At 34.4% G+C, this 72089-nt stretch overlaps 2 protein-coding genes across 6 annotated transcripts in view; one reads left to right on the top strand and one right to left on the bottom strand.

The window, feature by feature from the left end:
- Window positions 1–11922: 11922 nt before the first annotated feature.
- LOC127847793 (uncharacterized) lies at window positions 11923–49687 on the top strand. Of its 4 annotated transcripts, XM_052379942.1 has the most exons (13): window positions 11924–12102; window positions 13643–14351; window positions 14814–14877; window positions 31616–31704; window positions 34149–34282; window positions 34551–34639; window positions 39802–39890; window positions 42333–42466; window positions 42734–42822; window positions 44781–44869; window positions 46537–46670; window positions 46977–47077; window positions 47492–49687. In XM_052379942.1, the coding sequence occupies exons 2-12, from the start codon at window positions 13653–13655 to the stop codon at window positions 47041–47043; spliced, it is 1677 nt and encodes a 558-aa protein (XP_052235902.1). In that variant the 5' UTR covers window positions 11924–12102; window positions 13643–13652; the 3' UTR covers window positions 47044–47077; window positions 47492–49687. The 4 variants fall into 4 exon arrangements, with proteins under 4 accessions (XP_052235905.1, XP_052235903.1, XP_052235904.1 ...); XM_052379945.1 differs by lacking the exons at window positions 31616–31704; window positions 34149–34282; window positions 34551–34639 and having other exon boundaries at window positions 11923–12102; XM_052379943.1 differs by lacking the exons at window positions 34149–34282; window positions 34551–34639; window positions 39802–39890 and having other exon boundaries at window positions 11923–12102.
- A 12346-nt stretch (window positions 49688–62033) lies between these two features.
- LOC127847797 (uncharacterized) overlaps window positions 62034–72089 on the bottom strand; it is a 12966-nt gene continuing 2910 nt past the window's right edge. The window contains exons 2-3 of one of the 2 annotated variants that reach the window (XM_052379959.1): window positions 63205–64662; window positions 62034–62836 (exon numbers count right to left, since the gene is read on the bottom strand). In XM_052379959.1, coding sequence (XP_052235919.1) covers window positions 62829–62836; window positions 63205–64306 — 1110 coding nt within the window. In that variant the 5' untranslated portion in view covers window positions 64307–64662 and the 3' untranslated portion in view covers window positions 62034–62828. Of the gene's footprint in view, window positions 64663–72089 lie in introns of both variants that reach the window. The other variant, XM_052379957.1, reaches the window with a different exon arrangement.

Below are 72089 nucleotides of genomic sequence, written 5' to 3'. Positions count from 1 at the left end.
TTATCTGAAATATAGTAGTTTTGCAATTGTGCAGTTATGCACGGTCCATACATGTACATGGGGGATACATGATAACATTTATCTTTCATGTGATTGCACATATGCATCTCACATAATCGTTATCTTGTTCCAGTCAACATGGGATGTTTGCTTATCGATATTACATCCCTATTCAAAAGCTATCAGTGCACAAATCGGCCATGAACAGCTCGTAATCACTGTGGTGTTGTCCTTTAATAGATACCTAATCATATATGGCCTTATCAGCAATTAATTTGAATAACATGCACTCCCTTGAATTATCTAACGCTTTAACAGATGATATATCTTGATACTCTGCAGATTGAATAATATTCAAACCAGATATGGCGCGGGTCACACTTATTTGATTGTATGTTGTTACAGGAACGAGTTTTCTACCAAAGATACATGTTTTACCATATAGCGCCGATAAGTGAAATATATCAAACCTGTTTGAATGTTGACATTTGGAAGCCCGTATTGTAATATGCGATATCGACTCGTTTAAATGTTCGAAAAAAGCCTAAGCTTATAGTAGGTACATGTTCATGTGAATGTTTATGTTATGCTTCTCTTAAACGCGGCGTAATAATAAAAGGCTGTCATCCGAATCCTACTCCTTGTGATATTCAAATTCATGCGGGTGTGCGTTTAGCCTTAAAACCGGACAATCAGTCATTGGAGAGCATTGCCAGTTAATTAATTCATTTACAGTAGACTTAAAAGTCGACTACCTCCCATGACCGCGGAACCTAGACTTTTCCCCCAGCCACTACCGAAATTCCCTTACGAACTCAAAATTGCCCTAGCATTTTTCTTACAGCCGACTATAAACAAATAGTCAAGGGAGAATACTGCAACACAAATGTTTAAGTTTACATCAATACATTTACAGACACCGACCTTTTGATTTCAACTATTCGTATCTTTAAAACATGTTGTTCCCCATATCAGTGTTCAAATGTTATTGTTAACTTAAAATTATCAAAATGGAAATAATACTGGAAAAGATAAAACTCGATGTCAAAACGAAAATATTATGTTCGACGACGTCTTTACTTTCGTTTATTAAATCAGTGTAAGTATAAAAACTTCCTATACTGATTGCAACTGGTATAAAACGTACACGATTGTATGTGAACTGACTTTTGCAAAGAGGCAGAAACATTCCACAACATGCGAGATGCACACGGAACAAAGCGAACATTCTTAAGAAAGAACTTCAATCCTGAACGGTATGTTGCATTTAAATCGTTACCGTGTGTTTGTACTGGATAAACTGAGGCATCATTCTTTGAAAGAAAGCACGCGCAATCCGCTGACTGGTAGCCACTGCTCAGCTAAATTATCACAGGCAGTTACATCATGTGGAGCAATATAACATGTATAGCTAGATACAACCGAAACATGTGTTGAACTATTAATGTGAGTACCCGTCAATGTATGTTCATGTTGAACAAAGAACGTTTGTAGTCCGCCCCTTGCAAATGCGAATTTCTGCCCAGCGCTGTAGCCTTGGCCATAAGTGGTTATAGTTCCAGCAGGTATTTTTCAGCTGCACGTCAATCCGAATGTTGTCCTTAAGTTCATTGATAATAGCATTACTATTATGATTTCAGAAAACATTCGTTGTCGTCATCTGAGATAGGTAAAAGTAGATTTACGCATATATCAACATGATATTTACTGATACGGGTTGGTAAGCGTCAACATATAGGACTATGTTCAACAAACCAGTTGTAGCAGCTACACCTATGTCGGGAAAAGTTTCTGCTGTGTATGTTAAGGATGGTTTTGGAAGAAACACATTCCGGTAGCAGTGATGTATACTTTAGAATCATACTTGCTTGCAATCTATATCCTGATATAATCGGACGAACTAGATGTCTGGGGTATTCCAAATATGAAGTGGTGACTTGACTAATATGCTCATGAAAACAATATGAAATAAATGTGAATGATTCAACAATTTTGATTTGTTAGAAATAACGTTATTATCTAAAACGCGTTCTTACAGAAATGCCGAACCAAACTAACTTGTGAATGTATGGAATAAATATATTTACCAATATTTTACATAACGTTTATTAAACAAATGCGTCTACAAAATTTCACACATATGCAACGTGAGCTGTAATAATTACAAGAACAATTATCTGAAGAAAAAAAAAGTTTTGCTATTTTAAACGCGTTAAACGGGTGTAAATTAAAAGGTTTAGGTTGCTGACTGACCTAGATTTCCACACATATGCATGTTAGAATCGTTAGGTAAATGCTATATTGTTTTCTTTAAAATAATAGGTGATCGAGTTTTTAAGTTTTATGAACAAAACAACAACTTATTATGTTTAATATTTTCCATTTAAGTCAATTGTTTTGGTGTGTACATGTAACGCATAAAAAGGGCCTCTATACAAGTAAGAATATATGTTATATTTATTCCTAAATAGAAAACATAGAGAATACTTGGTCGGTTCCGAATAAAGGGAAGTTTATTTTGCGAGGCTTAGCAAATCTGAACCACGAGCCTTGGTTTTCTTAGTCGTCATTTTTTTAAATAGAATAGGAAAATATAACTACACGGAACATTTCAAGTTATTATAAGCAAACATTGTTTTATTATTTTATTCGTGCTGAGCCTTATATATTACAAAAAGATCAGGCACTAACCTGTTTTTCTGTTAACCATACCTCTACGTCCCCGATTTTAAAGAAATAATGAAACAATACTAAAAACTGCAGCTTTAGCGGGAAAGAATATGACGTTTGACGTGTTAATAATGACGTCATGAGTACGCACACTTAATATTTGCATGTTGTGTTTAAAATATATTACATCTTGGTATCAAATGTTTGTTTTGTTGAATCGGATTTGATTTTACTAAAAATGATTAATTTATAGTTGATTCCGAGTAACATGACCATCCTCCACACATGACTGATATAAGAGTTCGCCTCGCGTGACAGCTATATTTCAGCATTGCCGAAATAAAGGAAAATATATTCCACAGTGGTTTATTTCGACAATGCACGTCTGAAAATGGGATTAAAATAAAAGTTTCATCTTTAATAACTCTAAAATGTTGGTATGCACTTTCCAGACAAAGTACTAGAAATGTTATATTTGCCGCCGTATGAGTTGTTTCCATCGCAAGCTTTGATAATAAGAAATTGTATTGCTTTGTTAAATAAATGGTTTAAAATACGTGTGTGCAAACGCATATCAAAGAAGATAGGAACGACGCCTTTGTATGCCCAAATATTAACCGGGTACTTGAATAATTTAGGTCGCTTTGTTTTTAACAGCATTGCATAGTCAAAATTAAATACGAAAAATGAAAAGTTTTACTTCTAGATGTAGGAAATAATAATGTGTTTGTTAAATTATAATTATTATTACTAATAATAATTATTTTGGACCCTTGCAAAATAGATGTTGTTTAAAATAATCTAAACCATTTGATTAACGAATATGTTTGGCTGCCACTTGGAATTTAACGTTTTTATTGCTTTAACATACTAATAAGTCTTTACACATAAACATACCTTTACACAATTCTCACCCATATTCCGAAATGTTCCTCAACAGACTGATGCCTTAAAATGATGAATTTGTTGAATTTTTACTGCTCTGAATAAGACCGATTTATATCAAATTGACATTTCAGGCATCAAAAACTCAAGTGAAAACAATCATCATAAAACCTTTTTTATGCCCCAGGATCGAATGATCTGGGAAATATTGTGTTTGGCCTGGCTGTCTGTCTGACTGACGTTATGTCTGTCAATCTGTCCCAAAACTGTAACCTTGGTCAAAACTTCTGTAATATTGAAGAAAGCAACTAAATATTTGTCATTCATGTGTATCTCATTAGCTGCACATTTTAGGTGGTGAAAGGTCATGGTCATCCTGGAAGGTCAAAGTTCAAATATATGGCTTCAAAGCGGCGAATTAGGGGGCATTACGTAGTAAAAAAAGCAACCAAAACCCATTGAGGTTGCGAAGTAAACACTTTTTTGCGGAATTATTATCTTGTACATATAAAAGCGCAACCTCCTCGCAGAGATCTAACCGGTTGCAAAAATAGGTCCAGAACAATTTATCGTTATAAATGGGAGGTTACACAGTACTTTCGTCTAGTTTGTTTGACATCGGTTATAAATTGAATTGTTTTAAACGTAGCATGTATGTTTGCATCAGTAAAATGGGACGTATGCGTTGCTTTAGTACATACTTACAACGTATTAAGTTGATTGTGCGAAAAAATATTTAAACGCGTATACATTTAGAAGCCTGTCCTTGCGTACAAAAGTAAACGTGTTATCGTGTATTTTATAATCCGTATAAATATAATGTTTGATTTTGAGTTTTAGCTATAGATGTGATTAAACAGTTGGTGACGGTCAATCTCATCATCATCATTCCCTCGACCGGTTTGGCCCTTTCGTGAGATAAAGACGACGACACATACATTTTTTTCCAGTCAAATGTATATGTGCTTCTGGATATAGCTAATTATTGGGAATTGACGTCCAATTTTCAAGGGTATCCTGGTGACGTGTTCAAACGAAGCTCGATTTCATCGTTTAATGGTCACCAGAAGAGGTTCTTGTTAGCGAACACATGTTGCTGCCAAGTACTTGGACTCGTTGGTCCTATACTTGATTTACAGTATTCAGTGACACTTATGTTCAATGGGTAGTATCATTCGTTCTGTGTCAGCGTAAAGCGTCAATGTCTCGCAGCCATACCATACATGCTTTAACACAGCCTGTCTAGTCTGACCATTGCTGTGGTCGTCATTTAATTCAGACCTCAATAGTACTTCAAATATAAATTTACAGTGTTACTTTCAAGTACTTGATGCTGGTAACTTCTTTGAGCATCCCATCGTTCAAGCTGATGTCTGCAATTATGTTGTTTATGAAGTTCACCATGATCGCTTTACCGTATGCACATGATCTTTCATTGAGTTCACTGCTGGTGCAACCCTAGAGGTAAGTGTCAAAAGCAAATCTCAAGTTGGAAATTGGTTTGCCACCGATTGGGTTAGTATTGGATGACTCGTAAATTATCTTCTTGTGTTCTGAACAATTTACCCTTCTGTCCATTGAGAAGTACTGCCGTTAGCCTAGAGTTATTGTTTAACTTGCACCGGCCCGTCGTCAATGTTGAATCCTACCTAAAGTTTATCATGACACCCGCGATCGAAAGCTTATCAGAGGCGATGTAGTTGTAAATGAGCTCAGGTTGGTATCACTGTGTTTCTCAGTGACGCCTTAGAAATTAGAAAACCTTAGAAATTTACAACGCAGGGGCCCTAAGTATAGATTGCCTATTCCTGTGGATTTTGATGACTGCATTAAGAAAATCGTAACATCCTTACAGGATTATTGCACTAAATGGTGCAGGAAGGAAAATGCTGAAATTTCAGCACTCAATGATTGGAAAACAAAAATATTTAGTATGGCCATGAATAAAATATATTTTTATGATACAAATCCTTTGGCTTTACCACATTCACCTAAATTTAATAAACAAAATCTTTGTAAATTGCTTGAGGACTTAGAATCTTAATTCGTCATAGTTTCTGCTGATAAGGCTGCTAATAATGTTATAATAATATGACGAGTGTTTTATGTTCAAACCATTTCACAAGAACTTCCACAAAATACATCATATTGTGATTACAATAAGCAACCTAAAGAAATTATTGCAGGCCATATTGCCGGATGCAAAAAATTAAATGTAATAGTCAATATTACTGACAAGAAATTGCCATCACTTTACTGGATTCCTAAATAACATATAACGCCATATAAAAGTCGTTTTATCGCTAATTCAGTGTCTTGTACCACCAAGCAATTATCAGTGTATCTTACATCTGCATTGTGTGCTATTATATATCATATAGCGAAATATTGTAATAAAGTTTATGAAAAAAGTAATTTTAATACGGTGGCACTAAGGTGACATCACCGCTCCTCTACTACTAGTGTTTTTGTTATATCAGAACGTGCCTTTAGGACGTTTTCAAATGTTCCCTCCATACAATCCGCGTCTGTGATTGGCCGATTATCTTGTGCGCACAATATAGCGATTGTGTTTCCAAGTCTCAAAAAAAAGACGGGAAAACAGAACTTGTGTATTCCGCTCCGAAAAAAAGACGTGAAAACAGAACTTTTGTTTTCCCGTCGCCAAAAAAACGATAACTCCTGAAAACAGACTTATTTTGTGTTTCCCCAAGTTAATTTTTTTTTGGCGACGGGAAAACATAACTTGTGTTTTCCCGACTTTTTTTTTGAGCGGTGATGTCACCTTAGTTCCACCGCATATTAACCTTTTTTTGGTCAATAAAAAAAAACTCCATAGAAGTTATTGATAAAATTGAAAAGAAAAAATATAAGGTGTCGCAGGTAAGTACTTATGATTTTTCTACACCATATACAACGCTTCCTCACTCTTTAATAAAATCCAAACTTGTTTTTTGATTGAAAAAACTTTTGCTAGAGAGAAGTGTTCATATCTAGCTTTTAACACTAAAACAGCCTTTTTTACTAATCAGATATTAGATAATTACATCATTTGGACTGGTCTTTACTTTTGTCTATAAAATAGATGTCTGTAAATAATTCGACAACTGACCAGTGTTTCAATTATCCATCTGCTTTTATTGAAGTTTAAAGTATTTCAACGTTTGCATTATTCTATTTACAAGACAACATTCAGAGGGCTTTAAGTTGTTTTTTCCTCTGAAAATAAAATATATACATTTTAAATGATTCAATTTTGAATTCGTCATTCAAAGTATTAGATATTGGCATGTCGACTGAATAGGAAACATCAGTCTACTTTTATAAATAATCTCAATGGTATATTTAATGTATTGGACATATTGAAAGTACCCGAACACGTTTTACAAGACATCGAGCCAATTTATTTTTCAATTGTAAACATAAAATATCGGCATCAAATGTTCAAGTAATGGACACTGTTTAAAAATATATTAATGATATTACAAGCAAATACCAATTTCCATTGCAAATCAAATTGAGTTAACCATTCAAATATCTCCACATAATTTGTCTTTGAAAGTTATTTATTTAAATAAATTCTGGAGATATATTGGTAAAAATTGACCCCATAAGTTCGGTTATATCTAAGTTTATATCAGTGTGTATAGTTACGCAGATTCAGTATTTACAGAAACAAAAGCCTTGTATGCATCAAACGATGTATATATTTTATTTATAAGCTTTGCCAACCAAAACAAATAAGAAGTGGAACATAATTAACTTCATACTTCTTATTGTAGACAATATAAATTAAACACACGAAAACATCAATTTTTAATCAAGTAGAGCTGATAAGTGAATTGTGGTTCTTGCGAGAACACAATCGAGGTTTGAATGTGTAATGCTTTGTTTGTATGGATTTTGCGGAGTTTTCTAATGTATTTCAGTAAAATTCCAAGTCGGTTACCGGCGATGACTACATGTATGGACCTTTGTTAAAAGCAAGTGAGCACAACATATATAATGTATATGTAATCGGTAATAGATACAAATAGTACCGTGATTAGTATGGTTGCATATATCTCGTTTAAAGCGAGATTATACGACATTTTGTCAAATATTTATTAATTTATATACGATGTGTAAACACACTTATTAAACATATATTTCAATAAAAAAAAAGATCAAATGAACATGTGTCGAAAAACACGAAATAAGCCAGATATTTAATTCAGAAATCGAAAATGTCTGTAGAGTCAAATACGCCAGCATATACATGATGCATGTACGATGTAAATCTAAATTTAGTTAAACGGTTACTTTTAAATTCCTGCAACGATATCTATTCATACGACACACGAGCACTAACTCTGTTCATAATAAAAAGACAAATACTTCGGTTATTGCAGGAAAATGTGTCCGAAATATCTTCGTCGCAATCGGCTAATTTGTGTTTGCTGCATTTTATGAATTCGTCTTTAATGTATAACTTGTCTTGCCTATTTAGTGTTATTTTAACCTATTTTTATCAATATATAACAATTAAACTCATATGAAAATCGTATATTCTTGCTTAAACGGATATTACATTAATTGCGATCGGTTGGTGGCGTTTTGTTGTTTATATGGGTCAAACGGGTAAAAAGCGGACGACGAAGGCAGATCATTCAGACTAGGACTCTAGAAGGGTAGCACAAGACGTTTAAAAACATACGAAAACATGAAACAAGAAAATTCCAAGGCCATGTCTGGATTGTCAAATATGTATAGAGGGTTAAACAGCGAATGATCTTTGACTGAAACCGCAACGTCAAAGGTTTGATAATTGGAAAGTAGCATCATAAGTTGACATTTTCTAAAATGTTGATTCCCGTGGGGTCAAAATTGGCCCTACCGCGGATTTAATTAAACAGATTGTGCAGCGCATTCTGCTTGCATATCACATAATTGCAAAGCATATACTATATACTTAACATAAGCGATCAGCGCAACAATTATCTATGCATAAACGGAAACATTAACCAATACATGCATTTATAAATTGAGTGTCGTTATTGAATATATGCGAATGTCATATTTCGGTCTTGTGACGACATTTGTACATCTAGATACAGAGCAAATTAGAACAGTTGACAATTGTTATCATAGTCGTGAACTACTTTCCTCCACGCCACGCGTATTTATCTTGACACGTAGTTGAATATCTTATTCATCGTTTATAGTGCAACTTACACATCTACCTATAACAGTTCAGATATTTCACAGTCTGTGAAATATCTGAACTGTTATAGGTAGATGCTTGAATCAATAGAGCGTATAGGGTCATAACATATAGCGTTTATACACATCTGTGTATCATCTACATTAACGACCTAGGTGTACTATCTAATGAGCAAACATACCGTATGACACGCTTTATTATTGTTTGTTTCAGATACGAAAATACACAACACGATATTAAACATTGGTTTTAAAGGAATGTTCATATCTCACTACAGGATCTTTTGCAAATACATTTTAAACACTAAAAGGTTAAGCCCCAAAGGCTGTTTTAAAGCTTAACTGATACTTAATACATTATCCAACAATTTAAATACTTACCAAATAAGAGTTCCTTGATCAGCTTGTTTTTCAAATTTAAAATTATCTGTCAGAAGTCTGGAGCTTAACCGAGTCAATTGCAATTGGAAGAGTGCACTTAAAATTTAGCAAAAAAACTACTTGGCGTGAAAATGTAAACACAAAATAATTGTGTATATGGGGAACTTGGAAAAACATCATTGATAACTAAAAGAGCCATAACTGTAATACGGTATTCGTTGCAGATTATAAAGTTAGAAGGTACTAAGTATGTAAAGTGCATTTATTGCCACATGTGTGGAAATTTAATAAATAAACCATATACACATTCTTGGGCAAAATGTGTGTGTAATCTGTTGCAGATCTTAGGCTTTTAATACGCTTGGTTAAACCAATGTGTAGGTGATGAACAGTGACTTTTATCCTTGGTAAAGTCTAGATTAAATGATACATATATCCAAAATTGGATGTCAGAACTTAATGATTCTTTAAGAGCAATTAGCTAAAGGCAGATTTGTTGATTTGAATTGCAACCTTACTCACAAAATATAAGTATAAATAAGTTTAGATCTAAACTTTGTAGATTAGGAATTTCATCCCATATATTATAAATCGAAGCAGGCAGATGGCATAAACCTGAAGCCATACCTTTTTAAGATAGAACATGTCAACATTGCAATGTTCTTGAAGATGAATATCATTTTTATTAGAATATTCCTATGATGATATTAGGAAATTGTATATGAATAAATATTACTGGAAACTATTTACAATTAAAATCAAAGCTGTTATAAAACATCAAGTACCATTATGGAGGAGACCTATGCAGGTTGGTGATGTTTCATACAATCAGTTACATTTAAAACACGAAGTTGCTTCATATACAGGGCATACCATAATGAACGATATCTTTTGATAGATGTCCTTTTATTTTCAAAGTTTCTTCTCATAAAAAAGTTCCGTAATATAACGCTTATACAATATCACAAACACCGCATAATAACATACAAGTATTGACAGTTATTGAGTTGAATCGGCAGAGATATTTATAATTTGCCGAAACAAACCTTCAACATAATTTAGCTGATAGAAGGCTAACTCGCATATAAGTGTGTGTTTTCGAATAAAAGCTGACATGGAATCGTCAACGTGTGTAGTGTTATTTTTACATGTACTTTGAACTACTGAAGTAAGTACTGTAATGTTTTATTTTATTCTATATTATCTTACCCGTCACTATGTTTTATGGCCACGTACACGTTGATGACGTATCATCAGCTGAAACGTTTTGATATCTGTCTTCCATAGTAAATAATAATGTTTTGGTGCAAAGTATTCTGACCCACACAGATAAAAGAAAGAAGTGTTTCTATCATTTGTATTGTATATTATTTTTCTTTCTGTTTCATGGGATCTTTAGTACGATAATTGTTTTTCTTCTGGGCCATTTGTATGGGCTAGCAAATCGTCGATTCCTGGCATGTATTGCTATTTTCTTAAATCTAATCTATATAGCGCAACGATTTAAAAGCCAGAGTGATATCACTTGTAAAGGAACATAGTAAGAGTTATGAAATACCAACGTGCAAAATCATGATACATTCCCATAGATGTCAAGCCTTCACTGCAAAATAGAAATTACAAAATACCTCATTAAAACACTACTTGGGTATTCAACAAGGTTTTAAGTATGAAAATCCTGTCTGGAAAACATTTCATTTTATGTCTGACATTTCATACAGATTCATGTTTGAAGTAAGTTTGATAGAATGATACAAAATGGGCGTTGTTAGCACTGTTGACCACGGAATATTACTAGATTTATTTAACATTAATTCAGAAATCATCAGTGACCACACTATAGTGCATGATATTGTTCATATAAGGAACGACGTGATGATATTGCATGAAATACTCATTTATATTGGCATCTACCTTTTGTACATAAGTAACATCTTAATTTTAACAAAACCTATTAAGAAAGGCCACATTGTACGTCTTTGGGCAGAGGTGAACGCGCAAGACTTCTTTACGAAAATTATTATCACATAAAGACCGGCCAATGTGTCTGTGAAGTAAATATCAAATACCAATTCAGCAAACGACGAGATACGTTAATCAAGCAAGAGTTATTCGCGTAAAGCGGTCCACTTTATTTGTATGCAGACGAAAGCAAGTAATGAATTGACTTGTTGATTTAAATTATAATAATTTATATGCATGAGCATCATTTATATATGATTATAAGACTTATGTTGCAAGCCGATTTATTTAGATATATCTGTATTGGGGAAAACCACATCTTTACTTCGCAAAATAATATTTTAGTGATGCGCACCATTCGTAGAGCTTAGTAGTTTACTGTTATCGATCATACTTTCTGTGATAGTTTACGCAATTAATCCGATCGTGTATTTTACAAATAATCAATCCTTATCTTGATTAGGACAAAAATTTTGCTAAAATCTTACATGCGCTAACTATAACTTAGCATTTTTCATGGCGATTACAGAATACGGTTATTTATTCAAATGAATGTTTACGAGTACATACTTATGCAATAGGGTGTTCATATTTAAATGAACCATACCGTCTAAAAAAGTGGACCATTCACGTTACTTTTTTGATTGCTGAAAACTAAATTTGCATTTCATAAATACATGTTTACTTAATCATTGTTTTTAATATTTATGACCGTGTGACGTTGTGCGCAAAGGCCGACAAGTAATGCCTATATTTAACATATCACCAAATCAACACATGACATTTTATCATCTAATGACCTGAATATGAACTAACATATCATGCATGTGATAAGCGGATAACAGCATAAAGGATAGTTATATTTATTGTACATTACAGGAAAATATATAATCAGATATAACAATATTGGGAGGCGTTCAAGTATTGGTAACTGTGAAATCCATTCATACAATCGAAGACGGAACTAAGCAGAAACATTTTGGACCGCGATTACGACAACACGTGAGTGACTGTTAATAAGTCTTTTTAAACACAGTTGTAAATATGATGCATTTAAACAAAACAAATCGCACAACATAAGTCAGCATGCTTTATTTTAACCACTATTTATGAAATTGTTGTTCTGAACGTGATTGTACTTTATTCACCACTGTTTGAATATATTATATGTTTCCTCTATGTAAACTTACATACGCCTAGCCTCAGGTACTTAAGAAGAAAACATTAACTCTATTACCACACTCTGTAGTTTACACATGAACTCAGTTACTCATAAACATACTCGTTGGTTAATGACATTTACCTTAAATAGACAGTGTGTTAGCTATACAAGTGTTCAATGTTGACACTGCCGATTTCTGCAAACTAATAACTTCATATAAAACACAATACTTAATGAATTGTGATGTGAATCAAGTGGTGATTGGTATAGGTATTTAGGTATAAATATTTGGAATACACTAATGTTTTGTAACATATCTTCGATTGTCAATCTGAAGGGCTAGTTATGTTAAAAGAACCGATGTCTGTTAATGCGCGATTTGTGCACGTTATTTCTCTTTAAACATTCCAAATATATGCATTTGGCGATTATGTCATTTTTGTCAGTAAAACAAGACAGATTATCTTAAAGAATAAATCAGAACTGAAGCGTTTGCGTATATATGACCAAAATTACAAATCCGGTTATCTGAAAATGGGTTTGTTAAATTTCGCAAATTTCTCATTTAATATTGTCATGAGTGTATACAAAATAAGCCATTATAAAATTATTCATAAACGCTGTATTTTAGTATGGATGAAAATGTATCATTTATCAGTGACTTCGTATAACCATACATTACAATTCAAAAACGGTGTAAATTTCGTTCACAGAAATAAGAGTATAATGTCAGATTCATTGACAACAATATTACATCCAATATGCCGCCATAGTTAAAGATGTTACAGATGTTGTTAATGTATTCTGACAAATTAAACTGAAAGGGGCATGTCGACGGCGAATACACTTATATATTTTAAAAATAATACTATTTTGTGTTAAAAAATTATTAAACTCTTAAACGTTCAGTATATATTATTTTTTTATAATTATAAAAACATTTCCTTCGGACACGTTAACGTTGTTGGGGACACCAAGTAGTATTAAACGTGTTACAAATTAACTCTAAATGACCTACCTTGTATTGCATTCGCACTATTGATTACGGTATTTAAGTGTTGTACTATTCATATTGAAATGCACTTTTTGTGTGTCAGTTCGAATCCCGCTGAATGTGGTTTAAAAAACTATTGTTTAAGGGTTTTTATTGTTTCATAACAATATGTTATTGCAAGTGACCAAAATATGTGTTGAAAATTGAAATGCGTTATTTTTATACTTATCTTTTTACGAGGTTTTGACACGATAATATTACAAGTGGACACAACTTTAACAGATAACTTTTCAAATATTTTCAGTGTCGTGTTATATTTGTTTTTCAATCCGAACATTTGTTCCAGCCTTTAAATTAATAAATGGCAACATATTTTGTTTTAATAGAAATACGACGATGGCGACAATAAAAGAGACTGATGTACATCTTCAAAAGTGTCGGCATCATGGCAATGAAAATCAAATATTTTATTGTTCCAATCATGACGACACAATTTGTGGAAGGTGCTTACATGCAAAGCACAGACAATGCGAAAGCGTTGATCTATTTACTGTGAACGTTGATGAGTCACGAAAAAGTGAAACTATGACCATGCTCACTGCCTTTGAAAAGGAAATAGAAGGTTATGCAATCACGGTGAAGAAAGATATTGAGTTAAACGATCAGTGTAAATCAAAGGCCATGCATGATGTCGAATCGTTTTGCACTAAAATGATGACAAGACTATCTGATCTCAAAAAGGATGCTGAGAGAGAATGTACGAAAAAACATGAACAAAATAGCGACCATTTGGGACAACTTGTTAAGAAATGTAACGAAGAAAAATTAATGGTAGGCCAATATAAACAACTAGTAGAAGTTTTAGTTCAGAAGAAATACAACCGACATCTTTATATTGAGGTTTGTCGCATTGATCGGAAGAAAAATGAAATATCAGCAAGGATAAACAGTTTAATAACGAAAAGAAAACGTGTTGAGTTTTCATTTAGGCCTAATTACAAGTTAGCCAAATTAATGTGCAGTCAAATGAATGACATCGGAAAGATTGAGGAACAAGTAAACGGAAGCGATGAGGTATCCGAAGACATTGTTCAGGTACAGTATTTGGTTTCTGTTAAGATATCTTAGAGGATGTATGAGTTCAATGATCGAAAACACAAGCGGAAGTGTTAATAAATTATTTTCCTTCGCAATTAGGCAAAGCCGAACCATGGCTATGTAAAGTGTTTTAATTTGATACTTTTAAAATCAGATTTCGGTAATGCTGTTATATGTCATTGTTTTACCTGTAAAGCTATAGTTTCTATATGATTATAGCTCATGTGTCTATGCACCTAGGGTTAAAGTACTTAAGGTTAATTGACCCAATATAAATTTCAAGTGTGCCTGATTTTCCACAATTCGTAGTAATGCCACAATTCGTATTAATGCATTTACATTTCTTTATATGTCATCGCTGATTGCATAATTAAAGGTTAAATGCTGCGATATATTATCGTAGCTCGACTAGAAGCTTTTAAATTAATACTTAATACACTTACAAAAAATCTTTTACAGAATAACACTTCCGAAGCAAACACGCAACAAATGTATGCCAGAGATGGGCTAGGGCATGAGACAGGTAAGGTCTTTATCAGACAAAAAAAAGCAACATGTAATATAATATTAAATACAGCCTTAAGCAATAAAATGGTGGGTGCATCATTCCATTGTATATTGTAACATAAGCAACATTTTTGGGATCCAACATATATATTTCATTATCTTAACAAGAGTGCGTGGAATTATAAAGGTAAATTATATCCAATAAGTCGTTCCTGAATAAAACATGAATGTTTAACATGCTGTTTTGTTAATGCTTACAAAAGGAGGATGGACCTACGTTTGTCAATAATTTCAATTGTTTGTATGTGAAGTTAAGTTCGAGTTAAACGATACCTGTTCATAGATACATATAATTATATGTCAACAATATATGTATCAGGCCATCGGAAACAATTTTGCGAAATTTCGCAAACTTCAATACCGTTGTCCTTTTAGATATTAATATTTGAGATAAATTATGTGATAAAATGTTTCTGTGTGATAACGTATTGATGGTTTTAATATTATATTTTCAATTGTTTTATTATTGTTTTTTTCGGTATGGTCTTTCCCATGCTATGGTTGTATTTTCTCATTGGATGTTTCGTTTTCCAATGTTTTTTAACCAGCGGATTTTCCTCCAATACGATGCGGATAGGGATAAAACATGGGCATTTTTATATTTATAAAAACGTGTTTTCTTTACTTATATTTTTTAGTGTGTTAACGGTGTTACAGACATCATAATCGTTGTATGCTCGAACAAAATGGCATATTTGCGAGTAATAAAACTACTACTACTACTACTAATAGCACTACTACTACTACAACAACAACTACTACTACTACTACTACTACTACTACTACTACTACTACTTCTACTACTACTACTACTACCACTACTACTACTATTCCAACTTCTACTACCACTTATATACAACTACTGCTACTACTACTAATACTACTAGAACCAATACTACTTCTACTTCTTCTACAACGTCTACTACTTCTACTACTACTACAACTACTTCTACTTCTACTACTACTACTACTACTACTACTACTACTACTACTACTACTACTACTACTACTACTACTACGATACGACTACTACTACTACTACTACTACTACTACTACTACTACTACTACTACTACTACTACTACTACTACTACTACTACTACTACTACTCCTACTACTACTACTACTACTACTACTACTACTACTACTACTACTACTACTACTACTACTACTACTACTACTACTACTACTACTACTACTACTACTACTACTACTACTACTACTACTATACTACTACTACTACTACTGCTACTACTACTACTACTGCTACTACTACTACTACTACTACTACTACTACTACTACTACTACTACTACTACTACTACTACTACTACTACTACTACTACTACTACTACTACTACTACTACTACTACTACTACTACTACTACTACTACTACTACTACTACTACTTCTACTACTACTACTACTACTACTACTACTACTACTACTACTACTACTACTACTACTACTACTACTACTACTACTACTACTACTACTACTACTACTACTACTACTACTACTACTACTACTACTACTACTACTACTACTACTACTACTACTACTACTACTACTACTACTACTACTACTACTACTACTACCACTACTACCACTACTACTACTACTAGTACTGCTACTTCTACTACTACTACTACAACCACTACTACTAATTCTACTAGTACTACTGCTATTACTTCTACTACTACTGCTACTACTACTACTTCTTCTACTTCTACTACTTCCACTACTACTACTACTCCAACTTCTACTACCACTTATAATACAACTACTGCAACTACTACTAATACTAGTGGAACCAATACTACTTCTACTTCTACTACAACGTCAACTACTACTACTACTACTACAACTACTACTACTACTACTCCTCCTCCTACTACTACTACTTCTACTACTACTACTACTACTACTACTACTACTACTACTACTACTACTACTACTACTACTACTACTACTACTACTACTACTACTACTGCTACTACTACTACTACTACAACAGCTACTACTACTACTACTACTACTACAACATCTACTACTACTACTACTACTACTACTACTACTACTACTACTACTACTACTACTACTACTACTACTACTACTACGACTACTACTACTACTACTACTACTACTACTACTACTACTACTACTACTACTACTACTACTACTACTACTACTACTACTACTACTACTACTACTACACTACTACTACTACTACTACTACTACTACTACTACTACTACTACTACTACTACTACTACTACTACTACTACTACTACTACTACTACTACTATTACTACTTCTTCTACTACTACTACTACTTCTTCTACTACTACTACAACTACTAAAACTACTGCTGCTACTTCTACTACGTCTTCTCCTGTTGCCGATGCTACTAATACCACAACTACTTCTACTACTACTACTAGTAGTAGTACTACTTCTACTACTACTACTACTACTTCTACTTCTACTACTACTACTTCTACTACTACTACTAATAATAATAATAATAAAAATAATATTTTTTTTACTACTACCTTTACTACTACAACATCAACTACTACTTCTAATACTACAACTATCACTACTACTAATAATTCTTCTACTACTACTGCTCATACTTCTGCTACTACTACTTCTTATAATACTAATATGAATAATATAAATAATTTACATAATATAAGTAATAATATTAATACATGTAATATGAATAATATTAATACTATTAATGATATGGATACTATAAATAATTATTATATAAATAAAATGTATAATATCTATGAATAATGGTGCTCAGTTTGATACTGGCATATTGTTTTTAGCAGTCCATTTGGTCAATATGCCAGTATTAATGCATTGCATTTATTTAGACAACGTTGTCATACTGTGAACAACGCTTATTAATAATTTTGATTCCTCGATAATCAATGAAGACAGTAGGCATATTGATCTTACAAAGGTCATCTGCCTTTAATAATATTGACAAAGTACAACATATTTACAATGAATTTATGCCAAATACTTCATTGTATATATTTTTCAAATTTAGAAACACAGTATTTAGATTATATGACCCTCGTCGTGCAAAATTGTGTATTATATTATATATGGCTAACGTAGCTCCATCATAGCTTGCGCATTCGCGCAATCTTATCACGCGCTTCACTTTCCTATTAGGTCACGTCATGTTATCAGGTCTTTTGAACGGACATGGTAGCTCCTGACCAGATTGTGCGGATGCTCAGGCTTGTCTGGAGCTACGCTGGGAGTATATGACATAAGACACTAATTCGCAGGACGCGGCAAATTTGCATTTATCCAATATAATTTTTGTGACGTTGTAACATATATATATATATCACTCTCTGGCAGTCAATGAGATGGCTAGGATTTACAAAATGACATGACGGGGACAAAGGCAATAATGTATACGTGCGCATGCGATAGCTATGACGTGCTCACGTGATATCTATGACGTGCTCACATGATAGCTATGACGTTCGCATTCGAAAGCTATGATGTTTGTACGCGATAGATACGACGTGCGCATGCGATAAATATGACTTGCGCACGCGATAGCTATAACGTTCGCAAGGCTTAGCAGGCCCACCCATGATAATACGTATTAGATGAGCCATTTATTATCAAAGAAATGACATAATTTGTGATATGTTTGAAAACAGTTTCATACCTGTGAAACTCGGCATGTACTTAGAATGGACTATGATGTTTAATCAGTATTCACCAGGTGAAAAAAAAGAAAATAAATTAGGACTAACAAGATAGTCTAAATTTAGCAAAATTTTATTTCGTTGTATGCCATCATTCATTTAAGAACAAACGTAATATGCAAATTGTAATCATAATGTTGAGCCACAATTTGATAAACACATCATTTATTAAAAGCAAAATAAAGTATTTCGGCATGCATTATAGCTAACGATAAGGGCTATATATGTCGGTGAGATGTTTAACAGTGCCCAAATTTAGATTGATCAATGATTAAACTAGTCTTGTATGGAAAAAAATTCGAGCAATCACTGCAATGAACCACAGTATTATTATGCAAAATATGTAACCCCTGGGATCTCTAGAATATAATCACACTCTTTATTGTACATTATAATACAAACTTTACCAGGTTTTGCAAATGGGAAACAATCACAACAATTTTTTTTCGTCTAATGGTATCGAAATCGTGTAAATAACTCATTATTATGTAAATAAGGTTCAGCAATTTAAAAAAAGTCACGTCGCACGTGAAGCGCGTGAGTTTACATGTTGTCTCCATTTTTAAAATAACAGTTTCACCTTTCATCCCTAATTTCTTCAAACTTTTAAGTCTTTACGCTCCCATTTCAATGTTTTTAGCCCTATTCCACTACGAAAACAAGCCCAGGATTCGCTTCGATTTATCACATTTATTCAAATCGTGACAGTCTACGATTCAGTTACGACATTGATACATTGAGTTACGACAAATCGTGGGGTTCGGTTGAAATCTTGTGAATAGGGTCGCGACTTCACTACGAGGTGTTAGACTCTACTTCGACTTTGCTACTAACGATGCAGATCGGCCACGACTAAGCTCGGACCTCACCGAACGCACCCATGCATTAGGTGCCAATATCTATTGATATTGATCTAAATCGCGACAATATTAGCGGGCTCGCACCTCACTCGGGGTGAACTCGTGAGAGTCTTGACAAAGTCGTAGCTGATTCGTACACAGATCACGCGATCACCGATTTCCCGATTGTGTCACGAATTACCTACCTTTCCATTACGACGCTCAAGAACGCACTACGACGGTGTTACGAGTCAACTGCGATTAAATTCAGTCTTGGAGCTCCTGGCCAAATGTTAAACACGTTTAAAATCTGGCCACTATTTTTCGGGAGCTCACGAGTTGCAGGAATCACTTACGACCGGCCCACGACTAGCTACGAATGAGTTAGGACCATCGCCGATTAAGCTACGAATGTCCCCGACCTCAAAATATTGTAAATCGGGACAAATCGTGGCGAAGCGGGTCGTAGTGGAATACCCCTTTAACAAAGTGTTGCATACGTATTCATGTTTAGATGCATAATAAGGAAGATGCTTAAAGCTTCGCCGATTATTCTGCTTATTATTAAATTTAATTACGTTATAAAGGAGTCATGCAAGTGAATACGCTACATATGAGGCAGTGGTTTCAGATGATTATTTTCGAGACAACCATACACTTGGACAATGTTATATTAAGGTAGTGGGAGCCTAAAGGGTACTTTAAAAATCACTTTGTATTATTTCGAAACTTTGAACCAGACAGTTTATTTTTTATACTTGTTTCGTACACCTATCACTTGACTCGTTTGGACGTTTTCTATGGATTGACCCTATATCCAAAATGTTTTTGTAACTATGATATACATATATTTTGACAATTAACTTAATGAACGTATCAACTGAATTGTGCTAGTAGAGACAGCATGGAAAAAAGTGGCATTGAAAGCGAATTGCGCCTTTGAACTTTTTTTAGAAACTTAAACTTTCGTTTTATGTCACTTGCAGTGGGATGAAATGCATGAATTTTGCATATTGATTGAACACAATATTTGTTCTACATACTTAATGAATTTTAGGAAATTTTACCATTCTTATCTCAAGAAATCACACTTTGAGTATGCCTACCCTCCATTCATAATCATGCAATCGATTTCAATATTCATTTGCATATCACATCTATTTGTGCAGTTTCAAGTTGTTTATTTAAAGCTACATTAATAAACTGTGATATATTATGAAATTTCGCTAAATCTGGCCTTGTATTGATATAATGTTACATTCGTAATACAATCTTGAGGTTACCAAAAGTCCAAAGGCAACCCATGGGAACTCCAGCGAATGCTTCCACATGGGAATCTGAGAAATCTCCAAATTCTAAATGAAAAGTATCCAAAACAGCAAGTCCATATTTAAATAATTACAGCAATTCTTGATACATCATACCGTTCTAAAACATCGTAATTAAGAAGCAACAATTTATAAGAGTAGTGTTGGATTATGTATAGAAAATGTGAATAAAACATACCGTACAAGTAAAGTGTCAGCAATCAACTGCCTTCATTTAACAGCAGTACAACGTTGGTAAACGTTATCACATTCATTTGCGTGTTTGCCGCCCGCCTGTTTTTTTAAGGTGTTTCATTTTGCAACTGAATGTCATGAACGAATTTTTTTCAATCGAGAAATAATATAATATTTATATGTTAAAGTAAATAAATCTGAAGGAGATTAAAACATTTAGTTATAAAATATAAAAAAACACACTCATGTTTTAATATATAAAAAAAAGCATTCATTTATTTCGTGTTTAAAGTATTATTTCCTTACTTTGATGTAGATAACCAATTGTTGCCGACTACTTTCAGAATACGGCGTTATCAACCGAATATTACCGATTGCATTAGGTCCATACAGCGGTAAAATGAACGCACCGTTGCAAACACTACAATGGACATTACGAAACTGTACGATATGTATACACTTTGTTAAGCATCCATCACCTTAATGTATTGGCAAGTGATGGATTAAGACTATTAGCATTTTGAAACAGTTTTTATTATATTTTGTATAACATACTTCACACACTAAATCACTTACTTAAACATTAAACCAAAACAACAAATTACCCAACTAAATGTTAGTACAGACTAGTCATGCACTTGACACACTGCGATATGTGTTTGTCAGTTTCTCTTGTCAAGTATTGCTGGCGCAAGCGCTACATATTCCTATCGGATACATTTTCGAGCTGACATTGGTCCGCTATGACGTGCGCACACAATATATATACAATGCGCACATAATATCTACCAGGTGCGCACGTCATATCTACTGCGTGCGCACGACATAGCTATCGCATAGAGACTTTATGCAACCGTACATACAAGTTCAGGACAGAACATAATTAATGCAGGCGCATCTAATGTGCTGACACAGTGGTAATGCGAGCGATTTTAGCATACTCGATGACCTTGCTTTGCTATGTACCTATATATATCTACAAATGGGCTGTCATTCGAATTATCCCTTCACCGTCAAATTATTTAAAGTATTTAACGCGCGTGCGTTTAATTAATTTCCGTATTTCGGATTTGATTGCCCGACTTTAAATGGTCATTCTCTATTCCGTTTGGAAAGCCTTCTTCTCAAAATAAGACGATTAAATCAACATGATATTGAGCTCAATCCTTTTTGTAATGTGCATAAATGCGATATTAAATATTTAAACACTAATACATACTTTCTAATTAATGTATTAGGTTTTAGTTTTAGAAAAAACAACAGCAACAACAATAGCATGCAATAATGTTATTTGAATGCGTGAGCGCTTTCTATTTTTTGCAGACTTTATCATTTTTATTTCTCGTAACCAATGCAACATTAAATCTTGGATTATAATATGTATACAAGGTACCAAAATTGTATGGTATCATTAAATTTTGCTAGTATTTAATTTATTTATTAACGTATGGTAATGTACCAACTCGTATTATAACGGACTAATTAGGGAAACACGATCGTAATGATCGTTTCAGACGAAATGAAATGCTTAGTTCCAACTACCTCAATGTGTGCCATTATAGAAATCTTGATTTTAATTGTGAAATGATCTTGGTGATTTTATCAGATTTTATCTGATCTTGAAGTAGATCTTGTTAATCGTGTTAATTGAATAAATGAATTGAGCGCTTTTACCACGTGTTCGTTTCAAATTGAAATACAGTCGGAACATATCATAGCATTGACAAAGTGCAAAACTCAATATTGTTCTAATTTTAAACCCTCTCGACAGACCTATGTAAACGTTAAAGGGTTACAAGTAGAGTTTGGTATCGTGATTGTTCGCAAGCGAGCGCAAAACAATCATCACAACAGCGGGAACCTAGGATTTGAGGAAGACAACAATCAGGTACATTTTGTAAATAATTGCGTCCGTAGTGGACCGGAGATTAATGGAATAAATGCGCCGATTTCACCGCAGTTGTTGGCTCTTTAAACGTTTTTAATATAACTTAAAGTCACAGGTCCTTAAGTTCGACTTTTTTACGTAGGCGAATAGAACGGCCACAAACTCATGCAAACACCAATATTTTTTTCTGTTTATTGTATACAGTGGTGAGATTATGAAAAAAAACATCAAGCAGTAATATTACATTGATTTACAATATCTCATTATTGTATACATGATTCACACACACTCCACTTTTGATAACAAAGACAAAAAAATTAATTCAACATATATCTGAGCTGGCGATCAGGAAAAGTATGTTAGTCTAGCAAAAATGCACAACAATATAATATTATTAAATGTATTGGTATCAACGATAATTGTATTAAATGCTCAATCAATACACATTTAAAAATATCTAATATGTTTCGCCTGAAAATAAATGCTTCATTAAATGTATTTCCATTTAATTTTTTATTCATTTTAATGTACTGACATGTAACTGCTCTACGCTCCCATCCGTCATCAATATTTTAATGAACGTACAATGCAATGTTAAAGGCGTAAATTAACGTTTTTTTCTATATTTTTAATGGGTCATTACTTTCTCATCGTATGCATTTATTTTGATTTAAATTTGTCATCATAAAATACTACATGAACTGAATTGTACGTCTATATTCAGTTACAGGACATGGTCTATAGCAACATGCACGCTTGTTATGCGTGGAACTTGACAGACATGCAATTTTGCACACTTATTAAACACGTTTTGTATATGCGTACGAAGGGATTTAAATCACCAAATATTAACACATCGCTATCGAAAAGTGAAATATACATGAACTGAATCCAAATTGCTACCACGTAGATTCTTTATATGTTGTTGTTTTTCACAACGTACTCGACACAACGATTCAATTGCTCACCATTTGATTTTAACTTTTCATCAGTAACTATTGTTTACAATTAAAGGCGTCAGGGTGATGTCAGATGTGGTCTTCAATGAGCTGTATTTATTACCGCTGTATATTACGTAAATGGAAAAACTATATTATGTGTTGAGAAATCTGCGGTAAACGCTTACTTCATTGACCGACGTCAATCAAAATTAATAGTCGCAAGTTAACTCCGCCCTCATAAGCATTCTCGGAACAGATTTGACGGCGAAAAGTACCGGTTTGCGAATACAAAATAACCTGAGAATTTCACATGGCGCATCTGTGTCACAACACACGACTCTGTAATGTGGCGTGAATATTCTATAAGTTCGTCGTGCTATCTCATATCAGTTGAATATGTATTACCCCATTGGGCGTTTATGGCGATTACGCGTTGAAAAAGGTGCATAAAGCTCCTTTAAAGTATGTGTGTAATTCTGTAAATTTACTGGTCATCGCTGAGTCTTCACGACTACATTATGTGCAGACTTCCCCGTGTGACCTTTCAGGGAAAAATATTTACTTTTGAGCAAAAGTAGGTTAAATGTTCCTTGACTGCCCGGATATTTTCCAACGCAATAATTTTGATCCGTATAGACTAGTGTATGGTGGCCATTGATACCTTAATGTGCAACGGTAGACGATATAAAGACAATTTATGTTTGGTTGCCATTAAAAGGACAAGGGTACTCCGCGAAAGGAGTGCTGACAATTAAAAAAGACCTTCTTCCCGCTTCTCGCGCGCTGCAGGTCCGCCCGTCCGTCCTCTGTCGTGTCACATCCGTTGCTCCCGTCCCACTTGAAACCACTATCCACCTATGGTTAATAACCATTTCAAGTTTTGAGAGTCAGCGAAGTCAGCTAGAAAGGACGTCCGGATCGAAGGATGACGGTACTCGCTTGATTAACAGCGCCGCCCGCAGAACTGCCCCTATGTGACTCTTCTCAGACGATGTTGTGGAACACGTTTACAACCAATCAACCAATAACCATTTGCTCGTATTGCACCCACGGTAAAATATCTACCCTGGTGTTGTACACTTTGGTGACAATCAAGAGCTATCAGCTTTGAAACATGATGATTACTAGGAAGGAAAATAGGATGTTTCTCCCGATTAGAAAGGTCATTTTTGTCCAAACGACTACCAACTCTTAACAAACCATCACTTAACACAGGGTTCAAGGACAAAATGGAACTGCCTTTGTCTAGAGGTACATTGTTCTGGAGACATTCCAGTTCCCTACCATACACTTCTTATTGAACTTGTCTCAATATGAAGCGTTCAGTCTCCTCCTTAAATGAAACTGACTTGCTCAACTCACAAATATGCCATCCCTTGCAGGACAAATGTCTTTGATAGGAAATCAGCACATGTCTGAGAACATTTATGGCAGCAACTAAACTCCCCCAAGAAGAGAAATTATCAAAACGTTTTGTTCCTAACTGCGAAGTTTCACGGACACTTACATGTAATAATTAAGCTTGAGATCGAACCTCATTGTCAAGATCTGGATTCAAAAGTGGAAATAACTCTGGTATATCAATCACAATTTCCTTTAAAAATGTGGGGCCATCAAGCCATGTACTACCTCTCAACTGATGAGGGTTAGGACCACGACTTCCAATGTCAGCAGGATTGATGCACGATTGAACATAGCACCATTGCGTGGGGATACTAGATTGTCTTATCCTGTTTACTCTGTTACTGTCATACGTGAAAAAACGTCTGGACTGATTACTAATATAACCAAGAACAATTCTACTATCAGTGTAAAAGGTAGTTTTGGAAACAGAGACATATAACTTATCAGTGACTGTATCTGCTAAATCTACTGCCAAAACAGCAGCACAAAGTTCCAATCTAGGAATGGTGTCCGCTCGTAGGGGCCAGTTTCGACTTCCCTAATACAAAGCTTACATGTTTGACACCTTCGCTTACTTCTATTAAATATGCTGCTGTCTCCGATGCATCTGAAAACAACATGTAACTCTAAGTGTTTCAAACAGTTCACGAAAACTTTAAAATAGGGTCTGGCTATTGTAATCACACTAAGGTCATCTAGCGAGTTCCTCCAAATTAAAAATCTTAACTCAATGTCAGGGTCAATGGGATCGTCTTAAGATTTACCAGAAATGACCAAATGTCTCAGAATGACCTTTTCAAGCAAAACAAATGGTGCCAAAAAGCCTAGTGGATCAAATACACTATTTACTGAAGCAAGGACCCCACGTCGGGTAAAAGGATGATTTGAGACCTTAACTCTGCAGATAAATTTATCTGAATGTAGGTCCCAACTAACTCCTAAACTACGTTGAACATGATCAGTTTCTCTATCAAAGTCAGCAGACTTGATACCTTTTGCTAGGTCAGTTTCTGGAAACTGCTTTAACACATGAACATTGCTAGATGCCAACTTGTGCAACCGTATGTTACTTTCAGCTAACACATTTTGAGTTCTTTTGACCAAACTTACAACACTTTCCACAGACGGTTGTGACGTTAAACCATCGTCAACATAGAAATTGTTGTTAACAAATTTACGAGCATCAAGATCAGAATTTTCTACAGACTTCCTTAAGTAGTAAGTAGCTACCTCTGGACTAGGACTGTTACCAAAATCATGGACACACATACGACACTCTATCAGATCAAGAATTGGGTCATTGTCCCTGTACCAAAGAAACCGTATAAAGTTCATGTTCTTCTCTGTGACCAAAAAACTATAGAACATCTGTTCTACATCAGCCATAATAGGAACTTGTTCGCGGCGAAATCTTAGCAACACGCCTACCAAGCTATTAGTCAGACCTGAACCTACAACAAAACTGAGTTCAATGACATGCCCTTGAACTGAGCCGATTAATCAAATACTGCACGAAATTGATTAGGCTTTTGTGGATGGATTACACTGAAAATAGGCAAATACCAACACTCTTCTCCATTTTCTTAAGGAGGGGCTACCTCTGCATGCCCTTTATCAAAGATGCTAGCCATAAACTCTACAAACATAAGTTTTTTATTTGGGCGTTCGGACAAATTCACATGCAGACTCCTTGCCTTAGCAAGGCTAACTCATAGTTATTGGGCAAACGTTGCCTATCTTTTCTGAATGGAAGGGGGACAATCCAATGACCACTAACGTCCTTACAAAAGTATTTGTCCATAACTTCTAGAAACTCCTGGTCCTCAATTGACAGTCCAATCTTATTGTCATCTCTGCTTCTGTGAAAAATAGCCTCACACTCTGAAACATCACTCATATCAGAATCCTTCTGAAGAAACCCACCTTTACTTATCAAAAGCTGTGAATCACACGGCTGAAACAAAGAACTACGTCCATTTGTCAACAAATGAGTCTTGTTAACATTAACAGTATTGCTAGCATGAAATTAACCTAAACACATCTCACCCACAACAACCCAACCCAAACCAAGACGTTGAGCAAACGGTGTACCCGAAGGTCCTGTGACCTGTTCTAAAACATGGTGTGCATCAACTAAATCCCTATCAATAAGCATTAGTACCCCAGCATTTGTATCAAGAGATGGTAAATTATCTGCAACAGGACTTAAATGTGCAAATTGGCATGCATATTCTGACAAACAAATCTCATCCTTATTGCCAGGCATATCATCACATTCTAATACAGTTGGCAATTTGTGGCTTACCTCATTATCTAGTGACATGATTGTACAATCAATTAACTTGCGACCAAATACAAAAGAGGTGCCTGAACATGAGTTGATAAGTGTTGTTAGTGTCTATGATAGCATAGCATCGTACAGTATTATAAGGATTATCGTTACAATACACTTTCGCAAGTAACACTTCGGCACAAGACTAAGGGTTAGTTACACCAGTTCCACAAATCTCTGTGCATCTTGAATTCACAGGAGTTGACTGCTTTCCCTCCCCGCCATGCTGCACCTCGCCTCCGAAACGTGAACTGTTGTGCATCAACGTAATGTGACTGGTGCTACCACACTCTTCACACGTTATGTTAACATCACACTCTTTAGACTTATGATTCTTTGAAACACAACATTTTAAACAAGAACATTTTCTTATCATTTAATGACTTTCATCTAAATACTTTACACTGAATCTAACTATGATTAGCATTATGAATTCGACACAACTTATCACTTTTCACACTTTCGGTTTCAGCTGGTACTTCAAATTTCATGACATCAAAGGACTTCTTCGTGAAGACTGATGTGAGACCGCTTCTGGTGTTATTGCTTGCTGTGAGGTCATATCTGAAACTAGGATCATTCCTAATTTTGGCTTGGTCGTTCAAAAAGTCAAAAAACACTGCAAATGGAGGGAAAATACACCCTTCATTTTTCTTGTATGAGCTTGCAAAAGTAGCCCACTTTTCACGCATACTTGGAGGCAGCTTGGATACAATTGAAGACACGCCTACAAATGAATCGAAGCTGGACAAAATGGTTGAATAGTTGTGATCCTGCTTGAGTCCTTGGATTTCAACCAAAATATCTGATCATATAGTTTTTGTGGGTCTCGTATTGTAAACCTTGGAAAAGCATCCAATTTCTTCATAACGGAATTGTATATATTCTCTGCGGTACCATATCTTTGATTTAACCGGGACCAAATTTTTTCCAAACCAGCACTTGGATTATTGATATATGCAGCTTTTTAAGCAACGACATTTCTTTTGGAGTGGTTACCCAAATATTTCATCATCAAGTCAATTTATTCTGCTGGAGAAGCACTTATTTCTGTCTTGACCGAGATGAAAGTCGCCTTCCAAGCATGGAAATCTTCTGGTCTGTCATTAAAATGTGTCAACCTCGACATAATAATGTCTCTTCTAAGATGGTGTCTTGTTATTTCCTTTGCAGGCATATTAAACTCATGATCATCAGAATGTTCATGTTTAACTGCAGATGTCTGTGTAACATAGTCTGCTGTTCTTGCATATTTGTTTTCAATAGGTAGGTCTAACTCGGTGCTTGCTGTAGATTCTGTTTTCAATTCTTTTTTACTTTGTTAAAGTTTTATTTGTATCTGAACTTCTGATTTACGTCTTGCGATAGCTGCATCTTGTATTTTTTTCTTCTTCATCTATTCCTACTCTCTCTCTCTCCAACTCGGCCAGATCAGTCAAGATTTGTTCTAATTCAACTTTATGTTTTTGACTCAACCTGGTGGGTGTGGAACTATAGACCGACATTTCATGTTTATCGTATTTGACAGTACGTACTTTCTCTATGAAAGCATTGGTTTGTAAACGGTTTGAATGTATAATTTACGAAACCTTAGACAGAAGCAATTTGCTTTCCTCAGTCTTTATGCCCTGAAGATAACTAATATATTCTTGTCCTTTTGCATCATATTTAGCAAATGTTTCGAAAACTTTATTTTTCAATGTTTTTAATTTTATGTTATCTACGTCATCAATGTTAGTAGATATACTTCCTTGAACTTTGTTCTACAGACTGTCTAACTGTTGATCAAACATATTCACCTTTTCTTGGTATGCTTCCATAGCTTTTCCCGTCATTGTTCTGCTTGCCCTGAGGCCAGCTGCCATAAGCAAAAACTCGATGTGTGGTTCCTATAACGTCGATGAGTGGTTTCAGAGTATGGATCCTGTATCTGCCCCGATTGTGGATCCTTTATCCGCCCCGATTGCGGATCCTGTATCCACCCCGATTGTGGATCCTGCATCTGCCCCGATAGTAGATCCTGTATCCGCCCCGATTGTGGATGCTGCATCCGCACCGATTTCTGCTACATAACGCCTGGCTAATTTACTGTGCTGTCTTCTATAAGACGCCAGTTACCAAGTCCAAACATTACGTATTATTCTTTTATTTTACAGATGTTAAGACAGTCGTGTATGTGGTAAATTACTGAAATATACACAGAAAAAGAAACTCTTAATCTTGACAATACAACAATTATTTTTCAGTATGCACAGAATACCTCATAAAAAAGTAAACAAACTCTTTCTACAAAAGACCTGAATATCAATCCAAAATACAACATTAATTTCAACATTCTTTTAGGAAATAAGATTTTAATCTAAAACAATTTAAAAACAAAAAGGTATAATATGTAAAATACTCACGCCATGGGCTTTAGCATCAAGACGAATGAGAGATTTAAACCAAAAATGTCTTAACGTAACATGTCGATTATTATTACCGGAACTGAATATTATATTTACACCTAAGAAAAATAACCAACAAGAAACTGACGTTCGAAGTCGCCTATGAGACTGGGGGCAGAACCACTATGAGACTGGCGGCAGCACACTGACAATTAAACAATACCCTTTTCCCGCTCCTCGCGCACTGCGCCGTTTATACGGCTTCTCTAGATGCCACACGCCCTCGACCCGGACCCCAAAACTGTTTTCCTAGCACATTAAGTGTACTGAATCTTCAAGGGACACTTCTATTATCTTTATAAGGCCTGTCCCTCAAAATCCTTGCCTGTATCTCTGCCCAATATCCGCCCGGCCGTCCTCTGTCTTGTCACAACCGCTGCTCCCGTCCCTCTTGAAACCACTATCCACCAATGGATAACTACCATTCCGCTTGGCGATTCTTCCAAGTTCTTGGAGTCAGCGATGTCAGCTGGGGAGGACGTCCGGGTCGAAGGATGACGGTACTCGCTTGATTAACAGAGCCGCACGCAGAACTGCCTCTCGATGACCCTCCTCAAACGACGTAACGGAACCACTAGCCACCTACGTACAATTCCCATTCCGCCTGGCAAATCGCCGCAGTCTTCAAGGAAATCTTCTGCAGATGACTTTTTCTCCGCTCTTTTAAAATAGGGAATACTTATACATTTATAGAGTAACCTTGATTTTTTTACAATCGCCCTTTTCTTTCACAAGTTAAAATTAAATCGTCAGCTGGAAGATTCAATCGGACTTGGCGATTTTGTCGATCTGAAACGCTAAAAAATAATATCCTGACTTTGAAATAAAGATAGAAAAATACTTGTTAAATAATAAAATAAACACAAAGGTTTAATTTTTTATTGTTGTTTTTGTCACTTGTCAGTCGAATATTTACCACATGCAAAGTGTGTTATTATTTGCACATGTATTCAACAACATGTAAATGTTCGTAAATAAAAAATTATACTACGGGAATCACATTGCTTATTGTAAATTAATGTGTTCAGCATTGCAATATATAGTATTCTAATATTCATAACACGCAGTTTTCTTTCGACACATGTTAACGTCATGGGAAAATGGGTCATATGGCGCATTTGCTAGCGTAGATAAAATCCTGTCTGCGAAATTGCGCAGTGTGATCAGGAGCTGCGCTGTCCGCCATAAATCAGACAAGGATTCGTGGTCTCATTATATATATATATATATATATATATATATATATATATATATATATATATATATATATATATATATATATATATATCCTGACCTTCTGCGAGATGCGCAGGCTAGAATACAACTTCGCTAGCCACAGACGACCCTTATTTGCATGGCGCGGGTCTACACAAATATCTTTGGTTTTTATGATAGGAACATCTGAGAACAATTCTTGTCGATAGAAAATTGAAGTAAAACTGTGTTATGTATAGCAAACTGGTGAATTTAGATAGCCTATACAGTCTTTCGAGAACGATTTCCATACAGACTGAACGAGAACGGCAAAGGAAGGAATAACACACCATTGTATGTGTTACTTTGTACGTGTATTAACTGGTTGCCCGTTTTCCTAGGTGGACCGTCCAGGCCTTACAACACCAACATGCATGAAGCTTATGATGAGCAGAATATGAGCTCTGACTTCAATCGAAAACATAAGGAGGTAAGCATTGGGGTTATACATGGTCAGAGTAAGAAAGACATCCAGGTGATCTGTGAAAATACTTCCCGCCTTATGTTATTCACTAGTCGAGCTTTCCAAATCCTCATAAAATTATATGCTTACCGATGACACCATGTCATTTGTTTTGTTTTACATGGGACTTTTGGTAATCAATAGGTTGAAATTTGCGGAGTCATATGTGTTTCTCTGCGTCTTAAGCAATTTGGGTAAACAATATGATCAAGATGTACATGTTTGGTAAATTGCAGAGTATAATTCTGCATTTAGATGGCCTATAACTACGTATTAATTTTATTTTTAATTAGAATAAATTGCTTAATTTTGCACATATATCGCAGGTATGTAGTGAATATTGTGTCCGCCTTGCGATCGTGATTTCAAATGTTTCATCCCGACTGTGGGAGCGTTCTATAGATTTCCCCCATAGACACCACGTACAGGTTCTTGTCCCAGGAAACGGACTCGAGAGCGTTTCAAATAAGACTTAGCTTTCTATGCATTCGAGCTAGAATAAATAGGTTATAACTAATTATGCACATAGTTATAAAATATTGTTTTATTTGCCAACTTACTGAATATTACTAATAAAAGGGACTTGTTGAAATATATAAGACATTTTGGTATCTGTGAAGTTAAAGCCTAAACCCAACTTGAAAAAGTAAACATGATTAAATAGCTTTTGAAGAGCATCATTCCCGATAATCACGGTTGCTACCTACGTTTTTCGATGCATTGGCGCTAAGGACCGGATGTTATTAAATGTCACGGATACATTTTTTAACATAGTTTGCATTATTTATTTGAATCGGGCAATGAAATGCGATTAAGCGAAAATTTATTCATCCACACATGTACAGAAACATATACTAACCACCAATTTGGGAACGTGATCACCTTTTTAAGTTGTGGCATGGCAAAAATTTTATCACAAAATCGATGCAGTTCGTCTGTGTAACTAGCACATTTCCACCAGATGAAATCACTAACAACTTCAAACAATTTATTTGAACATGTATACATTTTCCGATGCACAAAAACATTGGCTTCTTGTCGATCGAATTGATAATTTGGTGTTTTTCCAAACGAGACGCAGTCAATACCAAGGAGGTGGCGCTTATGTCAGCAGGTGGCAAAAATGCACTTTTTAAGCTTTTTTTATTTTCGATACCAACCAAAATATTTGGTTTCGTATTCCAAGTTGAGTGTTCGATCTTTTTTCTTATTTTGATCATAATGAAATATAATTAAACAAGTAGTCTACATAATTATGAAAGGACATGTGTTGGAAATATATTCTAAAAGTTATGTAATTGAATATACTACAAAACTTTGAGTATAATATACAAAAAGGTAACGATTAAATCCGAAGCTATCCTATTTTTTGTTGATATTAGTGTGAACGTATGGCAAATGTTAACCTATTCAATATTCGTTGACCTTTGCCTTTTAGTAAGTTAAAAAATGTTAATAGGGAACAGAACTTAGCGTTTCACGAAGAAGTTATATATTTGTATTACTTCGTGAATTATGTTTTGTATAAACATATTTGTTGTTGAGAATATATTTTGAGAATTTTGGGAATGTAGTTATTGGATTCATTGAATATAACATATTTTGGATTTATATCGGACAATATGCTTGTTTTCAGGTTATTGACTTCTTAATTGAGTTTTTTATTGATATATATTCACATATTTACAACTGTTTTTATATGATGTGTATATGTTCTGTACAGAAATGGGTTTAAGTATTTACGTTGAAAAATAAAATGAAATATAAAAAGGAACATTATCTATCAAATGTAAGTCATGTGATGATTCATATATTGTTCATTGGCGCCATCTCATGTCCTGAACTTCGTCTCCTTGGTATTCGCTCCATCTCTGTTGGAATGACACACTCGGGTATGTCAACTACGGAAGAACAAAATTGTCAAAAAAATGCGGTATTTGATGTAATAAAAAAAATGTAAGGAAATAAAATGATAAATATAATATTATGTAGCCTCGCGCTACCATGGTTCTAAGCCTCGCATGGTAAAATTGACCTTTATTCAAAACTCACATAATATTCTATATATAATGCATTGTAACTAAAAGTTATGTTATTTCCACTTCAGGATTTGTTTTTGGGGGGCTATCATTCTTTTGAGGAATATCTGGTTAAATTCATACTCTATCTTAAATCACTGTGTCTTGATCGTTAATGGTATATTTGTATGAGTTCTTTCCTTCCCGACATACGATTCCGTCCTGTATATGACCTTTCAATATCATTAAGGACAATACATAAAATAGTTTTACCCATATTAATTAAGTAGAAAACAAGAACGAAGGATTTCACGTTTATCGCTAGAAATGTGATATTGAATACGTTTCTTCGCGAATATACGCACATGTTTATGACTACTGCTTGTATTTCAGGAGAGTCCGGACGTTAGGCCATATGCTAAAAATCATCAAAGCTTCCAAGAGTATGGTACTCAAAATTTCGCACCTCACGGTAACGACGGGAATTACAACGGGACCAAGGATGGTTTACAAAAAGAGGAACCAGGGTAATATACGATTAACATTTGTGCTTTATGTATTCATTAAGTTGAGAATAATAACATAAACAAAAATAGCAAATTCATGATAAGAAACAATGACAATTACCATGTGTTTCTCACCCGAGGCATTGCGAATGGTATTGTGGAATATAAAAGTCAGTCATGCGCTCAACAACCAGAAGATAAACTTCGGTAAGCTACGAAACACATATGACCCAGTATTTATTGGGTAACATATAATGATGCGAAATTTATCGTTGTAATTCCTTTGTAGAAAAACGCAATGTGACGACAAGGAAGATCAGAGAGTTAAGAACGTACAGACCTTGGAGAAAGTGCAAAAGTTAAATACACATACAGTCGGTAAGACAAGTAAAACCTCTGGTCATGCTTATAATAAAACAATATATTTTCCTATTATTCTTGTTTGAAATGTAGACATTGACATTCGCAAAACCAAACTAAAGGAAGTTCTCATCTGAATGATGTATGGATTGGATTTGAACGATATTTAAGATGTCTGCAAGAAATATTTTACAAATTGATCGATGATACTGAATGATCCTTAAATAGTGGAAGCACTTAACTGAATTAAACACGATATCGAGTCAAAAACAGCTTTTGCCAAAATGCAGCTCTAGAATTTATATAGTTTTTGTGAATTTTTTTAAATTTGTTAAAACTGTTTTTCCATTGGTCTAATAAACAGTTAATCATATAATGACACAATTAACTAATATTTTGTAGACAGTGTGTCATGTTTATGGACCATACTTTGCTATTTCTGTTAGAATAATTTTGCGAGTGAATTGGTAGATTACAATTCAAAATACATAAATCGAAAGTGATTAAGTCAAGCGATAGGTATTTTAGATATAAAGATAAATCAATGCAATGAAGAAGCACATCCAATGTACGTGATGGTTGTTATCTAAAAATGAAACGATCAGAAACAAGATTTCGAATCTAATTGTTGGGATAAGTCAGTCCCTCAATCCACTTGACAGTGTTGATGCAAAGTTGTATGATATTTTTGTATTTCTAGCAAACTTCTCATCGCGTTTAAATAGTGCTACTGCAACGGTCATACTTTAATGCCTACCTACATGCCTGACTAATTGGCTCCATTTTTAAATTGATTTCGAATCGAACGGCTGCCTAGGGACCTGGCAGTCGTAAACCAGGTTAGGTTACGGATACGGACACATCATTGATGATGTAAATAACAAGATACCGGTAACATTCTTTGATACTGTAGAAGAAATAGTTTGGTTTCGGTAAAAAATGATTTGATATGAATATGGTTAATACAATTGATAATTCATTATCACAATGTTTTCTACATTTTGTCTGTTTTATAGTGGCTTATGATCACATACGTTAGATCCTCTATTGTTATGACGAAAACATTAACTTGCCTATTTGATAACGATTCCCCTGCATGTCACGATAAGTACACACTTACAACTCAAAATTGTTATAATTGAAACTCGGGACACATGTTTTCGATGTTAATGAGTACTTAAACACGTGTGTTTAGTGTTTTGTTAATATTCAGTTCACTAATTAAAAAATAAAATGAATTGCACAACAGTATCAAGTATTAGCACTAGAACCATCATGTCACATATTTGGTGGAATCTTCACACTGACACAAATAAGTTCAGCCTTGGATTAACATGTACTTTCAAATTCGCTGATATGCATCATTTAAAACCATGCTGCCAAATTCACAAAACATGTTCAAATCCCTTGTTTGTTATCCTTGATTTAGGTTTTGATTTCATTAGGATGTAATGTTAAAGTTTGTTAAAACAATATGGACCATTTACCAATTTCTACTAGTTAATCTACAAATTGATTCCGGCATACTAGCTTTTGATCTCTTGAACGCTCGAAGCTCCATAGTTGCAAAAGGTGGGCACGCGGGATTATAGAGGCAATCGACTTTTGATAGGCTGCAAAATGGTTGAAAAGTTGATATCCTGCTTGAGTACTTGGATTTTGACCAAAATATCTGATCATATAGTTTTTGTGGGTCTCGTATTGTAAATCTTGGAAACGCATCCAATTTCTTCATAACGGAACTGTATATATTCTCTGCGGTACCATATCTTTCATTTAACCGGGACCAAATTTTTTCCAAACCAGCACTTGGATTATTGATATATGCACCTATTTAAGCAACGACATGCCTTTTGGAGTGGTTACCCAAATATTTTATCATCAAGTCAATTTATTCTGCTGGAGAAGCACTTATTTCTGTCTTGACCGATATGAAAGTCGCCTTCCAATAAAAAGAAGTGAAACTCCAGCTGCTGGAGCAGTATTGAATTCTCATTAAAAACAATTAGTTGGTCTTTTATTTAAGGCAAGTGAACGATTGCCCAAACAATACAAAACAGCACAATACAGCACAATACAAACCAACATAAACACAAAATATGAATAAAGCTGGGGTCATCGCCTTGGAACGGTCAATGCAAAGCATTGGGGGTTTAAACCGTTTATAGAGCGCTCAATCTCACACTTGGCCCAACAATATTCATAATACATTGAAGTGTAAATAAAATTTAACGTCATAGCATTGTAACTCAAATCAAACAATAAAAAAAGGGAACAGCATGGAAATCTTCTGATCTGTCATTAAAATGTGTCAACCTCGACATAATAATGTCTCTTTTAAGAAGGTGTCTTGTTATTTCCTTCGCAGGCATATTAAACTCATGATCATCAGAATGTTCATGTTTAACTGCAGATGTCTGTGTAACATAGTCTGCTGTTCTTGCATATTTGTTTTCAATAGGTAGGTCTAACTCGGTACTTGCTGTAGATTCTGTTTTCAATTCTTTTTTACTTTGTTAAAGTTTTATTTGTATCTGAACTTCTGATTTACGTCTTGCGACAGCTGCATCTTGTATTTTTTCTTCTTCATCTATCCTTACTCTCTCTCTCTCCAACTCGGCCAAATCAGTCAAGATTTGTTCTAATTCAACTTTATGCTTTTGACTCGACCTGGTGGGTGTGGAACTATAGACTGACATTTCATGTTTTGCGTATTTGACAGTACGTACTCTCTCTATGAAAGCATTGGTTTGTAAACGGTTTGAATTTATAATTGACGAAACCTTAGACAGAAGCCATTTGCTTTCCTCAGTCTTTATGCCTTGAAGATAACTAATATATTCTTGTCCTTTTGCATCATATTTAGCAAATGTTTGAAAAACTTCATGTTTCAATGTTTTTAATTTTATGTTATCTACGTCATCAATGTTTGTAGATATACTTCCTTGAACTTTGTGCCACAGACTGTCTAACTGTTGATCAAACATATTCACCTTTTCTTGGTATGCTTCCTTAGCTTTTCCCGTCATTGTTCTGCTTGCCCTGAAGCCAGCTGCCATCAGCAAAAACTCGATGTGTGGCTCCTATAATCTCGATGTGTGGTTCCCGAGTGTGGATCCTGTATCCGCCCCGATTGTGGATCCTTCATCCGCCCCGATTGCGGATCCTGTATCCACCCCGATTGTGGATCCTGCATCCGCCCCGATAGTCGATCCTGTATCCGCCCCGATTGTGGATGCTGCATCCGCACCGATTTCTGCTACATAACGCCTGGCTAATTTACTGTGCTGTCTTCTATAAGACGCCAGTTACCAAGTCCAAACATTACGTATTATTCTTTTATTTTACAGATGTTAAGACAGTCGTGTATGTGGTAAATTACTGAAATATACACAGAAAAAGAAACTCTTAATCTTGACAATACAACAATTATTTTTCAGTATGCACAGAATACCTCATAAAAAAGTAAACAAACTCTTTCTACAAAAGACCTGAATATCAATCCAAAATACAACATTAATTTCAACATTCTTTTAGGAAATAAGATTTTAATCTAAAACAATTTAAAAACAAAAAGGTATAATATGTAAAATACTCACGCCATGGGCTTTAGCATCAAGATGAATGAGAGATTTAAACCAAAAATGTCTTAACGTTACATGTCGATTATTATTACCGGAACTGAATATTATATTTACACCTAAGAAAAATAACCAACAAGAAACTGACGTTCGAAGTCGCCTATGAGACTGGGGGCAGAACCACTATGAGACTGGCGGCAGCACACTGACAATTAAAAAATACCCTTTTCCCGCTCCTCGCGCGCTGCGCCGTTTATACGGCTTCTCTAGATGCCACACGCCCTCGACCCGCACCCCAAAACTGTTTCCCTAGCACATTAAGTGTACTGAATCTTCAAGGGACACTTCTATTATCTTCATAAGGCCTGCCCCTCAAAATCCTTGCCTGTATCTCTGCCCAATATCCGCCCGGCCGTCCTCTGTCTTGTCACAACCGCTGCTCCCGTCCCTCTTGAAACCACAACCCACCAATGGATAACTACCATTCCGCTTGGCGATTCTTCCAAGTTCTTGGAATCAGCGATGTCAGCTCGGGAGGACGTCCGGGTCGAAGTATGACGGTACTCGCTTGATTAACAGAGCCGCACGCAGAACTGCCTCTCTGTGACCCTCCTCAGACGACGTAATGGAACCATTATCCACCTACATACAATTCCCATTCCGCCTGGCAAATCGCCGCAGTCTTCAAGGAAATCTTCTGCAGATGACTGTTTCTCCGCTCTTTTAAAATAGGGAATACTTATACATGTATAGAGTAACCTTGATTTTTTTACAATCGCCCTTTTCTTTCACAAGTTCAAATTAAATCGTCAGCTGGCAGATTCAATCGGACTTGGCGATTTTGTCGATCTGAAACGCTAAAAAATAATATCCTGATTTTGAAATAAAGATAGAAAAATACTTGTTAAATAATAAATTAAACACAAAGGTTTAATTTTTTATGTTATTTTTGTCACTTGTCAGTCGAATATTTACCATATGCAAAGTGTGTTATTATTTGCACTTGTATTCAACAACATGTAAATGTTCGTAAATAAAAAATTATACTACGGGAATCACATTGCTTATTGTAAGTTAATGTGTTCACCATCGCAATATATGGTATTCTAATATTCATAACACACAGCTTTCTTTCGACACATGTTAATCATACTTTAAGAGCTGCGTCATGGGAAAATGGGTCATATGGCGCAATTGCTAGCGTAGATAAAACCCTGTCTGCGAAATTGCGCAGTTTGGTCGTGAGCTGCGCTGTCCGCCATAAATCACACAAGGATTCGTGGTCTAAACTATATATCCTGACCTTCTGCGAGATGCGCAGGCTAGAATACAACTTGCCACAGACGACCCATATTTGCATGACGCGGGTCTACACAAATATCTTTGGTTTTTATGATAGGAACATCTGAGAACAATTCTTGTCGATAGAAAATTGAAGTAAAACTGTGATATGTATAGCAAACTGGTGAATTTAGATAGCCTATACACTCTTTCGAGAACGATTTCCATACAGACTGAACGAGAACGGCAAAGGAAGGAATAAAACACCATTGTATGTGTTACTTTGTACGTGTATTAACTGGTTGCCCGTTTACCTAGGTGGACCGTCCAGGACTTACAACACCAACATGAAAGAAGCTTATGATGAGCAGAATATGAGCTCTGACTTCAATCGAAAGTATAAGGAGGTAAGCATTGGGGTTATACATGGTCAGAGTAAGAAAGACATCCAGATGATCTGTGAAAATACTTCCCGCCCTATGTTATTCACTAGTCGAGCGTTTCAAATCCTCATAAGAGTACATGCCTAACGATGACAACATGTCATTTGTTTTGTTTTACATGGGACTTTTGGTAATCAATAGGTTGAAATTTGCGGAGTCATATGTGTTTCTCTGCGGCTTAAGCAATTTGGGTAAACAATATGATCAAGATGTACATGTTTGGTAAATTTCAGAGTATAATTCTGCTTTTAGATGGCCTATAAGTACGTATTAATTTTATTATTAATTAGAATAAATTGCTTAATTTTGCACATATATCGCAGGTGTGTAGTGAATATTGTGTCCGCCTTGCGATCGAGATTTCAAATGTTTTATCCCCACTGTGGGAGCGTTCTATAGATTTCCCCCATAGACACCACGTACAGGTTCTAGTCCCAGGAAACGGACTCGAGAGCGTTTCAAATAAGACTTAGCTTTCTATGCATTCGAGCTAGAATAAATAGGTTAAAACTAATTATGCACATAGTTATAAAATATTGTTTTATTTGCCAACTTTCTGAATATTACTAATAAAAGGGACTTGTTGAAATATATAAGACATTTTGGTATCTGTGTAGTTAAAGCCTAAACCCAACTTGAAAAAGTAAACATGATTACATAGCTTTCGAAGAGCATCATTCTCGATAATCACGGTCGCTACCTACGTTTTTCGATGCATTGGCGCTAAGGACCGGATGTTATTAAATGTCACGGATACATTTTTAAACATAGTTTGCATTATTTTTTTTAATCGGGCAATGAAATGCGATTAAGCGAAAATTTATTCATCCACACATGTACAGAATCATATACTAACCACCAATTTGGAATCGTGATGACCTTTTTAAGTTGTGGCATGGCAAAGATTTTATCACAAAATCGATGCAGTTCGTCTGTGTAACTAGCAAATTTCCACCAGATGAAATCACTAACAACTTCAAACAATTTATTTGAACATGTATACATTTTCCGATGCACAAAAACATTGGCTTCTTGTCGATCTAATAGATAATTTGGTGTTTTTCCAAACGAGACGCAGTCAAGACCAAGGAGGTGGCGCTTATGACAGGAGGTGGCGAAAATGCACTTTTTAAGCTTTTTTTATTTTCGATACCAACCAAAATATTTGGTTTCGTATTCCAAGTTGAGTGTTCGATCTTTTTTCTTAATTTGATCATAATGAAATATAATAAAGCAAGTAGTCTACATAATTTTGAAAGGACATGTGTTGGAAATATATTCTAAAATTTATGTTATTGAATATGCTACAAAACTTTGAGTATAATATACAAAAAGGTAATGATTAAATCCGAAGCTATCCTATTTTTTGTTGATATTAGTGTGAACGTATGGCATATGTTAGCCTATTCAATATTCGTTGACCTTTGCCTTTTAGTAAGTTAAAAAATGTTAATAGGAGGAACTTAGCGTTTCACGAAGAAGTAATATATTTGTATTACTTCGTGAATTATGTTTTGTATAAACATATTTGTTGTTGAGAATATATTTTGAGAATTTTGGGAGTGTAGTTATTGGATTCATTGAATATTACATATTTTGGATTTATATCGGACAATATGCTTGTTTTCAGGTTATTGACTTCTTAATTGAGTTTTTTATTGATATATATTCACATATTTGCAACTGTTTTTATATGGTGTGTATATGTTCTGTACAGAAATGGGTTTAAGTATTTACGTTGAAAAATAAAATGAAATATAAAAAGGAACATTATCTATCAAATGTAAGTCATGTGATGATTCATATATTGTTCATTGGCGCCATCTCATGTCCTGAACTTCGTCTCCTTGGTATTCGCTCCATCTCTGTTGGAATGACACACTCGGGTATGTCAACTACGGAAGAACAAAATTGTCAAAAAAATGCGGTATTTGATGTATATTAATAAAAAAAAGGGGGGAAATAAAATGATAAATATAATATTATGTAGCCTCGCGCTACCATGGTTCTAAGCCTCGCATGATAAACTTGACCTTTATCCAAAACTCACATAAAATTCTATATATTATGCATTGTAACTAAAAGTTATGTTATTTCCACTTCAGGATTTGTTTTTGGGGGGCTATCATCATTTTGAGGAATATATGGTTAAATTCATACTCTATCTTAAATCACTGTGTCTTGATCGTTAATGGTATATTTGTATATGTTCTTTCTTTCCGACATACGATTCCGTTGTATATGACCTTTCAATACCATTAAGAACAATACATAAAATAGTTTTACCCATATTAATAAAGTAGAAAACAAGAACGAAGGATTTCACGTTTATCGCTGGAAATGTAATATTGAATACGTTTCTTCACGAATATACGCATATGTTTATGACTACTGCTTGTATTTCAGGAGAGTCCGGACGTTAGGCATTATGCTAAAAATCATCAAAGCTTCCAAGACGATGGTACTCAAAATTCCGCACCTCACGGAAACGACGGGAATTACAACGGGACCAAGGGGAGTTTAAAAAAAGAGGAACCAGGGTACTATACAATTAACATGTGTGCTATATGTATTCATTAAGTTGAGAATAATAACATAAACAAAATAGCACATTCATGATAAGAAACAATGACAATTACCATATGTTTCTCACCCGAGGCATTGCGAATGGTATTGTGGAATATAAAAGTCAGTCATGCGCTCAACAACCAGAAGATAAACTTCGGTTATCTACGAAACACACATGACCCAGTATTTATTGGGTAACACATAATGATGCGAAATTTATCGTTGTAATTCCTTTGTAGAAAAACGCAATGTGACGACAAGAAAGATCAGAGAGTTAAGAACGTACATACTTGGGAGAAAGGGGAAAAGTTAAATCCACATACAGTCGGTAAGACAAGTAAAACCTCTGGTCATGCTTATAATAAAACAATATATTATCCTATTATTCTTGTTTGAAATTTAGACTTTGACATTCGCAAAACCAAACTAAAGGAAGTTCTCATCTGAATGATGTATCTAAGGTAATCTAAACTAATGATGCACAACAGTATCAATTATCTTCACACTGACACAAATAAATTCAGCCTTGGTTTAACATGTACTTTCAAATTCGTTGATATGCATCATTTAAAACCATGCTGCCAAATTCACAAAACTTGATTTAAGTTTTGATTTCATTAGGATGTAATGTTAATGTTTGTTAAAACAAAATGGACCATTTACCAATTTCTACTAGTTAATCTACACATAGATTCCGACATACTAGCTTTTGATCTCTTGAACGCTCGAAGCTCCATAGTTGCAAAAGGTGGGCACGCGGGATTATAGAGGCAATCGACTTTTGATAGGCTGAATCATAAGGAACTTCTAACGAAATGGATTTTCCTTGTTGATCTCCATATACTCAATGCAAATCCTCAACATGCAAGAATTGGCTGTACGTGTATCGCTTCTTTTCATTGATTGGCACCACTGTCAAATTGTTGGCTGCAGTTAAATTTACTCTGAAATACCATATAAGCATGTGTTTTCTTTTGATATGTAAACTAAAACTTAAACACAAAAGTATGTATCAGTTTTGTTTGCTAATTTAAGGGTAAACTCATTTATAACGTGCCAATCAGTTTACCAACAAATACTTTTCTTGTTTAATAGATATAACATTATTTACTTATTAAGTTGTAATACTTGATTCATTCACTAACAAAAAACTGAACAACTATAGATGGAAGAACATGTTAAAATAATGTCATGGCCAATCATTATACACATTATGTGAACGGTAACGTATAATATTATTTATATATAAATATATTATTTTATCAAATAAAACATTCAAATACATGTTATTTTACATACTTTAAGTCAGATGTAACTTTTCAAGTTATTGACACATTACCAGGCTATAAGTTCCTTGCGACAAAGAAGACAGACGGGGCTGATGACCTTACATAGGTGTATAGCTTGATGCTCTAACATTATGCTGAACAGTAAAACTTGCAACATATTGACCGTTGTGCCTTTCTTAATACATGGTATCTAAACAAAGAAATAGTTGTCTAAATGCACCATAAATCATTTCAAATCGATCATATACATGTATTTAATTTAAGTAAGAAACACTACCTTTGGTTGTAAATTGATGCAAAATACAATACAGTATACAGGATATAGTAATATAGCATATCATGATAATCGATTACATAATATAATATATTCTATAAACATTTGCATACAAGTATATTTCATAATATACAAACGGAATTAATCTTTCATTATTGAATTATGTATAATTAGTTTTATGCTTCATTTCACTCGTGACGCAAAATAACGTAGTATGTTTTAAATTCATATTTAGTTTTAACGCAGAGCAAGATAGCAATACGATAAACCAAAATATATAATCCACACATTTGATTAATTGCATGTGTAAACACGCAAAACTTGCCAAAATGAAGACGATAATGATGTATTTGTTGCCGTTGTTGTTCATGTTGTTGTTGTATTCAATTTGGATTCTGTACAAACCTTCAATTTTGTAAATACATCTGTTCGCTTTTTAAACGCTTTATACTTGTTGGGTCAATCGTCAAAAGATGAATATAATATATTTTACAGCATGGTAAATGTTCATTATAAATGTTTCCTTATATATATTATATAAATATTATAACTACAAATAATTGCAAATTTCAATGTTATAAATATACTTAAACGTCTATTTAATGTTGTGTATAGCAATACAAAGAATATCTCATATCATGGCTTGATTTTTAATAAAGCAATTATACAACAGTGTATATGTGTCCGGGTATACGTGTATTAAAAGGTTGTCCGTTTTTCTAGGTGGACCACCCATTACTAACATCAACAACAATAGTAAAGCTTATGAAGAACCGATTATGAGCTCTGACTTCAATCGAGATAATAATGAGGTAAGCATTGGAGTTAAACATGGTCAGGATAAGGAAGACATCCACATTATCTCTTAACAAACTACCCGCATTATGCTATTCAAGCTTTTCAAAACCTCATGTCAAACGATGTCAAAATAAAATTTGTTTCGGTTAACATAGGAATTTATTACAAATTTGGTTATCACTAGGTTGAAATTTGTCACACGTGTTTCTTTTCGGCTTAAGCAATGTGCGTAAACAAGATGAGTAAGATGTACTTGTCTGGAAAATTGCCCAGTATAACACTTCATGGCTAATAAGTAGGAATTAAATTGGATACAAATTGGGATAACTTGTTTAAATATGCACTTATTTAAAAACGAATTTCGTATATTACAACATACTGAGTACTACTAATAAAAGAGACTGTTAAAATATGTCAGGCAGTATTTATATGAGTAATTAAAAGCATAAATCAAATTTAAATAAGTGAACAAAATTAAAGAGCTTTCGAAACAAGCATTTGGTTGTGACCGTAGTGTTTGCCCGACTGGGAATCGAAACAAAAACTCAAGAATGTTTCTCTCTCCGCATTACTAGCTACATTATATGGCTTTAAACAAACATTCCTACCTTTTCGAAAGCTTTATTGTGTTTGTCCGTTTAACGTGCAAACTTGTCCTTACAAACGGTTACATTACTACCTTTCCTTATTAATGTCTACCTGGCATTGGAGGTGTATTCGAAAATTAGTGCGTTTGACGATCTGGATAACATAATTATAAAGAATAACATGCGAAAAAATCTACTCACCCACTATTTCCGACAATAAAAAATGTTGTTATTGCGAAAGCTAGTTTAACAAAGTTCACTGTTTGCGCTATGAGATGTTCATCCAACCATTTTAGTCATAAAATGTATGTTAAAAAACTCTTTCTCATTTTGCCTTTCATACATCCTCGATGTACGTGCCTGGTTCCGTGTCAAATAACATGTATTAGTCAACAAACAACAAACACATATAACATGAGTATTTGCCAACACTAAATTTGCATTTTAATGTAATTGGAAAACCTTAAGAACAAATAAAAGCCTTAATCCACAAACTCGCATTTGTTTGATTTTGGGCAATTTGCTCTACCCATGTATTGAAATGCACCACAGAATCCATGTCCTTTATATGACATCGAAATGTCTAAAATAATGATCACCAGTTTGAGTTCAGTCAAATAACTCATACGACAATTTATATTTCATTCTTTATATAAATATATATCTCAGAACAAATTGACAGTTGTATATTGGCTGAAATAAAGATAAAGCTGAATTTCGTAAGCATGACACAAAAGCATGAACAAATCGATACAGCATTTTAACTAAAACGGACAGAGAAGCGTAATATTTTAAAACATCATTCGGTGTCATGCTAACAATTAAGTAAATGTGTGAATATTCTTATTAGATATCTGTTTTATTACGAAATAATTCGAGTAAAGTTAGTTTTGACACATACCATAAGCATATATTGATAAGCATATACTTATATATTTTAATAATGTTATTGTAAGCATTGATTTAGTAAAAAAAAACAGGATTTATATATTAAACGGTAGGTTCTGAGAAGAATTATTTTATTCTTTTTTTTAAACGAACAACTATGCTTTATATATAAGGCAGTATGTTGATTATTACGACCTACATTCCAGAAATTGCCTTACAATTCGTATTTATCAAGAGAGTCGTACGGTCACACAAAAGTTGATGCTAGTCAAAACGTTAAAGAATACGCACACGGAAACGACGCGCATAATCAGAGGCATGGACGAAAAAAGGAAACAAGGTATAAATAGGTGACAAATGTACTCTGGGAATAATACGTTTTTTTCAAGCAGGTACTTTTAATAAAATTAGAAGCATGAAACAATCAAGCTCATGTAAAGGCCCAATGGCATAATCTTAGAATATGTATTTTTGATTAGAGGCATAATGTATGTTTTTACGCAATATACCAATTACCAATACCAATAAGCTCAACCACCATAACACAGGTGGCGAGTATGCTTGTATACACTGATACTCAACAATAAATGCGTAGTATTTATAGGGTTACATACAATGGTAAAACATAGAATGTGTAATTCTTTAGTAAAAAAGCGCAGTCTGAAGAAAGGGGGGCCCAACATGGTCAGAGAGTTAAGGACGTACAGAACTAGGAGCAAGGGCCAAGCTCAAGTCCAATTATTAGAGGTAACACATTACTACAGTATATAAGAGATTAAACACATATATAAAACGATACCCATGTTAAGTTGTGATAATATATACGCAAAGAGCGGGTATTTTAAGTTACTTATGTAAAATAATGCAATAAGTTGAAGTACATTAAATTAAGTGATAGTTTTTTGTAAAAAAATAAAATTAATGTGAACACGTGTTCTAGTCCACCTGCAGGGATAAGTTTTTGCCTTTGCATCAATCTGCCGAATTGTATTAATCTTGTTTGTGTTCCAAATAGTATAATCCAAACATTGATAACTTGTTCTAAATGATATTGTATGTTCTTTATATGTATGTTTTATTAAGTTTAAGGTTATACATTGCAGTTTAAAGAATACTACGTCCAAAAAAGCTTTACAATATGTATACATGTTATTGTTTCAGTTGCAAAAAGAATGTCCTCAACATGTCAACAATTTATACATATTCTGGAGAAAGATATTTCTGAATTAACATGTAGCGATATAACATAATTATAAATCAGGAACACAAATTGCATGGACAAGTCAGTATTTTTAGGGATTTGATTGGAAGACCTAAGGGTGTAAAATGCAATAGCTCATTCAAGCTTTTTTACGATACGGTGTTTTTATAAACTATGTTTGTAAATCGCATAATATGAACAATTGTCGATAAACAGCTTTACAAACGCTTTTATATTTTACCGACTTTCATTAATTGACGAGTATCCGTATACCGAATAATGTGTACTTGTTTACTTAGTCCAAAGTGTGTATTTTGTGTTGGTTATAATGCATGCATTCATTTGTATGTCTATGGATTTTTGTTTTAATTAGCATGGTCCAATCTGTGGACTTCACAGTTTGTGTCGACAGAAAGGTCAGTTACATTTCAACGAGTGATTGTACTAAATACTTCACACGAGCTGTTGGTATGCAATGCATTTGACAAGCTACATTTAATTGTTGTTTGGTGGATACAAAAACAGATACGAGTTTCATTACACTGAGTTTAAGTTTTGATGATGCCATAACACCGTATGAGAGACTATGATAAATATGTGTTATGTAAATCAACTAGGCGCGCATTTTAGTAAGTACAACATTAAAGTTACAACGACCTGTGCAGGTCCAGTTAACCATCCACTGTCTTTGTATTGAATAATACTAAAGAAGATCTTAACAATTCAAAAGCTATGAGCAGGGTTCGCCAAAACCGTCGGTCCGCCGGTCATTACGGGCAAATTTTTCTCAGGACCGACAAGTGATTTAAGATAATCGGTCCGACTGACCGACACAATCGGATGAAAAATGGTTTCAAAAAGATCACTCAAAGTGTATAATGTGCTATTGGATTAATAGAAGGTAAATGCGTTTTGTTCAACTTCTGTCAAAATTCTTTTTTTGTAACCATCATTTTGATGTTTTGATGTTTAAAGTTAGATTAGAATTGACTATCACATGCGAGTTCAAAATCAACGGTCTTTGTTTAAAATGCAACCGTGTACGTCCGCCATTTTGTTTGTTCCATTTAATTTCTCCACAACAAAAACCGCATGAAAACTTGTTTCAACAGGCATTTGTGAGCATTTATGTTAAATAGTTTCATTATTATATTGTTATGGGAAGAATATATTTTAATTTACATACCAACAATTTCTGAAATCAAACGAAGTTTTTCCACCCAATGTACTATATTTCAGATAATTTAAAATTCGGACATTTGTTAATTTGTTGTTGATAGATTGTAGCATTATGTTTTGTGTTATTTCAGACAACAAGAATGGATGGTGGTAAATATCATGGGTCTTTCTATCAAGTAATAGGTGTGAAAAACATTAATTAAATTTAACCTGGAAATCAACCACCTCAGCTAACAGACAATATTTTAACAAAAACAACACGTTTTAGAACTTGGGAAATTGGCTTATAAACAGAAATTGAAGTCATCCAAATTAGTGTGAATGGGTGTGTGCAATTAAGTCAAACTTGATTGGATGTCACCCTAACTTTTCAAGAACACGGATTTGTATAGCTGTGGAGGCTAAAAACAGTTTGACATGCCTTTGGTTTATAAGTGGTTTATTATTAATATAATAATTGTTTCATTTTATCGACTTTGGACATGTTTTTATTGTATTTTAATTTGATCAAAACCAATTAACACCTAAAAGGTACTCTCTTTTGTTGTGTTTTGCTGTTATAGTTTAGTCGGACAGTGGGACTGACAGAAACTGATTCGGACTGACAAAAATTTAAAGTTAAGTGACTGACAGACAAGTTTTGGCGAACCCTGTAAGATAGTCACTCAAACTATATGCATATTGCATATGACTATAAGAACATGATGACTCAATGAGCTTATTTTAAATAATATATTTTCGAATCCCCTTTAACACATGGGGTTTTGCGCAGATTCTTCCATACTTTGTTGAAAGCGGGGAATAAATTATATGCTTGAGGAATTTGTCCGCACGTAATCTATGTATGCCGTTATTTATAATAACTATGTTGTATAAAAACTATTATCTGTATTTTTAACAAATGCTGCACTATTTAAATAGCGCTGTTGAACAATTTGATATGTATTGGATTTCTTCAGAACAAGCCTAATAGTCTATTTTGTTTATTTGCTTTGTTTCTTTCCATTATATGATTTAGTTTCATTCTTGCATTCGTTTTATATAAACTTTGTTTATTTAATCAGTTCGCTCCTAAGCGTATTCTTTATTAGGTTCTAAAAAAACGGAAGATCTATACAATAAGTAAATGTTCTTGTTCGAAATGTAAGCAATCGCCCCCATGTTTAACCAGTAGATGCTCGACATGTTAGCGGCATTCCATGCGATAAACTAGTAGTCTTTAGTGTTTTCTAACCATTGAAAATCATTGACATTTGTCCTAAATAATTATATTTTCGTGTTTATGCGATTGTTTATGCAAAGTTTGAAAACAAATTACATTCAAATGATGTGTTCCTTTATCACCGTATAAGCTAATTTCTATACAGGAAATGTGTAAAGTGTATACACTTTTAAAAAGTAGAAAAAACACAATGTGTACAGATTATTTTTTATTATTGTAATTTAACAAAAAAAAGAAAGATGTTTTGCTTTGTTTTAAACTAATGCGTTGTATATGGTTTATGGTGCTGTTTCCCATAATTAAGATTTTTGGTGAACCACTTAAATAAGTTATTTAATAAACGTTTCCATAATACAATAATAGTTTTTTTTCCCAAGTTGTACTCACGGGACTAAAATGCCAAATAACACACGTTATTAATTTCTTTAAAGAAAATGCTTAAATTGTTGACGGAACATAAACAAATACTGATTAATAATTATACTGATATGGCGACATTGGTTATTGTGGTAGAAAGAATGCAAACGATGATATATTATCAAGTTAAAATGGGATTTTATACAAAAAAAAATAAATTTTATTTTAATGATGTTTAAATAAAACATTGACAGAACTCGGCGGGATCTAGCATACTGAACTCGGCATAAACGCACAATTTCTAAGTTAGGTATGTTGATCACAACCTAGAGTAGATCTACGAATTAAATTTAAGTAAAGGCTTGTTCACACTGTCGAGACCACGTGTTTTAGCTTGAAAAATACATGTACATTTGTCACAATCATAGCTCAGCGGTGGTAAAAACGTATTCACGTGGTCTCAAAACCTACAGGTCACTATACCAAACTCATGTTGACGTTCAATAAGCGACTCAAAACAAAGTTCATTCCACGAAACGTGTTTCGCTTACCGTTATACATCATAATTATGAAAATAATTATTAAAGGTAACCATTTCGTTACTGGTAAATCATTTGCTTCTGCAACAGGCTCGCAGTAATAGTTAACAGACACGATGTCAACCTGTCAGTGTAGACAACATACAGTTTGTCTGAAGAATAATATCTTGGATTCAAGATGATTCCATCAGTATGTATGGATAAAATGCTTATATGATCTTCTTGCTTTACATAAACAAACTATGAATTTCAAATAATAGCTGATCATATTACGCGCACGGCTTCATCAACATGCGATGCATGTTTGTTAGAAAATACAGAATATTTTGTAGTCTAATGTTTTTTTTTAAATGTTTGAAAGTCATTCAAAATTCTTGAATCTGTAGATCCCGCGAGCTACTTAGTAGCTCCCAAGACATAATCGATCAACGACATAACTACTCGTTAACTAAGCTGCGGTAGTGACATACACTACATTGACATTTATAACAAACTTGTAGTATCGGTTTTAATAAAGTTGGAAAGTCAGCGCACTTTAACATTTGTAATTCCAATTTAATGTAAGATCAGAAAAGGAAAGGAATTACATATGATGCTGAATGCTCTGTTTGAAACAACAAGCTGAGAACCACATATTTTTGGTTGTTAACAAGTTACATTTAATCACACGACATGCTATTCACGCTAATTACGCGGTGACGTTAAGCAAGCGCACATATTGGCTAAACTCACGTTAAAGCTAAGTAGATCACAATTATTTGCAACTTCCTCTTCCCACTATGTTTAATAGCCTGTTACTCGTACTATTGGGTGTGCTTACATTGTGATCTCATCAGCAACTACCAGCAAGTTGATAGTGACACTCCGTGATAGGCCGATTACTTACGATTCAGATTGTTTACATATCGGATTATCTACCTTCCCGGGCGTGTTTCTGCCAACCGCTTAGATATCATTAAAGCAGTAACGCTCTAAGTGCCATGACGTTTGTTTAAGCTTGAACGGCAAATACATAAAGTACAGTAAAGTGGAAACGACCGTGCATCCTTATATGGAAGAGTGATAGTACATCCATCAAGTTGTGTTGTCTGTTTTATATAGATAAGACAAAATACTCGAAGTCTGATTGTCTTGTGTATTGTATATTATATTGACACACGTTAGGAATGTCAAACGAAACCAACGAACACGCAGGCGGTTGCTGAACTTATAGAAATGTGTAACTCGAGTGTTATGTCGGTTTTAACCATCATTTTAGGAAGTACATTTCTGGCGAAGTCATAGATCCGTGTACAGAAGGCTAACGCCAGTACGAAGTAAGACATATAATTCATATATCCGTATTTAGTTTGGAAAAGCCCTTCCCCACTTCCGGTAAGTGTATATGCCGTAATCTTTTGAATGCACCACAAAGGGAAATACCATTTTTGTTTTGGATAACCGCACAAATGTCTGCGCAATGGATTTTAACCGGCTTATATATCACAGATCTGCATCAGAAAACAAACAAAAGGAAAATTCAGGGAATACATCGTATTTAGTGTTTCAGGAAAAAAACACTAAAGTAATTATGTATCCAACAGTGACATTGTCAGTTACTGTTTGCATGTTTACTGTGTGCTTATCCGCTTGCTCGAAATCGTGTGTAGCCATCGATGATAAGGCGACGTGTAGAATATCAGACCCAAGTAGCCTAGTTCTGAGTGACAATATTCGCGAAGTAGTTTTGCACGGTGTTAATGCATCGTTTCTAACGAATAAGACATTTTCTGTTGAACGCCAATGGGCAAATATACAAACGACGAAAATATGGGCGGTTGTCGGCGAAACTCTTGGCAGTCGTGTTTTCGAAGGACTTTCCAATCTTACCTACCTTGGCTATCACAATGAGTACATGTACGATACAGCAAATGATACATTATGTAGTTTGCACAAACTTAAAGAATTGAATTTTTCCGGGAAGATTCGTTCTTGGAGTGGCAACTTCATTCACAGCATGTATTCCGATTGCCTTCCGCGATTGAATAAACTTACACTGACATGCATGGGTTCACTGGTTTCTATCAGAGCGACGAACAATTTCTTTAAAAGCATCGCTGGTCGCGACATACTGAGGAATATAACATACCTGTACATGTCTCACATTAGCTTTCACATTTTGGATTAAAAAGGTTTCATTAGGTGCAGACTCTGTAATTCCGCCAATGAACGTTATTTGAGGCATTCTGCACTCACATTCATAAATCTGCCTGAAAAACCTTGTTCCAGTTTAAAAGTAATCGACATTAGTGATTCACATTTTTCAAAACCGTTTGACAATGAGCGTTTTGTTGCTAAAGAGAAAGTTCAATGCCTTTTTGCACATTTTATCTTCATCGTTGAGGAGCTGTATGTTAACGGCTTATGCAAGTACATGGTGACTCCACTATTACAAGATGACGTTGATTGTGACTTGACGTCATGTCCGTACAAAATTAAGAAAGTCAACCTAGAAAATAATTTGATGAAACGGTTGAATTTTTTTCCGTTAAACTTCACAATGACACCAAGAAAACGGTGGAATGGATAAGTCTGTCTGGAAACATTCTCGAATTTCTATCCCCTCAGTTTCTATCGCCATCGACGAATCTTCAATATTTAGATGTATCAAATAACCAGCTTCACAAGATGCAAGACTATTACGACGATACGTTTGAACTACTTATTAAAAACAATACCAATGAAAGTTTTGAAAATAATGAAAAACGGTATTGCTCGCATTCCTTTTAACATGTTTTTGACTAATTCAGAATTAGTCTTTCTCACAATAACCTTTCTTCGCTAGACTTCAAAATCGGCCACTTGACAAATCTTAAAGTTCTGAATTTATCATACATCGCGATACATTTCATAAATGTACAAACAAGAGAGACGATGGAACAACTAGCAGTCGCCCAAAACTCGTTTCTAATAGACCTGTCCAATATGCCATACATTTGCTCGTGTCATGATGACCACATGGAAACGATCCAATGGATTCACACAACTCTCGAAACGTTTATTGCGAGTCCCCGAGAAGGCTATATGTGTACATTGCAATGTGAACGGTTTAACATATTCCAAAATGTTTTGGAAAAGACCAAGTCGAGCACAAATCCTAAAGAGAAACCTCGCAATTTATATTCCAATAGTGTGTTTTATTCAGCTAATTTTCCTAGTTATTTTCTTCAAGATCCAAGGTTTTAGGCGAAGGAAACGGAACAAATTGAATATTCGGTCTCAAATTAAGTTGGGGGAGTTTCCAAAGACGTTTGTAGCTTCCTTATCATTTAGCTCGGATGATGCCGAGTTGGTCGTGAACACAATCCTACCGAGACTGAATTCAGAGCTGCAGCTGAATACGGGAACTAGTCGTGTTTTGGTGCGTTCTGGAGATCGCAATTATAGGCCCGGATATGCGCTTGGTGAGGAGATAATACGTTGTATTAAAAACTCTGCAGTCATCATTTTTAAAAGGAATGGTGCATGAAAGAAGTGCAAGAAACTTACGATCAAAATAAACCAATAGTACTGCTGTTTTTGGACAGAGTTGAGCATGACGAGATGGGCAAGTTCTCCTTAAATTGTTTGGCAGGTACGCGCATGCGTCGTGGATAGCGGATTCCAATGGCGGCCATATTGAGCCTGACTGGTTTATATTATGCGATGCTTTTTTGGATTTGACAGCTGAGCAATCGGAGAAAAAACCGTTTACATTGAAATGGCTCAAACGTATTTTGGTTAGTAGCTAAACAATTGTTTAACAACTCTAAATAATGAACGGTACGATGCAATAATAAGCTTTATTTGATACCTTTATTTATTTTCAGTTTTTGTCCATGCCTATATTTCATAATTTTAATTTACATGATTAGTGTTTAAGTGAGATACACTGACATTTGGTTAACAATACTGTACGGAGTTTGCATGTTATGTTCATGATCATTCATACTGGATTTGATTTTGTATTTCCATATTTTATAGATTACAGATGCGCCTAGTAATATGCTATGCGCATAGCGACAAAAGATGTTAACAGATGGAGAAATATGCTTTATTTATATTAGTGTAAATTTTTAAATAAAAATGTTTTTTTTTGTAAGATATCGCTTGTTTTGTTAGATACTCTATTAGTCTTTTAGGTTCATGTGTATTGTGTTGTCACACTTTTACAGAATAATTTATTTTCATTACGGGAAATTATGAGTCATAACTTTACATTCATCACGTGCACGCTTACAAGTTAAAGAGCGCCATGGTTTATGTTTCGATAACACGACGTATTTGATATTTCATCATGTACGTGAACTGTAAAAAATCTTAATATGTCAGATGGAGTTCAGACCGCGGATTTCTGTATTCTGACAATTCATAATCATTGCATTTTTTCTTTTAAACAATCTTATAGAATAAAATCAGTTCAAACGGACCCAATGCGAATGCGGTATGGCGCGAGTTTATATGTCGTTTTCATTAAAAGTTAAGCTTATATGATCGAATTCAGTAAAAAATGACTGAAATCTCAACCAAGAATATACAAAAAGACTAAGTCCAGGATCAACACAGCAGTTGTTTTATTCACAAATACGGCTTGCTTTCCTCGTAATTTTAACATACATGATATGATTTTAAAATAACGTGACAACAGCTAGTTCACTAGGTCAAATTAAAGTTACAAAGGTTGTTAACCCTATGTGACCTAGCCCGAAAAATCCAGATCACCATGGGTATCGAACCCGGGACCTACCGGTTCCAAATCAGGCCGACACTATACCGCGTCGCTAGCTCATGTAGAAAGGCAGCGTGGGATCTCCTTATACCGAACATACACCCTATAATTTTGAAATTCTTCCACGAATTTTCCTATTGCCATGACATCTGTGGGACGTCTGACACACATTATGTTTTTTTACCAATGTGTCAGACGTCCCAATGTATCCCAGCCCGACCACCATTGGGATTGAACCCAGGAACTCCCGGTTCCAAATCAGGCAGACTTATTTTTTTAAAGCACATAAATCTTTATATAAATTTTAATATTTTACATGGTTAACATAATTTTCATTCCGGTACACACACACAAAATCAAGAAAAGCGATTCCTTTGCATTACATCAATCTGGAGTTCAACAAAATGTTACAATGTGGAAGTACAATATACAAACAATGACGCACATGTATTTCAGAGATGTTAATGGTCATAACACATATGTGATTTTTTTTTATATTTAGAGTCTCGTAACCGAACACACCTCAAAGGCAATAAACCTTCTAAGCGAAATATGACATTCCACATTATTTGGTGAATTAGATTTTGCATATGTTTGCATAATACAAAATACAAAAATTGGTCTTAAAGGAGAACTTAAACTGCCTTGCTATATGAGCTAGCGTTTATAGCGACGCGGTAAAATGTCTGCTTGATTTGGAACTGGGAGGTCCCGGGTTCAATCTCCATTGTTGCAATGGATTTTTTTTCTGCCTTGATTACATTGGCGACTTACGTACAGAAAACCTACATGTGTGTCAGGCGTCCCTCAGATGTCATGGCATGGTGAGATTCGTGGAAGAATTCCTCTATTGGAGGGTGAGTGTGTAGCAGGATTCGTTATAAGGAGAACTTAAACTGCCTTGCTCGATGAGCTAGCTATTATAGCGACGCGGTAGAGTGTTTCCTCATTTGCAATCGGGAGGTCCCGGGTTAAATCTCCATTGTGGTAAGGGAGTTTTTCTGGCTGGATTACAACTTTATAAGTCACATTTATTGTCGAATCTTCACGAGATGTTGTCAGAAAATTTATTGTTATGATATCTCAGATGTGTTCGAAAATAGTTCAGGTCAATTAAAAACATGGCCGGTAAAGGCTGGGGCAGTTTGTATTATATGGATGAAATCAAACCTTGTAAACATTCTAGAAACTACGTTTTAGTCAAATCTCCAAGAAACTTGGTTAGAACATTTGTTCCAATGATTGTTTAGCCTTGTTCAAAATTGCTCCGGCAAATTGAAAAAAAATACCACTAGGGGGCGGGGCAGTTTTCTTTATACGGCTTTAGTACAACCATTTTAACATTCTAGAAGCCACATTTATTATTCACTCCTCATGAAACTTGGCCAGAACACTTGTTAACATGTCATTGGGGTAAATGTTCAGACCAAGTTTCATTATGATTGGACTATACATATGGTCTCTAGAGTGTTAATACGATAATTTATGACGACGCATGTGTATTCATATTCTGATACCTTCTTCTTATTAGAGTTAAGTAAAATTTCCGATTATTTTCACTACACAAGTTGCTAAAATAAATTTTAAACGTGAGTTTAACATGTGCTACATAAACACCAGTAAGGATTGATTAAAAAATGTGTGTATGATCTTTGTATATGTTTTAATATGCAACAAAATAGAATAAGTCATCGATTTAAAAAGAATGCTTGGAAGTAGCGAGATAACCATATAAACGTAATGTCTATATTTATCGTAACAAAATGACAGTTTATAAGCGAATCAACAAAGATCATCCGGCGAACATAATTTCACTGCTAGCATGAGATAATACTTTTCTGAATTAGATTGGGGCTTAATTTTAGTATTTTGGGCCATATATGTAATTATTAACTGGTAGCTTAACAATTTTAATTAAGTTCTTTTCTCTCAGAAAACACATTCAGTTGCTTGATGGACCAGGAAATGCGAAGTGAGTAATACATTGGTAAGTCAGATAGGGTTCTGTGTAAGGGAAGCAACTACATCTAAACCTTGCCAGTTAGAAAAAAGTTGTGTCATTGTATATATGCAAAACGCGATATTCATTAATAGCTAGTATGCCACTTCGAGTTATAATTTAAGTTTCCCAATACAATGAGTGAAAACGTTTATTAAAGAATGGAAATGACAATGAGGTCAATACATTTTGGCTTGCAGGTGTGCGTTATTCAATTACACTAGTTATGATGATGTAGTGTACATACTTAAACGGAATGAAGCCAATTGTTGCTTTTTGTAGTAACTGTCACCATCAACAGACCAATTTTTTGTTATTACATTTGTGCTTTTCAAACAGCTTTTGATGTCATAATTGAAGATTAAGTGGTGGCCGACTTTGTGTCCGGTACACGAATTTTCACCCAAATATATGTCCGTGGTAACTGACCGTGGGTTTCTTAACAGATGCAAACAAAAACAAATCAAATGTAGAGAAAATACTACACTACAATGTACAAAGCCGCCTACCACACGTCTTTGTGATATGTTTCATTGTGTTGGAAGATAATTGGAAGAGCATCATCTGCTGGTAGAAAGTAAACGTGTTAAAGAGAGGTCACTAAATAATGTAGATGAATTAAAGAACAGCTGTTTGAGGGAATACCAATTTTTGTGTAATACCATTTGTGGTAATTCTCAGCGGAAACCCGTATGATTCGTGTTTCTTAAACCCGCAATCGATCACACCGAGAGTGACGCTATGGTCCACGTGGAATAGATGGTGCTTCCCCGGGTTTACAGAGAGACGTATAATACTCTATTATAGACGTTTAACATGCAGTATGAGATAATACTGTAAGTTTTATATTAAATATATTATCATGATTGCAAAGTTATATATGTTCGTTTAAAGCCAGTTTAAAATGACCGAAACAACATTTATATTTATGTTATATAAGACAGTGTATTACCTTAATAGTGTTTTTTGTTGTTTACAGTTCATCGGAACGGCTGATGATAGAACAATCACAACGTCATCCGTGTATCTGGTCTGTATGTATTGTTATTAAAACATAGTGGTTATCAAGAAAAGTTGGGGTTTCCTAGAAATAGTATAACTCTTGGCTGTTTGTAGAAAGAACCGTTATCATGCTGGAATCTCCAAACACAAAATCAGCGTGCGTCCCTCCGGCAAAGTGTAACACTAAAACTCGAAATTTGATTCAAGTGGTGCGGCAACGTCACATGAATATACATATTCATAGAAATTCCATTTATCTAATTGTATGTGGGTCCCTCCAATATTAACGGTTGTTCCATCGACCTACGCTAAAATCTGCAGTCTATTGTTGCATCTTGTTTTCAGTTTGGTACACACATATGCACGTTGCCAGAAAGCTACTGATAACAATTGTTCAGCTACAAAATCGCAGGCATCTTTATCATGAGGGACTTTCGCACATGTATTACCAGTTACAACCAAACCAGGTCCTGAACTAGTAATATGCGTACATGTCAAGTCATGTTCGTGTTTAACAAAGTACGTTTGCATTCTCCTAATGGCAAATGAAACATTTTGTCCGCTGCTGCAGCTTAGACCTCCGATAGTGATAGGTCCAGCAGATTTCTTAAGTTTAACGTAAATTGATAAAATTAAAAGAAAAATGTTTCAGATTCGCAAATTGTCGTTGGAAGTTATTATATTTGCGAGGAAAACAGTAATACTGAACATTTACCATACTCTAAAATATCCATTCTATGCATCTGTTTACGATTGAAAAACCTGAAAATTATAAAGCGTTGCATCGCAAAACAATTGAATAATTTGGAGCTTTTCTGTTGCCGTTATATTTTGTGAAACTACGAGGATCGCTTATATAATGTATACAAGACGCAACTGATTGTATGAGCACTGATGGACGAGTGGTCTAAGCGATAAACTTTTACACCTGGGGTCAGTTACTTTTTTGGTTTTTAAATTGTATTCTTGATTTTTTTTTAACCGGAGCATTTTTGACCCAATGCTTACATTTATCAATATATAGCATTTAATGCATAACTCCAATGCAAACCAAAATCTGTGATAAGGTCCCTTTAGAGCGTATGTATGTGAACATATTGTTCCTATAAGATGTACCAGATACTGGTTTTTTTAAGGTCAATATCGTGAATCCTACTGTTAAAAAGCTGTTAAAAAGGTGTGATTATTCTAATACTTCCTCAGATACTCATACAACACGGCCTTTAACAAAGTAAGCAACATGTAACAACATATTGTAATACTTATTTGATTTGCATATCATATTGTAATATATCATCGTGCAAATATGACGATCACATGTTTTTGTTTTTTCATAAACTCTGAAAGACATCTCTGAAGTTTAAGTATGGGGTTTTCTTTTAAGAATAGGCTATTCGCGAAGTTGCTTTACACGAGTTAACATGAGTTTATGCTGACAAAAGATTCATATGGGATTCTACAGACCATAATTAGATATTACGATGATAAATTCACGCGCCATCCACATTCGTCACGTGCATGACCATTTAACGATTTCAGCGTTTGCAATAGCTCTAAATGTTTCGTGCTTGTGTGTTCATAAGTCTCACCGATAGACAACCATGGGCATATGAGTACATAGGTATCTGTAAGGTCAAATACGTGCTTTTAACTCAAACAAGCACGTACCGTGCTGGTTTAGAAAATTGCCGTAAACACACACTTTTTTACGGACTAAATTATCATTTTGAGTAAACTAGCAACTAACCAGATACAATAGTTACGCGCCATCTAAATGCATGACTTACGCGAAGCAATCCATCCATTTAATATGTGTATTGACTGTTTTAACGAATAGTGACCATGCTTGAGCATCGAAATGTGTTTTGTATGAATGCATGCCAAATTTAAAACAAATCATACTATTACGTCTTGTAATCACTGACTTCTTATAAACACATGTGTTTCATTTGATAACTGATTCGCTTTTTTTATAAACATTTCATGACATGTGTTTGTCTTCCCGGACATTGTTATTAAACGTGTGTGCATCTTGTATGGATTTAAGTATGTGCTTTTAAACATTTAACATGCATCCTCATTTATTGTAACACACGTTTCTTCATCAGGATATTTCACAACCTTGATATACTACACTGATTTAAGAACTGTTACTCGCTTTCATAACCTTTGGTTGTAAATGTACCATAAGGAGATGATTCGTGCAATTATTACAAGTAAGTTGTTATCTAGTTGCTTCCCTTTTAAGCATAACGCATTGTTTTTGCATTGCTAGTAATCCTGACAACATAGATTTATTAATTGTTGTGATAAAACTGTTTGGTACTAAAAAAGCTATTGAACATGTTTAATGTTTTAATATCCTGTTTTAAATACATTTGTGTTATCTTGTTATATACATCTTGATGATGTTTCTTCCCACTCTGAGACTTGATTGAAAAACGCCGAAACACTTTTGAAACATAAACATACTAAATCTACAATCTAAACTTAAAATCGTCTCGTGTTTTTTAATACTACATAAGATGTCTGATAAGAATTTAAAAATATCCGTAAGGTAGATTGTGAATCGGAGAAAAAAAACTTAAACAATGATGTGTCTGAAATTTGAGCCGTGTATTCACTCAAACATGTGCAAAATTGACCCGTCTGCTTAACTTCATCATCATCATCATCATCATCATCATCATCATCATCATCATCATCATCATCATCATCATCATCATCATCATCATCATCATCATCATCATCATCATCATCATCATCATCATCATCATTATCATGATCACCATCATCGAAAATTGTATAAGTATAATTAACACCACCACCAACGACATTTGTATCGCCATTATTCAGTATTGCAATATTATTTCTTTTTTAAATAATAAAACACACCTTCGTTGTTGATAAATTTGTATTAATGTTGTTTTTTTTATAAGTAACTAGTGTTGATGAAGTAAAATTCAATCTCAGTGAAAAAAATATTCTAGCTTTGTGCTCTACTGAAAATATAAGACAATGCAATAATATCATGAACAACATCGGCCGACCAGTGACAGTTACTTTTCTAGACAAGTGTCAAAGCGGTTAAAATATTATGAAACATGTGTGTATTAAACAAATCATGATAGACATGAACACGTAATATCATAAATCTTTAACGGCGTGCGTACATAATTAAGATCGTATTTCCATCATTTTAATGTAAAAAACTTGGTTGACTCATTTTCGTGGTCAATATGCTGACATAATACAACACGCTTGAGGTTTGCGCAACCCGTGATATATTGTTTTGTTATTTACTGTAACAAATTATTAAACAAAAACAAGATGTGATGTTTTTTGTTTATGGTCAAATATTTATTTCAATCGGGGTTGTATAAAGAGTACAAAAATCATATATTTTCCTTAACCTACTCGAGAAATAAAATCCAAACAAGCACCAAAAGCAACATACTAGTTATATAAAATGTGTTTATTAAAAAAAATGATATCAGACGTTACAAGGAACATCACATATTAATAGTTTGAACTGCCAAATAATAACAAAACATCACGCATTACAGGCGGTTCATTTCAGTATAAAAGCGTAAAATATAATATAGTTAATAAACACTGTTATGTATGTTTACGACATTGCAACTGTACCCTTGTATAATATTAAGAGGTTTGCAGCACATTATTTGAGGTTACAGCTCTTTTTGGAAAAAAATGTTAAATTACTATCTTGTCAAACCTAGAGGACACAATAACATGCACTGTTCAAAAGCATCAAAATAACGGATAATACGTAAAACAGGTACACTGTTACAAATAAACAACGACATTCAATGTAAAGTATTCGGTATATTAAAAAAGTATTAAAAACTCTGCCAGATTTAAGTGTTTTCATAGAAAAATCATTTATCATTACCGCAATTATTGATTAATGGAATCGAGGCTTGTTACTATTTGAAGCCGAATAGAAATTCGATTTACAACATCATCCAGTTTGGTTAAGAATGTTCTATAGCTCTCTTCATCACCGCTATGGTCAATATGATCATCGCTAGTACTATTGCCAATATTACATACTGACCATATTTCAGATTGGTTTGATCGTGTCCATATTCGGAATCTTCTTATGATAACATTCCCCATGGCATAAATTTCCTGTAGGATTGCAATGTATTCCTCGGGTTGGATTTGCCGTGTGTTTTTAAATTGCCATTTGTCAATTGTCCTTTGTGTACAACCGAATTCTAGCTTCACATCAACTGCCTGACAACATGAAGCAAGTGTTTTAATCAGGTTGCGCAGTTCCAAAGGAGTCAGTGCTTCACAATATATAGTTACATCCTTTAAGCACTGAGGTAACAGTATGTCGGTATATTTATTCATATAAATATAAAAGATTTCCAGCAATTTAAGCGATGTTAGTGAATGGGCCAATACATCATTATGTTATCCGTTCAAACCTCTAAATTCGCATCTCAGATTCAGAGATTTAATATTTAGATCATACAGAGACGCCATAAAATCTGGATACCATGTAGACAATTCAATACTGAGTGTTTCCAGCTGTGTGAGCGACATTAACGACTGTGAAATTATATGTGCATCTTTCATGTCAAAACGGAATCTCTTACCTTTCAGATGAAGAGTCTTGACATTGAGACATCGGAGAGCCTCCCACAAACCTGGTCTGTCTGAGAACACTTCAATGCCGAGTGTTTCCAATTGTGTGAGCAACAATAAAGACTGGGAAACTGAATGTGCATCGTTCATCATGTCAAACCAGATTCCATTACCTTTCAGATCACGAGTCTTGACATTGAGACATCGGAGAGCCTCCCACAAACCGGTACTGTTTTCAATAGGTATATCAATAATTAGTGTTTCAAGCTCTGTGTGAGATGATAGTGAATGATACAAGGATGATTTTTGAGTCATTGTCAATTTTGTTGAATCATCCCCATACAATCTCAGGCAGAGACTCCTGACATTCAGACTGTTATGAGCCTCCAACAGACCTGAACTGTAATACTGCAAGTCAATTCTTAGCAGCTTCATTACTGAGTATGTCCATACCGCATGTGTCTCATCCCATCTCAGACTCTTGATGTTTAGACCATTAAGAACCTCCAATAAAACAGATATATCATCTGTTACAAACCACCTTATTTTATCAATTTGTTTGAGCGACGGTAGCAACGTTGACAAAGACGCTGGACGACTAATTGTAAAACCTTGGCATCGAATACCAATATCCAGAATCTTTATATTAAAAAAATTCATAGCAAACCACAGACATAGGCTGTCATTCTTCGCGTCTATACTTAGGCGTTCAAGTTGTTTGAGCGACGTAAGCAAAGTCACCAACAGTGATAACTGATTGAGATCTAAATTTTCCACAATGCCACATAGACAAAGACTCGTGATAATCAGACCGTGGAGAGCCTTCAACAGATCGGGCTTGGAATTCACGTCAATATAATTCGAGTCAATCTGTGAGATGGAAAAGGAAGGCTGCGACAACATACCTACATGACTCACTATCAGACCTTTCAAACCGATATACAGACTCAGAGCCACACGTTTAATTTTTAAACTGTACAGAGCCGACCAAAAATCGGAAGTTATGGCTTCTACGTTAATACTTAACGTTTCTAGACTTTGGAGCGATGCGAGAGATTGCGACAAAATTGATGCATCATTCACTCGCCAACCACCAATTTCCAAATCGTCCATTTACCGCTCAATACTATTCAGACTCAGAGACTTAATATTGAGACCACCGATAGTTTCCCACAGCTCTGAACTGTCATAAAAAATGTTGAACATGTCAAATGTATTGTTTACGCCTATCTTTATTGATAAGCGAAAACAGTAATAGAATGCGTCTCCTACAATATTGCACTCATTCAGAATACATGTCACCTTATGCTCGAGTGTTAAATGTGTATTGAATAGTTTGCGCATCCAAGAAGAGCTCACAGCGACTTTTTCCAAAATAATGCGTTTGAGAGAGGGCAGCAATGGAGAAGTGTCTGCACTATTGAAAACAATCCTGGTTGGAAATTTCAATGCAGGTAAACTGGTACAATCTGCAAATATATACATATATAACATTATATTTACTAAATATTTATATCCTAAGTCGCTTCAACAAATACAGTTCTACAGTTTTTAGTACAGTATAGACGTATTTAATATGGGGCGATATTTGCGCCCGTTTCGTACCATCCCAAATGACTATATTATAAACAAAAGCAGATACATACAAGTTTGTATTTGAATACTTCTTTTATCTCGTATCAATTGTGTGTTCATTTTATGTAATATCGAAAATAATATGTACACTAAAATGTTATCATTTCTAGGTCGCGTTTAACGTTTAAAATAACTCTGTGTGACATACTTCTACTGTACGCATTATATTAATCAGTCCTCACAATTTCATTTTAATAAATACACTTTGTCGTTAACAACTATATAAACACATATTTTCAATGTACAGCCTTATGACCAATTATTGTCTATTAAAATGAGTGTTTGTGTGTAAAGAAAAATTATAAATGTATTATGAATAACAAAAACAACACCCGAGCTAGTTTGTTAGGCCGGCAGAAAGAGTTCTTCATTAGTCTACGGCTCTGAGACGTTCTTTATAGTACATAATGAATCGTCAGTTTCCGATCTCGTGCAACCATGTATGATCAAATGTTAGCCAGCGATCAAAAAACTATATAAGACCACTTAAAATTGAACATGCCTAAATACAACTTTCTGATTATACTCCTTTAATTGACGTTTCGGCATAATGCCTTTATCAAAACATTGGAAATTATATGTTAACTATATTTTTACGTCTTTTGACTGCACAATTTAAATAACAAAGAAAAATATTTTTAAACGTCAAATGACGTTGTACATGATGACGTCATAAATGGCGTTATATAAAATGGCGCCAAAAATGTAAAAATTCGCCAAAAAATGAAATGACGTTAAACACTTACATATTTTGTCTTGATCTTATGTTAAATGTGTGATTTATATATTTAATAAATTGATATTTTACAATAAAACAATCATCATATGTAATTATAATCTACCTAAACTTATTATCATAAATTAAATAGGGTAAACTTATTTAATGACTTTAATTATTTCAATCCATATCTATGTAAAATATTATAATGATATTTGATTACATAATCATATATACTTGCTATTCTATATACCATATACACATTATTGATAAGAAAAATTGCATAAAGTACTATTATTTTTACATTCATTTATGTTGATAATTAATATAAAATGTTTTTCACATATATTTTTACAAGATAGTTTCCCGTAGCAAGACATCAAGTTGATTTTTTGTATTAAGTCCATTTGGTGATTGTGTTTGAAACTTCTTTATGAATTCCAATTCTTTAATAAGTCTGTTATAATGGGAACTGTCTCTTATTTGTGTTAACACTGATACACCCATATCCTGCACTCTGTGGCCAGCACCATTGGAATGTTCTGAGATTGGTTTATCTCTTCGTAGCCGCACGTCAGCCTCGTGTTCTTTGGCACGTTCCTTTAATGATCTGATTGTCTCTCCGACGTTTACCATCTTTTGGCATTTAATACAAAATATACCGTACACCAAGTTATAAATGTTACAGTTCTGTTTTATTGCGTCGTTTGGAATTTCACTTTTTGGGTTGTTATGAAAACCTCTTTTCAACATTTTACAGACTATACAATTAGTCTTACACGATTGTGGTATTAGTTGAAAACGTTTGTTTATTTCTTTATTTGTTTTTCCATGAACTAAAATGTCACCGATATTCCTATCTCGTCTGTATGCAACTATTGGTGCGTCTGGGAATACATTTTTCATTCTTTCTGATTTATATAGTTTGTCGGTATGTGTTCGAATTATTGAGTGGATATTTGGAAGGTTGTTAGAATAAGTTATAGCTAGTGGTACTCTCTTGTTGGCTGTTTTATTTGTTTCTTTCTTCTTAAGTAAGTCTTTCCTATTTAAATTATCAACTCGGGATAATTCATGGTTTACAAATTTATTTGGATATCCTCTTTTCTGTAGATTCTGTTTTAGTTCTTTTTCCGATGTCTGTATTTGTTTTCGTCAGAACATATTCTTTTTAAACGTATTCCTTATCCATAGGGTATAGCTTTCTTCACATTTGTTTGATGATCTGAGTCATATTGGACATATTGATGTTTATCGGTTGGCTTTGAGTATAAATCAGTTGTTATTTTATTATCTTCTAGTTGAATTTTTGTGTCTAAGAAGTCTATATGTGTTGTGTTCCATCTTAATTCTACTTTGATGTTTTCATGTATTTTGTTAGCATAGTCGAAAAATTTCATGAGTTCGTCAATTCCAAAGTCCAAACCTATCATATATGAAACCTTTATAGAATATTGGTTGTTTATTGTATTCAGATAATTGTTCATCCCATTTTTTCATGTAAAACAGGCATAATTTCTCCCAAGTTTCGATCCAATAGCTACTCCCTCTTTTTGCCTGTATTCTTGTCCACAAAATTCGATCACGCTATTTTCTAAAACAGTTTCAATTATTTCAATCACCGCTTCAGTGTTGATGGTCTTAGTACAACGTTTATTTAAAGACTGTTGCACGCCTCTAGGCCCTCTTTCTTTGGAATCGATGGGTATAACTTGACAACATCAAAACAGTATAAGATAATTCCTTCTGCTAATGGTGTAGTTACTTCCCTCTCTATAGCGTTTAAAAATGCTGTGGTGTCTCTTATATAGCTTTGTGTTTCTATAACATAGGTTTCTAGCTCCTTTTCTGCTACCTCTGCCATTCTTTCAGTATTTGTTCCAATGCCATTTACGATTGTTCTATACGGGTTGCCTTTTTTTATGTATTTTTGGATTTCCTTTGAGTTTCCCTCTTGATGGATATTTGGGTATCAAGTATTGTTGTAAGTTCTTTGAGATAATGCCGTTTTTAAATAGTTTATTTGCTAGTTGCTTTACCTTTTTGTTTGCATTTTCAAGTCCATTCCCATTAGTTTTTTTATATGATGTGCTGTCATTAAGTTCATTCCTGAGTTTTTCTACATATTCATTTGCGTCTGTTATCACTATTTCAGAACCTTTGTCTGCAGGCCTTATTATTATACTGGAATCATTTAGTAACGTGTGCAATGCTTGTTTTTATTGTCTTGTGATATTTGACTGTCCATTTTCTTTTATGCCATTTAGAATATCATTTTTAACTGCTTGTATATAAGCATCTAGCCACTTTTCTCTACCAGGTTCAGGAGTAAAACGGCTTTCTTTCTTTATCTCATATTCCTCCTTTTCATTTTTCCATTCTTGATTTTCATCCCTATGGAAATACTCTGCGAGTCGCATCCGCCTCTCCCATTCTGCTAGGTCACTGTGTATCTTTGATAAATCTACGTGTTTTTTAGACGGTACAAAAGATATTCCTTTGGATAATAGACTTGTTTCTGCTTCTGTTTACTTTCTTGAAGACAGATTTGTAACAGTGTCAAGACTATTATTATTTGTTTCAATTGTGTCTTTTTTTGCTGGTTTATTTTCACCCTTGTTTTTAGTTCTTTTATCGTTTAATTTAGGTTTTTGTGTATCAGACTCTTGTATTTTTCTATTTTTCTTATCTTGATAGTTCATTTTATGTCCTCTTTCTTCAAAATTGCAACAGGACTCCATTGTAAACCAATCTATTTGAACTTCCCTATTCATTCTCTCATATTCAGGAAGGTATTGATGTTTGTTTTGGTCCAATTTTATATGCAGTAAAGTGAAATGCTGCAGTCTTAATCTTAGGAATATTTTCCATTTTGTTTTAACTCCATTAAGTGGTTGGAAAAGAAGTTTACTTGTTATATTGTGGTCGTCAGCAAATATGCATATTTCACTGAAAAATAGGGTTGCTGCTGCATATATTTCGGCTTCAGTTGCCCACGATTCAACTCTTCCGTCACTAAATGAATGATTTTCTATATGCTTTGTGATACTTCTATCTACGTATTCTTTGTAAACATCTTTTAAGTCCTTCATATGGTTATTAATTTTTTGTCTAACTATTTCGTGCTTGTTGTCATTGTTATATATTTCTTTTGCAATACATCTGTAGAAACAGTTCCCATCCATTTTTATGGAACTTTCTTGAAAATTGTCTACTGTTACCAATGAAGATAAAAAGTCTAACTTACTTACATGCCTAAATATACATTTTATTAGTACAGTTCATAAAAAAAGCTGCTACAACACAGCTTTGGCGAAATACAGTTCTGGAATGAATCGGTCAAAATAGAAGAAAATGGAATGTAAACGACTGCATGCTATAGTATTGCTCGATTGGTCAGTGTCGGGTCGGCTACTACTTACATTACCCTGGGTACTCTTAAGTATACTTACATGTACCCCGGGAACAAGACCAATCGAGCTATAGTATTGAATCAGATGCAAACTTGATGCGATAATCGAAATGCATTATCAATCTAAAAACAAGAAATGTGTTTGTCAGAAACACTATGTCCCCTTCTGCGCCGCTTTGAGTTAGTTTTTTTTTTACCTTTGACCTTGAAGTATGACCTTCACCTTTCACCACTCAAAATGTGCAGCTCCATGAGATACACATGCATGCCAAATATGAAGTTGCTATCTTCAATATAGCAAAAGTTATTGCAAATGTTAAAGTTGGCGCAAACAAACCAACATACAGACAGACCAACATACAGGGCAAAAACAATTTGTTCCCCACTATAGTGCTGGGGGACATAAAAAAAAGCTTCGTCATCCGATTCTCTGCTTTATTTACTTCCTCTGTAAAAATATTCAATATGATGATATACATAGTATACTTTAATTTAAATAAGTGTGATAATAATAGCTGATTAAAAAAAGTAAGTATATGTATTCGACTAAACGCTCGTTATCCGCGTGTGAAATATGTTGTTTTAATAATCTTTAATGTTACTCAGATATTTAAGTTGATCATTTTTACTTTTATTTTGACACTGAACAAAGTATCAGATAACCATAGGTCTACAGTGGGGTTTGGGATATTGTTCCGGGATTAATCTCTTTCGAATCCCTAAATGAGAACCCTCATTTAGCCAAATTTTAGGGATGAATCCGTTTTCACCGCGTTTTATCCTAATTCATCTGTATTCAACCTTTTATAGTGGTGTTTTGTTAGATGAACTGCGTAATTCATCTGTTAAAAGATCAAGATCTACGCATGCGAAGTCTTTTAAGAGGTGACTTTGGATAAAATGAAATTAACCTCTACGCATGCGCAGTCCGCGTCAGCGATGAATAGAGATGGAAAAGCGGAGATTATCTGAGTTGTCGACGAGAAGGCACGAGTAAACAGCTATTTTTAGATGTAGAATTTACTTGTGTCGGTGTCCTGAATACTTATTATATTATGATGCATATAAAATAGTGGACAGCATATAAAATGCGTCATTTCCAAACTCAACAAATATGTTTTTTGTAGGTGCGTGTTTTAAATGGTACAACTAGGATTATACGTGATATGTACCATGCTAAACACCAAAGATATATCAATCAACACAGATTCGTGTCATCGCGAGTTTCAATCGATTCAGCAACCCATATTTCAGTTAAATGAGAAAGATAACGCATTTAATCGTTATAATGTTATCTACGTTTGACGGCATGTGGTGTCACAGGCATGCTAGTAAACGCTCTTAATTCACAATGAAAACATAGTATACCTTGAAGAGAATGCGTATGCGCCCCTATTGCAAATGTGTATTCAAAATGTTTATTGTTTTTCTTATAATATTCATTCTAAATAAGTGGAAGAAAAAACAATATATTATTTTCATTTTTTACAGTTTAATCTAACATTTACACTTTATTAAAAGAAATAAAGAAAAAGATCAGTTTATTAAAAAAAGAGAACATTGCAGGAACAGATTAAATTCGTCAATTTTATTTCAGCCTTTAGTTTAATATTAACTTTAAAATGATATTTAATTAATAAACATAATTAAAATTACAGCTTATCACGAATGCATACATGAACTGTTCCATAAAAAGTGTGCCACGGCCTGAAAGTTTATCTACTCAATATCTTCTGAACGACTTCATGTAGATTGAGTTTCAATTTACATAAAGTAGTGCAGACGATATTCAGTAGCAAAACAGTAATTTTGTAAGGTTGGCGCTATGGAAAAATAGGTAGTAGCCAATTTTAACGTTACGATGCCGACCCACGTCAAAGGATTATGAGCTCTATATCTGATCGTACCTGTCTCTTTGTGTGTATATGTGACTAATTTTATCATTATCAAAACTGCATTTGTATCAACGAGCATTGCATTATCAAAGAAACCGCATGTATAGACAGTATCGGGTAATTCCACATCCCCTCCCCTCCTCCCGCCTCACCAATACTTTTGTAACAACGTACTTGTAAAACAACGTAGTTTGCTGCTTTTTGGCTATTTAAAATACATCTGCAATTCATTAATCGTAAATTTACTTACGTTCTTCTTTGGTTTCAATTGGTCAATACTTTTCCATTGTATGCATTTATTCCGATTTAAAATATTCTTTATTAAATATTACATGTATTTATTTGCGCGTGGCGTCTTTATTAAGTCACAGCACATTGTAATTTGCAACAATCACGCATGGAATTTGAAATACGACAGGAATATTTCGCGCTCTTATTAAAACACGGTTTGTAAATGGCATTCATTGAATTGGAAACACTGTATATGCGTACAAAGAGACTTGTAGCAGCAAAAAGTACCACGTGGCTGTAGAAAAATGGTGGAAATCAGTTTTGTACATGGACATGGTAATATATCCATATACTTGAATACTGTTCTAACGCGTAAACTTGTTAAAGGTTATTGTTTTCACAATTTGCTTGCCATAAGTTATTGATTGCTCTTCAATTGCATTTAACTTTTCATAAGTTAAATTTGTGTACAGTATGTTTACACAAATTGATTACAGTGAACATGTGGGATGATGATGACGCCCGGCATCGTCTTAAATGTATTGTTTAATGAACCGGCTACCGGTTTACCGATGTCAATCAAAAATAAAAGCCGCTAATTTAACCCCGCCCTCATAAGCATGCTTGGAACCGATTGGGCGGTCTCATACCAGTTCGGCGAATTGAAAGTTACCTGAGAATTTCTCGTGACGCATCTGTGGCAGCATAAATGACTCTGTAATGTGGTTTAAATATTCGATAAAACGTCATGCTAGCTCTACACTTACCATTTAATTATCAATTACCTCATAGGGCGTTTATTGCGATTTCGCGCATAATATTATAGGTACCGAGTGCTCTTTTAAAGCAGGTAATATTGATACATTTATAGAGGAAACTTGTTTTTGTTTTCCAATCGCCATTTCTTTTAAATGTTCAACTTAAATCGCAAGCGTAAAGATTGTATCGATATTTGCGATTTAATCGATCGGAAACGCTAATCTCGCAGTATTTTTTTCGTTTAGA

Source organism: Dreissena polymorpha, chromosome 10 (assembly GCF_020536995.1).
Source record: "Dreissena polymorpha isolate Duluth1 chromosome 10, UMN_Dpol_1.0, whole genome shotgun sequence".
NCBI classification, from domain to species: domain Eukaryota; kingdom Metazoa; phylum Mollusca; class Bivalvia; order Myida; family Dreissenidae; genus Dreissena; species Dreissena polymorpha.
Note: the sequence above shows the minus strand (reverse complement) of the source record. Positions and strands in the feature narration are given on the sequence as shown.

Coding starts and splice junctions, on each gene's coding strand:
- LOC127847793 (XM_052379942.1), top strand. CDS start 13,653: ATGGCGACAATAAAAGAGACTGATGTACATCTTCAAAAGTGTCGGCAT. Junction 14,352..14,813: donor TATCCGAAGACATTGTTCAG/GTACAGTATTTG, acceptor AATCTTTTACAG/AATAACACTTCCGAAGCAAA. Junction 39,891..42,332: donor TCAATCGAAAGTATAAGGAG/GTAAGCATTGGG, acceptor CTTGTATTTCAG/GAGAGTCCGGACGTTAGGCA.